Source organism: Adiantum capillus-veneris, chromosome 4, assembly GCF_014529385.1.
Source record: "Adiantum capillus-veneris isolate H3 chromosome 4, ASM1452938v2, whole genome shotgun sequence".
Classification (NCBI taxonomy): Eukaryota; Viridiplantae; Streptophyta; class Polypodiopsida; order Polypodiales; family Pteridaceae; genus Adiantum; species Adiantum capillus-veneris.
In genome coordinates, this window is record NC_140934.1 from 27,964,114 (window position 1) to 28,036,202 (window position 72,089).

At 44.0% G+C, this 72,089-nt stretch overlaps 1 protein-coding gene across 2 annotated transcripts; it reads right to left on the reverse strand.

The window, feature by feature from the left end:
• Positions 1-4,301: 4,301 nt before the first annotated feature.
• LOC147458917 (phytochrome 1-like) lies at positions 4,302-43,454 on the reverse strand. 2 transcript variants are annotated; one of them, XM_086510336.1, is made up of 5 exons: positions 41,012-43,454; positions 15,653-16,469; positions 11,012-11,305; positions 5,394-5,473; positions 4,302-4,833 (listed from the first exon to the last, which is right to left on the reverse strand). In XM_086510336.1, the coding sequence occupies exons 1-5, from the start codon at positions 43,053-43,055 to the stop codon at positions 4,745-4,747; spliced, it is 3,324 nt and encodes a 1,107-aa protein (XP_086366462.1). In that variant the 5' UTR covers positions 43,056-43,454; the 3' UTR covers positions 4,302-4,744. The 2 variants fall into 2 exon arrangements, with proteins under 2 accessions (XP_086366462.1, XP_086366461.1); XM_086510335.1 differs by lacking the exon at positions 4,302-4,833 and having other exon boundaries at positions 4,970-5,473; positions 41,012-43,438.
• Positions 43,455-72,089: the final 28,635 nt, after the last annotated feature.

Consider the following 72,089-nt stretch of genomic DNA (forward strand, 5'->3'; position numbering starts at 1 on the left):
CCATATACAGTGCCATACAATGGCTAACTTGTGGCTTGTGAGTAGTTGGTACAACTCTAGCTCTCGGGCCTCTTGGAAGTCTCGCCTTTTAAGCCAGGTGAGAGTTCCCCATCTGTTTGCAAGCCTCTCACTCAATGATCTCACATAGTGCGCTCTATATGAAGTCAATTGTGTAGCCTCAACACTCATTATGGGGCATGGTCCCATATCATGTGGTGTTGCATGAGAGTAGGGTGTGGGAAGCTACTAACGAATAATGTGTCCAAAATGAAAGAAAGCTAGGTAGTGAGTACTCAATGGTGTCGAGGGGTCTAGATGGTAAAAACCATGGTAGACATGCTAATAGTAGACATCATCCAAATCGTATAAGTATATAGTGGTGTGTGGGGTGGATGTGGGAGTGTGCAATCTATGGTCAACACAAATAAGTGTGGGTGACTAAACCAATAAGTGTGCAAAATAGTCAGTGATGTGATCAAATGGGTTGCCCCCTTGGACACAAAAATGTAGTATATTGTGCTACCTCCCTCTAAGACTGATGGTGGGATACATGTGAAACCTCTCAAATCTAGCCCCAATTGAAGCAATTGCATTATAGATAATGAGTGATGCAACCAGGGTAAGTGTCGTCCATAGGCTATGGGTGTCTCTGTGTTGTGTTTGTTGACATCCTCTCAACTCTGACCCATCAAGGGGTAAATCATTGTGGACTCATCAAAGTCACCTCACACTACTGGCATCCATTGAAGCCTCCCACGAGGAAGACCTCTTTTGAGGCTAGAATACTCCATGCTCCCATGTTCAACACATAGATGTGAGAAGGTGTCCCTCCTTCCCCTTCTGCAGAGCATGGGGGCGAAGTAGCAAACAGCGATGTATATGAAGCTCCCCTCATTTAGCTCTAGTATGATCCACAAAAAGTAGACCTCTTGGTCACATGACATGATTTGTATCCGCTCTTGTTGCTCTCATCTGCACAAGACATCCATCTCTCATGTTCCTTGGGAAGTGTTATGTCACAGACACTTTCAATGTAGAAACTCGAATACAAATCCCTGTACTCCCTCTTTGGAGATAGAGAGAGAGAGAGAGAGAGAGAGAGAGAGAGAGAGAGAGATGAAATGAAATGTTATATTAACGTCTTCAAAACGCCAAAATGACCTATGAAACCAAAAAGTTACAATTGGTGAATCTGATACCATGTCTGAGTATGGAAATTACAGAGTTACAAAGAACTAAATCTAAAACACTAAGGAGAAAGGAAATAGGGGGGGGGGGGGGGGGGGGGGGTTGGGGTGGGTTCATATAAAATCTCTCATCGGTCGCTGTTGGATCTCATCGACCTCCTCCATGGTTAGTACTTTGGTTGGGCGTCTTGCATGTCGAGCTAGAGTGATCTGTATCTTTTGTTGCAACCTTTGTCGGTAGCGGGAGACCCCCAGAGGTCGTGGACGTCTGGATCTGCCAAGCTCCGTGGCTCGATCAAGCAGTGTACCTCTAGTATGAGTAGGCTCTGAGATCTGCTGTAATGACTGCTCCGTTGGCTCTTCTCTGGCTGGTGTAAAGAAATCTGTGATTCGTCTCTGAGACCGTCTTTCCTCTGATGTCCTCAACAAGCTCTCCCTAAGTTTGCGCAGCTCTAGCAGGAACAATCCGAGACACCTCTAATCCTTGTATCTCATGACTCTAGAAAAGGGTCCGAATCCTTCTCTGAACGAGCAGTGGAAGCGGCCGCATATCTCATAGTATGCCGGGCAGTGACATGTGTAGTGCAATTATGTCTCTGGCTCTAAGTTACATAGGTGACATATCCTAGCTCCTACCGGCACCCCTCAAAATAGGATGTGCGTATCTACCCAATAGCGCATCTTATCCCATGAGATAAGTGTGTGTGCATGTATGCAGGTCTAGTCACAAAGCCGTCCTTCGTGAGTTGGAGAAGATGCTCTCTGTAGAGGCTGCTGCTAGAGAGAGAGAGGCCTATTGAATTCTTAACTATACAAAATGAGAGAGGCCTAGGGCTCGACTATGCGATGAGTTTTGCACTCTTAAGACCTATTATTCAAGAGGGAACTAGGATAATCCAATCTACCACGAGAGCGAGAGAGAGAGAGAGAGAGAGAGACAGAGAGAGAGAGAGAGAGAGAGATTATTCTTACTTAATTGTAAAAGGCTGTTTTTAGCCCAAGACAGATAAAAGAAATGGTTAGTCAAGTCCTTATGCAAGCACCTTCCTTCCAACCCAAATCGCAAGATTTGCATTGCAACAGCTTGACCGTTCCTTCCCTGCATGGTCACGAGCTTTTGAAATTGCTAGTTAAAAGGCCTAAGGACAAGCTCTAACAAGCCAAAATTTGCAATGAACTGTGAGGTACAAATAGTACCACCATTTCAATTTGTTGCACCTCCATTTTAAATTAATGATCTGATCACTGTCAGAACTTGTGGATAAACCACCATTCTGAACAAACATTCCACAGTACAAACATGGACATTTTGTACAGCCAAAAATCCAGTAGGCTTCTCTCTCTCTCTCTCTCTCTCTCTCTCTCTCTCTAGCAGCAGCAGCCTCCTTTCTTCGCCGACGTCCACCTGGGCGAGGGGCTGCCCTGTGGGGGGGTCCCTGGCTCTACCTAGAGCTGCCCTGCTCCGAATCCAGCTCCCACAACCCCGCATCACTGCTCCAGCAGCGCCGCCCTCACTGCCCCGTTTCCGCCACTGTGGCACCACCCCCTGCTCTAGCGGCGCCCTCACGGGCCCCCTCCCATACCCTCACGGGCACTATCTTGCATCCCCCACGGACTCCCTCCCCACCCTGCTTTTCAAATCTCTTCACCTTCAAGCTTCGACAGAGGCAAATTAAAAACTCCTAAGCGGCCTTTCCCACCCCGAGCATACGGACAACCCACCTTCCGGTCTCCTAAACAACAACGATGGCCACCCAAGCTTCATCCCACGGCAAGCTCACATTCGCAGGAGTTGTAGCAACACCCCCAAAGCAGGACAACATCGTCGGCCTCCAAACTAAAGTCTGAAAGCTTCGCAAAGAGAATGAGGAGCTCAAGCAAAGACTTGCTGCCATCGAGACACGGCTTGCTGCAATGGAAAACTGCAAGAAGGATGAGATGGAGGAGCTGGAAGTCAAGTTCAACATAACAAAGGCGGAAGTGGAGACCATACTCTCAAAGGAGGTCAAAAATCAAGTGCACGAGGTAATCTCTCGCAAGGTCGAAGACTGTGTAGCATCTACGCTACGCGAGCGACAACGACAAAGAGGACATCTCCCTCAATGTTCGCATCGGCGGGCTCCCAAGTGACTGGAAAGGGGAGGGAGATCATAAGTTTCACGATTGCTTTGCCCGTATCCAAAGAGTAACCCCCTTGGTACAATGGGATCCAACAACAATCACCTTTCTTACACATGAGCATCGCACCAATCACGCAATCCTCACTTTCAAGACCAAAGCGGATCGATTTGAACTCCTTGAGCAATCAAGGCTTCTCAAGGACACTAAAATTTGGTTTGCAGAAGACCTCACACCCGCCCAACTCAAACAAAAAAAGGCAGACTCCAGAAGATGCGTGAAGCACGCACAGCAGGGAAATGGGCAGTCTATCGAGGAGGTAAAGCCATTATCCAGGAGTTACGAACTACCAAGCCAGCCCCCTCCTCACCTTCCCCTTCTTAGTTTTGTTCATTTTAACTTTTCCCTTTGACACCTCTTTGGACCCTCATTCCTTGACTAAGATGTATCTCGTGATCCTCCTGCCTAGAAGAACCCCTTTGTAATGTTTTGATTTCGGTCCCATGGGTCATATTTGACCTCCGCAGACGATAATTCAATCTCTCTCTCTCTCTCTCTCTCTCTCTCTCTCTCTCTCTCTCTCTCTCAGTTTCCTAGTTCCCTCTTGAGTTCAAGAGTCAACGCATAGATGTTTGAGGCGTCTTGGCTTCAATTCTTTTTTCTTCCTTTTTTTCCTCCCTCTCTCTTCCTCTTTCTTCTTTTGCTCCCCAAAATGTCATGGAGATTTCCTACAGCTTTCAAAGATCCTTCTCCAATGAGGACAACAGAGGCCATGGTGTATATCCATGAGCCTTCCATAAGGATGCCGAAATAATCGGAAGGACACCCATGCATGATGTTATCCACGTAAACAAATCAGCAATTGTAACGACTAACACAATTCACCTAAAGTAATGGATAAACAAAGAAATGGGCAGCCATAGCATGCAGGTTAATTACACTCGAGAGCATGCCTATTAGCAATTCTCACGAGAAAAAGAGGCAGAAAAGAAAGGCTATATTGAACACTAGCAGTTCTATTGATTAATACAATTCACCCAAAGAACTAAACAAAGAATTGGGTGGGACATACCATGCAGTTAATAACACTTGAGAATATCATACACAGGTTTTTTCAAAGAAAAAGGAAAGGCTCCACACTCAACCTGTTGATTCTACTCTGCACTTGCTTTTTGACAATATCTCAACCTTACGACACTCTGGCTTTACACGCCTATTCCATTCTAGCTAATTTTTTCTGTTTGCTTCAATACTATACAAAGCCTCTTACAGCAATAGAATTTTTCGGTCATTCCAACCAATATCAAAGCAAAGCTTTTCAGGCAGACAGCACGGATGCTAAGAGGACTCCCACATGAAACCCATGCTGCTACTTGAGGCTCGTCCTTGTGGCCTGTGCATATCTTTTTAAGGGCATCAAATCAAGCAATCCTCTTTATCTACAGTTGATTACCTGGCATTAGTTGAAGCTCGTGGGAACGATTGCTTGAGCTGCAGGAGGCTGCATAAGGATAAAAACCGCTGCATACTGCACAACATCGATAAGGGTTGATAGTTGCACAAGTAACTTTGTGTGCTGGTTTATAATATTCTGTAGAAGGTGGGCTTGAAATGTTTTCTAGTAACAGCTCAGCCACTACCTTGCCTTTGACACCCCCCCCCCCCCCCCCCCCCCCAAAAAAAAAAAAAGAAATTACAAAAACGAATGCAAGAAAAAAAGCAAAAAATCCCAATTCCTAATCCTCCCAATCTATTCTCCCTCCTTTTCTCTTAGGCGAAGAACCCATCCTATATGGCCAAGGAAGAAAACTTCATCAATTCCATCTCAATCCTCAGATTGCCTTCATTCCTGACCACATAGAGAAGAGTCGGTCCTTTTTTCTTTGCAGAGATAAAGCCCGCCGTCTCAAAAGGTGGCAAGAGCGATAGACAGATATCTTCTCCAACACAGAATTTTGCTTCATCCATCTCCTTCCACAAGAGGCAGCTCTAAATGTACTAGGAAATAGCAAACTCCCCCCTCCCGCACATAACTCACATCTCCATTCATCAATTTCACCAACTTCTGCGACACACTGAGCCCCATACCTTCCTGTGTGATCTCCTGAGAACGATCATACATCTGCTGAACCAAATCTTCAGGGATTCCAGACCCTGGATGAGATATCCTGGTTATGCAACACAAAAGGACAAGCATAAGAAATGTTAAGCCATTGAAAATAGCCTGGTTTTAGCAAGAGGAACCAAAGAAAATGTTTAATTACATAACTATCTAAGAAGAAGAGGAAAAGGGAGTTGAAAGGGGGGGGGGGGGGGGGGGGGGGCGCACTCTATCTCTAGGGGTTATGGGTGCGGGTGCACATCTATATGCCCAGGAGAGAGAGAGAGAGAGAGAGAGAGAGAGAGAGAGAGAGAGAGAGAGAGAAAGAAAGAAAGAAAGAAAGATTTTTAACGTCTATGTCAGGCCGAAATCGGCCTATGAGACAAATCAAATGTACGTGGTGTGTATGTCATCCGTCTATCGGAAAGACAAATGAAACAAAAACTGATACAAAACTGAACTGAGTGTAGGTAGTGGGGTATCTGAGGAGGGATGGAGCTCTATCTCTAGGGGTATATGCATGTCTATATGCTCAAGGTAGTACAATCATGAGAATGCATCAAGCTATCTAGCTCCATCCTGTACTAATGGGGGGATGTAAGATGTGGTACATGGGCGGGTCTGGTGCCAAGGCTGCCCGGATGAAAGCTGTCGGGTCGGCCCTCATCCGGGCCACTCGCTCCTCAGTGGCACGGCGCTCCCGGGCTCGGATCTCCTCGATCTGTCGGTGGTGGGAGCTCGCGCCCCTGTAGCCTGTGACTCGTGGTCGTCGTCTAGCTCGGCTCACCTCCGCCTGTGGGAGTGTCACTCCCCTCTGAGTGTCTGGTGGGGGAGGGGCGGTAATCCTCTGAAAGAAGTCTGTGAGCTGCGACTGTCTCCCCTCTGTCTGTGTAGCTGTGTGTGGCTGTAGTAGTGTGTCCCGATGGCTCTGTATCTCTAGTAAGAACCGTCCGAGCTGTCTCTGATCTCGAGAGTCCATGATCTCTCGGAGAGTGGGCTGTCCTCTGAATAGGGCCTCATACCTGCCTTTGATCTCAGTGTATGCTCTGCATCTACATACAAAGTGCTCCTCACTCTCCACCTCCTCTGTGCAGGCTCTGCAGACGCGCTCCTCCCTGGGAACACCAGTATGTCTCCCGATCTCAATCTCTAACCTGTGTGAAGCCACTCTCAGCTGACCAATCGCCACCCGTGAGCTATGTGGCATATATGTGTCCATGTAGCGTGGTCTCTGTATGAACCCCCCGGACAATATGGTGAGAAACTGGTCTCTGTAATCTGACATCCTCGTCCCCAAGCCAGGTGACTCCCAGACTCTCCTAGTGTATAGCTGCCATAGATCCTGTCTCAGTACCAAGTTCCTCTCACTGCGAGAGAGGTGAACATATGGTGAGTGGGGGTCGTACTGGAATGGTGGTAGGCTCTCCATGTCAAGACCGTGTCCCTCAAACCATGCTCTGACCTGTGAGTACCATGCTCTCTCATGCCCACTCTCTGATAGCTGTATAGCTGCCTCAAATGCTCTACGAGTAAGTCTGTCAGGAGGTAGCTCTCTCATCCTCTGGATGAAGCAGACTGTCTGGAATAGTGCCTCTACCACCATGGGTGGTGTGGCGAGCTCGGCTCTAATAATGTCATGTGGCACTGTCTTCTTGCTGCGGAGCAAGCGTGAGATCATACATACCTGTGGCCTCTCAAGCTGTGTCCACTGGTCAGCTGTCAATCCTGGTGCCCATACTGCCGCCGAGTACATCAAGGCCGGGGGTGACTAAGGTGTCGAAAAGCCACCCCTTCGTGCGGGGTTCCTGAAAGTGTGCCTGGTGGCATCTCCGCTCTAGCATGGCCAGAGCTGCATATCCTCGGGTGAGCCTGTCAGCAGCAGCCTGCCTCATAGTGAAGGGTCCTGGTAGGCTGGTGAATGTGATGCCAAGGTAGACATAGGAGGTGACTACATCAACCTTTCCTCCTGCTGCTGTGAAGGTGGCAGCGCTCCTCACTGCACTGGATGTGTGAAAGATCATAACCTTGGTTTTGCCAAGGTTCACAGTCAACCCCTTGTGTGTGCTGAATTCGTCCAAGGCCTCAAGATGGCGTTGCAAGCCCTCGGGTGACTCTGAAATCAACACAATATCATCAGCATATAACATGATGTGGACCGGAGTACCTGCCAAGTCGCTCCCCTCTCCCCCTGCTCGCAGTATGTAGTCGGAGATCTCGTCGATGTAGAGCCCAAAGAGTGTCGGGGAGAGTGGGCATCCTTGCTTAACACCAATGGTGCTAGCAATGGTCTCTGAAAAACCGCCTGGGCAACGAACTCGACCCGTCACCTTCTCGTAGAGAGCATATATGGCCCAAATCATCTCTGTTGGTACCCCAATGCTGTGAAGGCGCTGGAAGAGTCTCTCGCGTGGGACTGTGTCAAAGGCCTTGCGGAAATCCACAAAGCAGCAGTAAAGCCTCTTCTTCCGCGCCTTTGCCCCATCAATGAGGCAGCGCAGAACGAAGATATGATCAGTGGTGGAGAAAGCTCGTCTGAAACCTGCCTGGCCTGGAGCTCGTAAACCCTCGATCTCTGCGTAGCAGCTGAGCTGTGCCTCAAGTACTGCTCCATATAGCTTGGCCATCGTGTGGCCAATCACGATAGTCCTGTAGTTCCCTGGATCCAGGGTGTCGCCAGATTTGTGGATAGGCACTATGGTGTGCTGTGTCCACTCCTCTGGGAAGCCCTCCCCTATAGCCCGGTTGAAGACATGTGCAATCAACGGGGCTATAGTGGAGGCCGCATAAATGATGTGCTCACTCTGTAATCCAGTATGGTCAGCTGATCGTCTGTGCTGCATGCGGCGTATGGCCCTCTCTACCATCTGTGCTGTAAAGAAGGAGGAGCACGTGGGGCGTGGCTCGTGTGGCTGTGGGATAGGAGGCTGTCCTATCACCTCGTAAAGTCGCTCTGCATAATCATGCCATATCTGTGGATCCTCAATAGCTGTAGTCAGACGTGGCTCGCGCAGGGTGCGCCATGCTGTCGCGCTATCCATGCTCATGAATAGGCGGTATAGCTCAAGCTCCTGTGCCTCTTCGAATGCTCGCCGCTTTTGGCGTGTCAGCGTCTTCATATGCCGTCTGGCCTCTCTCTCTGTGATCTCTCCTAAGGCTCGCTGTGCGCGGAGGCGTCGGTATAGCTCTCTGCACTCATCATCATACCAGCGGTTCTGAGGCATAGTCCCGGGGGGGGGGAGTGCGTCCTGTGTGAGTGGTGTGTGGAAAGGAGCTAATAGCTGAAGTGTGGAGAACGGAAGAGATATGTGATGTGAGAACTGAGAGTGGTGTGGATGGGTGGAGGAGGCATAGGCCATGCTCGACCTCGGCCGAGTAAAGAGAGGCTAGCTCATGTGTGAAATGGATGGTGGTGTGTGGAGTGTGTGCTGTGGAGCTGTGTGGGATGGTATCTCCGGTGATGGAGAAAGAGAGGTATGTGTGGTCGGCTCCGATGGGTATGGGTGGAATGGTGAAGGATGTGATAAGGTGTGTAGCCTCCCTGGGTCCCAGAATATAGTCGACTGTACTCCCCCCTCCCTCTGCAACTCCATGTGGCATACAAGTCAGGCCCCCTGAGGTGGGCCACTAGACCATCCCGTTATAAATAACGAGACGGTGCTGGGAGCCAAGTCGAAGTAGATGTCGTCCGTAGGCTGTGACTGGAGCTCTGTCTGCTGTATCTCTCATAGTAGCCTCCTCATCTAGAGTGTGTAGTGCCTCTGGGTCCTCGTGGTCATATGCCTCACACTGCTCACTGCGCGTACGAGCATTGAAGTCTCCCATAAGGAAGACTTCACCCAGTGTGGAGTACTCCATAATCTCCTCCGTGAGGCATGTGTACGGTGACTCCTGCTCAATAGGGGCGAATCTGGAGCCTGTGGGAGCAAAGTAGCAAAGGGCAATGTAGACGATCCTGTCTCGTGAGAGCTCGAGGCGAATCCACATGTAGCGGGCCTGTGGATCCCGGGCAACAATCTGTAGTCTACTGTGAAGCCCCTGTCTAAAGAGTATGGCCACTCCTCCTGAGCCACGAGTGGTGTGCTGGCGCATACACCCCCGATGTAGAGACTCCCACTGGAATCCATGTATCCGTGGTAGCCCTCTCTCTGGGCTCTCGTGTGTCTCTGTAAGTAGAATGATGTCTCGACCTCTCATCACCTCCTCAAGTCTCTCTGGGTGTGTCCATAGGTCTCCATTGCAATTCCAAACCGTGACATGAATCTCCTCGTGTGTCCCACAGGCCGCGAGTCCCTATGCGATGGTCTTGCCATCAATGATAACCCTACCATCTCGATATACTGCCTTCTTCCCTTCTTTGCGGGCTTGGTGGACTCTAGGCATGCACGCGCGACGGTGATCTTGTTGCATCTTTGTGAGGTCATCATCAAGATAAATCGGGGGGCCTTCTAGCCCTCTCAAGATGACCCTCTTTCGGAGGAAAGAAGTTCGAGACTCCTCGGAGGCGAATTGGAGGATGAGAGCTCTCTTCTTTGGATCTTTGCCGGCTCTCCAAACTTTGGAGAAAGGGATCTCTTCTTCCTTGTATCCCACTTTTTTGCATAAAGCTTTCCCATCGCTCTCGGGTGTAGACCCTTCTTCTTCTTTGATGCCGGTCACTCGCACATTGAGACGGCGAGCTTGTCGCATCTTCTCCTCCTCGATGGTTGTGTGTACGATGAGTACCTCATCTTTTTGGGCTTCCTCTCTTGCAACCTTCTTGATGTTCTTTTTGACCACTTCGACCCATCCTTCTTTGGTGGCCTCTAATTTGTCCTCAATGCTTGCGGTGAGGGCTTTGGTGATCTCCTCCTTGAGGGCTTCCTTAGCCTCCTCTTTAATCTCTCCTTCTTCGGGGGTGAGGGATGTGATGGAAGCATGAAGGAGATCGATTTGTGCCTTCATCTCTTCTTGCTCTTTCCTCCATCTCTCCCTCTCCTTCCCGTTCTCCCGTTCCCTTCTCTCCTTCTCCTCTTTGAGATTTTGGATTTCCGCTCTCATGTCCTCTTTCTCTTCGTTCCATAGCTTGATGAGGGTGGCTTTCTCCTCCTCCCATATCTCTCTCTCCATCCGCCATTCTTTCATGTCCTTCTCCAATTGTGCAAGCCTCTTGTTCGTGAGCATGAACGTTGTCTTCATTGTCGATGCCGGCGTCTTGATGATGGGGGAAGACATGGCTGTCTTCGTAACTACCCTCTCTTCATATTGTGAAGAAGAGGGGAGAAGGGGAAGAGAGGGAGTACTTGTGTGTATGCGTGTATGTGTGTAGTGTGTGTGTGGGTATGTATCCGTGTGTGAGAGAGAGAGAGAGAGAGCTGTTGAAGAAATGAGTGGAGGGGTTAATGAATAGCTTCGGTCTGAAGTTCAAGGGTCAGCAGTTGAGAACCAAACAGTGATAAAAAGAAAAACAATGATTTAAGAGATCACCATCATTGCCTTATCTCCAAAGCTAAAAGAAGTCAATCAAACACTAAGGCCTTTGCCACCGGCAGGCCAAAAAAAAACACACAAACCATGGAGATAGTATAATAATTAACACGAAACATTGTGGTGTCGAATAGAAGCAAACCTGAATTCAAATCTGACCACGTGAAGCGGGTCTCCAACATTCTTTACGGTGGGTATTACTCTAATGCCAACCCAGCCATCAGATGATGAGGTGAACCTCACAGCTGTTGTGAGGAAGTCTGCAAGTACTTGCTGGAGCCGTAGCTGATCCCCAAACAGACGGGTGTTTTTCACCTCTACAGGTGTTTCTCGAACAAATTGTAAGCCTTTCTCTCGAGATCTGATCATAGCTTGGCTAATCACTGCATCCATTACTGTGCCCATTGTGAACTCCTGAGTCTCCAGATCAATGCTTCTGGAAAAACATTGCCGGCTTAGCTCAAAGGGACCGCAAAGCAGTGCTTTTTGAGTGCTTAAAAGAAGTGGTTCCACAAAATAGCTTTAAAAATCGGCAGTCAATGCAAAAGCTACAGCACTGATAGAATGACTTTGCAATCAGAAATGAAGATGTAAATATATAACAATTGGCCTACTTACGTCACGTTTGTTTGGGAGCATTGATGTGCTTTCTCTTGAGAGGAGAAAACTTGAAACCTTGAGAGGCAAAAATCTCTACTTTCTAATGTTTTATTATGGCCTTGCAACATGACTGAAAAGGCTTTAGATTATGCCATAAATTTCTCTGTGCCTTTTTAACACCTTAACCACATGCACACTTTCAGACGGCTAATGGAAGAAGAAATATTACAGGGCCGAATCTTCAACTTTAGCATGTTACTCCACATAGACGAAAGACCATATGCACTCTTTCAGATATACCTAGATGAATCCAAGATAAGCCCAGATTAAAGGAAAGTGCAAGGTATAGACCCATGGTAGTCACCCACAAGACAATATAACCATCAGCTCCATCATGCATAGTATTGACTAAATACCACGACATCCCCACTAACGTCGTCAGTGCCCAATAGCGGGTGTAGACTAGGTACTAAAATATGCTCCCAAACACAAAACACACACATGGGCATACATCAACACAAAGTTCAGCATACTGAGTTTCTTACTCCAGAGATCGAGGGCAGACTCAGCCACAATGAAGCCTAGCACTAAAGAACCATTAAATTGGAAACATTAGCACAAAAATGAGGAAGTTGATAGGGCATATGCACCACAAAAGATAGAAAGAATTCGCACAATATCAACTAGTCGTAACTCAACGCAAACTTCACAATGTGAAGTCTACAAAAAAAATACCTAGATGAATCCAAAATAAGCCCAGATTCACCTTAAGGAAAGTGCGAGGTATAGACCCATGGTAGTCACCCACAAGACAATATAACCACCAGCTTACATGCACAGTATAGACTAAATACCATGACATCCCCACTAACGTCGTCAGTGCCCAATAGCAGGCGTAGAACTAGGTACTAACACATGCTCCCAACACACACACACGAACATAAATCAACACAAAGTTCAGCGCACTAAGTTTCTGCCATGACTCTAGAGATCAAGGGCAGACTCAACCATAATGAATCCTAGCACTAAAAGAAGTATTCGATCGGAAAAATTAGCACTAAAAAGAGGAAGTTGATAGGGCATACACATTACAAAAGATAGAAAGAATTAGCACAACATCGTCTGGTTGTAACTCGGACGAAAACTTCACAATGTGAAGACTGCATATCCACTATACAACTAAAAAATATACCTAGATGCATCCAAGATAAGCCCAGATTCACCATTAAAAGAAAGTGCAAGGTATAGACCTATGCTAGGCACCCACAAGACAATATAACGATCAGCTCCATCATGCATAGTATTGACTAAATACCACAACATCCCCACTAACATCATCAGTGCCCAATAGTACGTGTCGAACTGGGTACTAGCCTATGTAAGGTTGTTCACTTGATAAAAAGCACAAAGCACCAGAAGAAAATCAAATCAGCGAATTACCCAGTTATTTGGGCCGAAAATCAACTTTCGAGGTGGCTAACAGATCCAAAAAGCGTGTTTGTTCCAAGGATGACCCCGATGTTTTCTTTGTCTTCAAACGCTTCCGACACTTCCTCTTCCTCTAGTTCCAACGAGGATGAGAAAAAGCGGAAGAAACAAAGAAAGACCAAGAAAAGCAAGAAAAAAGAAAACCCAAGAAAAAGTATGGAAAGCACAGAAAGCAATATATCAATTCAGAGGAGGAGACCTCGTTCTCTTCTGATAGTTCACACAATGAGAAGAAGAGAAAGAAGACCACGCGAGTGCAATTGTTAGAATAACTTAAAGAAAGATGAGATATCTGCAGCATTTTGCCTGATGAATAATTTGATGAATTGCATGCATCTAGACATCTCTTACAGATCAGCGAGATCTGGATATGGTGGCTAAATGAATGTGATTCCAATGCATCGAGATTTCTATTTAAATGAGATGACTAGATACTTGTGTGAGTGCATCAAGAGTTCTGGAAGGATGAGATGGCTAAGAGTATGCAATTCACCAATCAAACACTTAGTCATACTGAACACCGAAGTGCAAACATTCATGCACCTAGATCTGTGATGAATGTACTGGTCGCAAGCATGTTTGTTTGAAATCTGAGAAAAGATATGAATATCGTAGCAAGATTTAGTAGATCAAGACATCCAAGAAAAGATCAGCACAGTCTGGATTGTGATTGCTCAATATGTTACAATGATCATGGTTTGTATCTGGGACCCTCAACGAAAATGTCATTGATCAGAGGCTGATATCTTCTTGATATGTGCAGTCTAGTGCATGGGTACATAGAGTCAGTGTCTACTCAGCTAGTTTTTAGCCTTTGTCTGTTTTGCAAGCATAATCGAGAGCGATTACAATTCTTTCAAGAGGGGGGGTATGTCACAAGTTTGTGACGTGGCAGCCGGAAGAATTGTTGGCGATTAGGGTTTTTAAATAACCCCTACCTAACGGCCTAAACCCTAATAACTCAAGGCACGCCACCCAAGCTGAAGACATGGCTTGCTGACGATTTGCAGCAGCATGATGACGTGGCATCCCAGCCCGCAAAATGCGGAAGAGTGCTGACGTGGCAAGGACAGCTTTTGGGCACCAGTTTTTGGAGACCAATGCTTTTGATTTGATGCCTTTGGGGCTCTGATTTTAGCACTTCCTGTAGCACTTTATAAGGAACTCCACGGGCCACTCTCGGAGAGTATTTGGACGCAGAGTCTCGAAGAGTTGGACCCTCGGAGAGTTGTAACTTTGTGATCCGCAATAAATAAAAAAATATTCAAAGGGGGTGCCAGTCTTTCCGGCCAGTGCATCTAGAAGCAGAACTCTGCCGCTTCCTGTTGACTCTCCTCTTCTCTCTCTCTCCTTATTCACTTGTTTACAGTTTTTTCGCGTGTGTAGATGTAGATCTTTGGCTTGGGGTGTCCACGTCTATAACAATCTGACGCTAAGGAACTGCAAAACAATGGTAAGCTGAAAACGATGGCGCTTGATGGTACTGAATACTACGGGTACAGTGTTCTGATCTGCAAGTGGGAGCCAATGCTCACTTACATAGGCTGTAAAGTGTAGGTCAAGCAGCATAATAAACCCCACAACTCCACTTTTAAGGGACTTTTTATGACTTATTATCTATGATTGACTGTTCACATGCCTATATGACTTATGACAAGTGAGGGTATGCAACTATTGACCTGGCTGAACATGCATCTCCTCTAGAGGCTCACACAGTGCCAGGCTAGATCCCTAAACTATACTAGACTAAGGCTGAAGCTAACCTGTAGCATAGCTTGTCCACATGGCTCAAGTGCAATGCACACGTGACACTCCACACAACCATCTCCAATTATAGGAGCCCCTGGCCCTTTATCTTTGTATCCAGGAGAGTAATGAATATTTTTTCACCAAAACAGTTTAGGTAGGTTAAGGAGTTACGCTTTTAAAAAAGGACCGTTGAAGCTGATATAGATCTGGAGTTTGAAAACTCAATGAAGTGTGAATGGGGATGCTAACTTTGAGCCTGAAGCATATAGGGTATAAAAGCACACATCCCTGTGTGCTAGAATTTTTCCATGGACTTACAGAATCCCAGATTGATGAAGGATCGATGCCCTCAAATCTGGGTGTCTGCAAATTTGCGTTTTATTTACGAGTAATCTAGTCATCTATCATTACATCAATCGCGAATGGATAAACTTCCAAAAACAACCTTGCAGAACTGGACGAGAAGGAAGACATTTAAAAACAAGAAGTGTGCTGCTAATTCCTATCACCCTGAGTAAGCAACAATTAACAGCCAGTCCTGTTTCTGCTAACCAAGAGATCAATTTCTCTACCATAACTCATTTATGAAGATCATGGCTTTGCACTTGAGCTTCAAGAAACATAAAAAAACACCAGCTTTTTGCCAGCCTATAGAGGTCCTTTGAAAGAACGACCACAAGGAAGCCAAGGAATATAAAAATGCTGAACCCAAGTAGGAACAGCCAAATGTAGGAACAGTCAAAACTCTCTGCACCTTCTCAAAACAAACAAAAATGCTGGACCCAAGTAGGAACAGCCAAAACTCTTTGCACCTTCTCAAAACAAACAAATCCTTCTTTAAGATTGACTTCATAACCATGCCATGCTTGAACTTCAACTTCAGACAGCTCATTTTATGTTCAACAAATCAAAATGCAATTGAGCATTACACAAAGGATACACATACCCTTGATCAAGTTTCTCAAAATTGTCCTCATCCAAAATCTTTTGCAACTGCCTCTCACAGAGAGCACTTGTCTCTAAGACCTGCTTCTGTTCCTCTGAGAGATTCATGCTCTCCATCAGCTTTCGGGTAAAAATGATACCATATAGCGGGTTTCTAATCTCTTGCTTCATGTACGCTACTTCTTTCAGCCTTTCCAAAGCAATACTTGCAGACTGCTTCTGAACCTGTAGAGCCTGCTGCAACTCTGAACTGGCCGTGTGTAGAAAGCAAAATACCCCTCTTACTGCCCCATCGGCATCTGTTCTTTTGTGAGCAATCAAGAGTGCCTCCACATATCTGTCAGTTCGATCAAAAAATCCAAAAGGAAACTTGTCTGCGTCATTCCCGGCCATTGCTGTGTTGAGCACTATCATGAACTTGGTTAGGGCATCCTGACCACGAAGTCTGCAGCAAGTAAGTTCAGCCCCAAAAACTTCACCTATCATCATTCGCCCTATAACTTCATCCCTTTTCCAGCCTGATAGCTTCTCCATGGCTGGGTTCCATTCAATGCAATAGCCAAACTCATCAGCGCCAAAAATAGGAGGTATCAAAGGGTTTGGGTTCTGTACTATGGTTTTATAGTCACCCTGAATGCGCGTGAATTTATCCATAACCACTTTCTGTCTTGTCACATCCTGACCAACAAAGCAAACTCCAACAACATTTTCTGTGAAGTCCCTGCTCGAACAGGTATTGACAATCAAGATAACTGGGCCATTGTGAGATTGACTACCGCAAGTTTTCAACTTGATTTCAATGTTTTGTTTCTCTTCACCTACATAGACAAAAGAGAAGAGCTCTCTCTCTCTCTCTCTCTCTCTCTCTCTCTCTCTCTCTCTCTCTCTCTCTCTCTCTCCCCAGAGTGCAGATCAGGATGGATTCTAGTAGTAGTATCTAGTTCTTTTGTACCCAGGCATGGTATTAGATTCACCATTTTGTAACAGATTGATCTCATCGGTCATTTTGGCCTTTTGAAGACGTTAATATAACATTTCATCTCTCTCTCTCTCTCTCTCTCTCTCTCTCTCTCTCTCTCTCTCTCTCTCTCTCTCTGGGGCAAAAGTGGGGCTTGGTACCCTTTTGTATTATGTAACCAACATTACAAGCCCGAAGGCATTACATCAGCTTGTAGACATACCATAACGGATCTGATAGTGGAAAAACCCCTGAGATATTCAATGATTACAAACCATAGGGAAAAATTACCAGTGATGCAAAGTTACAAAAGATGGGTGATACAACAAAAGCTAGGAGCAGGGGAGTGAGGGAAGAAAGTAATAGAGAGCTGACGCAGAAACACCCCACCCTGACTTCGAGTGGAGGCCAAAAACTACACCAAAGAATCTCCTATAGCCAACTCCAGACCTCTCTTTCGCGTGTAACCCTCGCGTAGCCTACTGCAACCTCACGTAAAGCTTGCTGCACCTCCCCCCCCCCCCCCCCCCCCCCCCCCCCCCCCACCCCCCCCTCGCTGCACCCTCTCGCTGCGCATCCTCTCCCCCCCGCCTGCTGCTGTGACAGCGCGCCCAGCCCCCCCCCCCCCCCCCCCCCCCCCCGCCCGCAGGTGCATACACTCGGCAGACCTGCAGAAATCCAGGAAGAAATTTCACAGTTTTGGAATTTTTGAATTTTCAAAATCCTGCATTCTTCAGACCTGCAAGTACAAAAATACTTTTTCAAGAATTCTCAAAATTTTCATGAGCAGGGAATTACAGAACAGCATGAAATTAGTAGAAAAGGAAAATGTATGATTGACATGAGGAAACATACGTATATATTATGCGGGACATGGATGTATGCGTAGTGTGGATATAGCGGGTTGGCCTCTCTTGCAGAAGTGCAGACTGTGGTTTTGTTTTTGGTTTTGTTTTTGATGGAGGCCATGAGCCCTTCGCCAGTGGAGGCCATGATCGTTTCACCAGTATGTAAGCCCCATACGAAGGCAACCTTTGTGCTTACAAACAAGCGGATAACACAAATGGAAAGGGAGATGAAAGAATGGAAAGCAGAGACGGAGGGATGGTGGAAAGAGAAGGTCAACCTTCTTCAAATGTTTCTCAAAGAAGGCGCGCAATGGAAGAAGGAGAAAGAGGACTTGCACGCAGAGCTACAAGCACTTAAGGCGGATTCACAAGCACTTAGAGAAGAGGTCACAGCCCTCAAGCGAGAGCTTACGGATAGAGTAAGCAGTGGACTGGAGGAAGGGAAATTCCAGCCCTCGGTGATAGAGGAAATCAAGGTTATCAAGGAGCAGGTACGGATGATCAACGAGGAGGAGAAACAGAAGGTGGTAAAGACGTCTTCGTGGATGGATGTGATCACGAAGACGTAGAAGAAGGCGGATGAGGCCGAGAAATGGATAGAAGTCGCTAAGAAAGGGAAAGGGAAAGAAACCACATCCGTCCCACTCGTACAATCATCAACATGACTCTAGAAGAAGAGTAGCGAAGGACAACTAGAGCCTTGCGTATAAGAGTAACCGGTCTAAAAGACCGAGATGATGTGGAAGGGGAAGTCGAAGAACTTCTCCGCATGATGGGTAGTGAGGCTACTCATACAAAGGCATGGAGGGTAGGGAAGAAGACACAAGGCAATGGGAAGACTTCAAAAGAGAGAGCTTTAATCATCCGTTTCCCATCCATGGAGGCAAAGGACTTCTTGAAGAAGCGCCCTACACTAAAGAAAACGGGCATATTCCTTGGAGATGACCTCACTCTCACACAGCTTGCGCATATGAGAGAGGTAATGCCAGAGATTCAAGCGGCAAGGGAGAAGGGAAAGACGGCCTTCTACAGAGATGACCGGGTGGTGATTGTAGGGCGGCGCTCCACATGACGGTCCGAGACCAATGGGACCACACTCAAAGTTGCCACCTGGAATTGTAATGGATTTAGGCGCCTTGATGTGGGTGCTTTTGAGGATAGTTTTACGGGAAGAGACATCGTCTTCTACTTTGAGACACATCAGGCCCCTGGGCAATCTATGCCTCACATTAGTGGATATAGATGGGAGACAGCCTGTAGACAAGAGACACGATCAGAGCACAAAGGGCGGGGCTCAGGAGGAGTGGCAGTGTTATTCAGGGAGGAGTTGAAGCCATTGATACATATACCCCGCAGGAATGAGCAAGCTAGGTACATGTGGGTGAGATTGAGAGCAGAGACAGGCAGATATCTTTTCATTGCTATTTGCTACTTCCCCCAAGTACGTCAGTTTATGCACCACCCAGAGGACAGTCCCCCTTTTCTATTTTGGATGATGACATATGGGAGTTCTCTAGAGATGGTGACATCATCATTCTAGGGGATTTCAATGCTAGGACTACCCATCATCAGACGGTATTTTATGATACTTCAGAGGAGATGCTGAGAGAGCTGGACGTTGCAAAGACGGGCCTATCCAGACTATCACAGGATGGAGAACACACTGAGTATGGACGACACTTGATAGACATGGGGACTGCACATGGATTGGCCATCTTGAATCGCCCTACAGAGATTTCCCGCTGCGGGGGGTTTTACATGCTTTCCACACAGACATGGAGCCAACACAGTGGGTTATGTCATGGCACACTCGAGCCTCATCTCTAGTATCCAGGATCTCAAGGTTGGACCCAGACCTGTTGGTGTGGTAGTGGACCATGCTCTTGTGTCGTTGACCATCTCTTTTCAATTTAGTGTAGCACACAGGCTACGAGCAGCAGCCCCTACTCGCTACACCTTCACGCGGGAGACTGACTCTGTATACATAGATGGGATCTACAGACGCCTGTGCACAGAGGAGCCAGGGCGACCTCTGGAGGAGCTTACTACTATACTGACACAGACACTACATGATGCAGCAACAGAGGCATACCCACATACCCAGCCTGAGCAAAGACGCCGTTCGGGGAGCATGCCCCAAAACAGTTGGTATGATGAGGAATGCCAGGACACGAGCTAGACTTCAGAGGGAGGTGCTTTTGGGAGACATCACTCACAGACAGTCACAGATTGACTTCCGATGCCTAGTGCGGCGGAAGAAGAGGGCATTTTTGGCTCGCCTAGAGCAGGATTATACCAGCTATTCTTGAGTCAGGACTCACGTGAGGCATGGCGGCTCTTTCATGAGCACTCCTCCCCCCCTGCCATCACTTCTACAGAGGCCTGGGGCAGTATGCATCATCTCTGTACACAATTCCTGAGCAGTCCCCCCCTTCTCGACCCCCCTGATCCATGCCCACACACGTGCTTTTTTCACCACTGAGATGGTGAGGAAGGCCATTGACAGGATGAGGACTGGGAGAGCATATGATCATGATGGCTTAGTGGCTGAGCATTTCACGCATGCCAGAGATTTACTAGCAGAGCTTCTAGCAGTCCTGTTTAACCGTGCCATGTGTGAGGGTTTGCCTGATACTTGGAGCCCATCTACTATTGTACCTATCTTCAAGTCGGGAGACCCTATGGAGCCTGGGAATTATCGCACTATCATGATTGGACACACATTGGCATGGTTGTACGCATCTATTCTTGGGCAGCAGCTGAGTAGATGGACAGAGAGGGAGGGGATACGCGCAACAGAGCAGGCAGGTTTCAGGAGGGGTTTTTCTACTCTTGACCATATCTTGACACTCAGAGCCATCATTGAGGAGGGCAGATCGCGTGGGAGACGGATCTATTGTAGCTTTGTGGATTTCCGCAAAGCATTTGTCACAATGCCCAGAGCTAGATTGATGCGCAGATTACAGCAGATGGGAGTACCCACAGAGCTCATTTGGGGGGGTCATGGCATTATACAAGTCAGTAGTGGGGCATGTACGCACCTCAGAGGGTCTATCCACACCGGTTTACTCCACTATTGGGGTGAGTAGGGCTGCCCGCTCTCTCCTACTCTATTTGGTATGTATGTGGATGAGGTTTCTGACTACATTAAGAGAGATGGTGATAGAGGTGCACAGCTGGCAAGGACTTGGATTCCACTATTGTTATATGCTTATGATATTGTGTTGATCTCCGACTCTTCAGAGGGGATGCAATGTCACTTGGATGCTTTGCATAGGTTTGCCCAGGAAAGTGGTTTGTCTGTCAACCTTGATAAAACCAAGGTCATGGTATTTAATACCACCCCACAGTGGATCAGGAGGTCAGGGCCCGCATTCGCATACGGCCAAGAGACGGTGGAGTATACAGATGCTTACACTTACCTTGGAGTAGTTTTTAGTGGGCCAGCATTTTCATTGAGGAGGGCAGCAGAGACTAGATTGACAAGAGCCCATGCAACATTGGGTAGATTGGAAAGGATGTGTTCACGGGTTCAGTTTCAGGAGCCTCGGACGAAGCTCTGGCTCTTTGACACTTTGGTGGCTTCTGCATTGCTTTATGGAGCTGAAATTTGGGGACCCTCACTGGATCATCACGGGAGGACAGGCCACAGTGATGGATGGGGGGACAGGCCACACTCATCCGCCAGGACTTGACTCACCTAGACACCAAGAGGACATGGATACAGCCAGCACAGGAGCTAGGCACGAAGATGGCTTTCTACAGAGCATCTCCTCCAGCTTATGGAGGATGGTTTTGTGACGAGGCCGAGATACATGGACACCCACTTGTCTCATGGGATACGATGTGCTATTGGCCAGATACACACATCTTCAAAGTTCACACCAGGTGCGGATCGAGACTGGGAGATACAGCGGAGTACCAGCAGAGGCCAGGACATGCCCCCTGTGTGACATCGAGCCTGACAGAGTTGTACTACACATGCCACTGCCCCGTCTACTACGAGATACGAGGCCGCTTCCATTGCTTGTTCAGAGAGGGCTTTGGACCATTCTCTAGAGTCATGCGGTACGAGGATCAGAGATGCCTGGGTTTGTTTTTGCTCGAGCTACGCAGACACAAAGAGAGCCTCATGAGAGGAGAGGCTAGCCAGTCTCAGAGACAGATCACAGACTTCTTTAGAGCTGCCACCACTGGACATCCGGAGGAGTTACTACCATAGTAGAGCTCGTTGCCTCACACCAGAGGCACACTAATCGACCGAGCGACTGAGCTGGGGAGATCCAGACGCCCACGGCTGTGCAAAGGACTACACAGCATCGACGGAGGCTGCATCAAAGGATTCGAATCACTTTGGCTCGACATGCACGACACCCGGTCAAACTACTAACCATCGAGGAGATTGATGAGATCCGCCAGCGACCAATGCTGGATCTCTTGTAATCTAGCTATCCCAGCTAGCTGCTTAGCTGCTTAGTTCACACCTAGCAGTTTAGGATTCCATAGTATTTATTTTGTCATTTTGTCATTCTATCATTTTGTCATCTTGTTACTCTGACTTTGTATCAGACCCACCACATTGTAACTTTCTGGTCTCATAGGTCACTTTGGCCTTTTGAAGACGTTAATATAGCATTTCATTTCATCTCTCTCTCTCTCTCTCTCTCTCTCTCTCTCTCTCTCTCTCTCTCTCTCTCTCTCTCTCTCTCTCTCTCTCTCTCTCTCTCTCATAACAGGTCTTGGGTTCAACTCTCGTCGGATAGATCTTTGAGGTCTCTAGGATAGCTTCCTACAACGTTAAAAGTCTCTTCTTCTCGAGTGTGTGGGTGGGTGTGTGAGTGTGTTAATAAGAAGAGGAAAATGGTATAACCTTTCTATCACCCAAGTGTGGTAGATTGGTTATTCCATTTCCCTCTTGAATAACAGGTCTTGGGTTCAACTCTCGTCAGATAGATCTTTGAGGTCTCTTGGGATAGCTTCCTACGACGTTAAAATTCTCTTCTTCTTCTTCTTCTCTCTCTACTGTGCGTGACCTCTTGCGAAGAGAACCAGTGAGCAGCAAACTTGCAGCCACAAGGGGAGGAGACTGAAGCAGGATTCGTACAGGCTGAGGGCGATCCTGCGCAAGGGCATCAACGTGCAGGAAAAGAGGGGAACCACATACGTAGGAGCAACCTGCTAGCAGTGAGCAGGTTCTGAGCATGGACCAATCAGCTCATCTCGAGAACGAGGATATTTATGAATCCCCACCTAAATCGAAAGCGACATTTGGGTGGAGGTTTCGAGAGAGCGCACTATTGCCAGGTTCAATGAGAGCAAAGAAGTTGTCTAGAGTCAAAGATGACTTAATGTATGAGAAGGTACAGGTCGGAGCTGAGCCTTTTGAGGGGTGACATTGAAAAAGAGATGTATGCAAATGTGGAGACTTACAAAAAGCATAAATGGAGACGATTGTGAGGGTAGAAGTGAATGTAATGGAATGCGTGATGCAAAAGAGACTAGAGGATGCATTTGCTACGTTTGAAACCTGGAAATCAAACTCGTGGTCGAGGCCCTTACTAGATCAATATCCTTCATGCATAATTTATGGGACCTAGCCCTTCAGTCATCACGACAGCTAGCGCTGCAGGTGGACCCAGCATGCTGGTATGGACAGATGACATCATGGTTTCAGTCCCATGGCTTCAACATGGATGGACTGCCTCCGTTCCAATACTCCTTGAATGCACCCTCCCTATCTCTCACACGGACATAGATCACTAGACTCAAACGTCAGGATTTGATTCAACTAGATACCAGGAGCACATGGATACAGCCGACACAAGAGTTGGGTACGAAGATGGCTTTCTATAGAGAGCATCTTCTCCAACTAACACATGATGAATATGTGATCAGACCGGCCCATATGGACACTCATTTATCCTATGGGATACGATGTGCTATTGGTCAGTGTAACAAACTTGGACACCCCAAGTCAAGATTCTACCGCCACACAACAGAGATTCACTTCAAAACAGTTCACAATTCATACTTGAGTCGACACGGTCCGGCGTAGTTCCATGCCTAAAGATATTGGCCCCAAAGATGGCGCACCTTTCGGTATTTCTTTTTGTATTAATCTGTGTTCAAAGTACAAGGCAGTGGGTAGGTGCTCACTCTCAGACTATGCGTCCAGATGCTCTAAGAAGTGAGGCCCTGCCCACTTATTTATTGGTACAAGGGATGCCCAAAAGCAGAGCCCCAAAAGCAGTAAGTAAAAAGCTTTCAAAAATAAAGCAACTATCCCCAAAAGCTGCCAATTTTAACCAATGTAATTTTTGAAAATCCGTACGCTTTGCCATGTCAACAAGTCAGCGCAAAAAGCGGGATTTCTGTACGGCCTGTCAATGGATTTTACGAAGCATCCGTACGGTACTGCCACGTCAGCCTGCCACCACGTTTTGCGGGCCTATACCCTGCTCCCAGCCTATGTGAGTGTGTCCGGGGGTAGTGCCACGTCACCAGTTTGTGACATACCCCCTCTTGAAAGCATTGTAATCGCCCTCAATTACGCCTGCAAAACAGACAAAGGCCATAAACTGTCTTAGCAGACACTGACTGTTAGTACTGACGCACTAGGAACAACACATCTAGCACATGTACCAATCGACACTCACATCACAGGACATCACTTGACATCACAAGACATCACATGACAAATCACATTCAAATATCATTCCAAATCTTAGACCATGATTAATCGGCAACGTATTTAGCAATCGCATCTAGATCCAGTCGAGACCTCACAGATGCCCGATTAACTAATCCATATTGCAATCATGTCTACATGAGACCAAAATGCTGCATCATTTCGTCTATCAATTCCTGCACTCATACAAGTCAAGTACAAATCAATCAGTATCATTTTTTGGAATTCCAGTTCATAAAGTCATACAACAGAATACTGTCAACCCAACAATATCCCCAAAACCCAAAGGGACATCATTGACTCTATATCAAAATCAGGGCAATCTGTTGACCAAGAAGCGGAGTGACTCCCCTCTTGTGCAAACCCGCTATACTAGGTTTGCCCATGCTGAAATCGGGGTTCTATCGGAGTAGACTATGCTAAACCGAATGATTCAAGGTAAAGTTCCGCAATCTGAGGAGTATCTGCTAGGTCCTCCTCCTCCATCCACTTCGCATCTAGTGCAGGATAGTTCTTGAATTTAACCAAGAACTGCTTAATCACTTTACCTTTAATCTTTCTATCTTTATGTGCCAGTATCTGTTTTGGAACGAGTATCTCCTCGCTTTCCTCCACTTCGGGTTGCTCATCTGGCTCCCCATCATCGGGCACATCGCCTTTAAAAGGTTTCAAGAGACTTACATGAAAAGCATTGTAAATTCTCCAAGTATCGGGCAGGTTCAGTCTAAAGGAGACATCATTTATCTTTTCTTTTATCTGGAAAGGTCCATAGTATCTCATGCTAAGCTTTGGAAAAAGCCGCTCTTTCCCTTTTTCTTTCTCAGGCGTGCCTTCTCAAAACGTAAAAGCACCCAATCGCGACGGTGTCGATCTGCTGCCTTTTTGTGTCTTTCCTGAGATTTCTCTAAAGCCTCCCGGACCTTGGCAAAAGCAGTGTCCAAGTCCCTCGTGTACTGGTCGGCTTCAAAAATCTTACCTTTCGTGCTTAGGAAGGGTGGAACCTTCGGAGCACCTTCAATAATCTCAAATGGCGCCTTCCCCGTCGAAGAGTGAATCGTGTTGTTATAAGCAAATTCCACCAAAGACAAAAACTTTTTCCATTGAGTCTTCTGATCCCGAAATGTAAGACTTCAATAAATCCAGTACAACTAAATTTGCAATCTAAGATTGCCCATCTGTCTGTGGGTGGAAAGATTACGAGAACTGCAACCGTGTGCCAATGTTCTCCCAAATAGCCTTCCAAAACAAACTCGTGAATCAAGGATCTCTATCAGAGACTATTGTCTCAGGAATGCCATGCAATCTGAATATCTGGCCAATGAACAATCTTGCTAAATGATCCGGCTTGACTGTTTTCTTCACTGGAATGAAATGAGCTTGCTTGCTAAATCTGTCAATAACAGTACAGATACCATCGTGCGCACTCTATGTCTTCGGGAGGTCAAAAATGAAATCCATAGCAATACTTTCTCAGGGTCGGGTGGAAATGGGTAAAGGTTGTAACAATCCCTGTGTTTTATGCCTGTCAAACTAAACCTTCTGGCATACCAAGCAATTGCGTACAAAATCGTCCACGTCCGTCTTGAGTCTCGGTCAAAAGAAGCAACGCTCCACACCTTTCAAGGTGGTGTCAATGCCGCGGTGACCCGTAAAAGGTGGACAGTGGCATTCGGTTAGAACCTTTTCCCTCAACAGCTGTGTAACACACAACATCGTTTTCTTCCTCAAGTAGCCATCCCGTATGGAATATCCCGCTACTACCTCCCCATTCTTCGTGTGAATACATCCGAAAAATCTGGATCCGTGGCGTACTGATCGACCATGTCCTCGAAGCTTCTATGATGAAACGCGGAAATAGCCAAGACTAACGGCTTCCGGGACAAAGCATCTGCCACCAAGTTCTTTTGTCCCTGTACATGGACAATCTAGAAGTGAAATTGTGACAAGATGTTAGCCCACCGCATCTGTTTTTTTGAAAGCTGCTTCTAGCGTAAACTCTGATGATCAGTGGAGACCGTAAAATCGGCTCCGAGTAGGTAATGTCGCCACTAAGTAAGAGCATGGATAACCGCCAAACGCTCTTTCTCATAAATCTGTGTTGTCAATTCCGGCCTTGAAAACAATCGGCTCTCATAGGCAATGACATGGCCTTCTTGCAGTAAGACCGCACCCAGACTACGACCACAAGCATCACAATATACTTTGAATGACTTTTGCAAATCCGGCAAAGTCAAAACTGGTCCTGTAGTCAATTTCTCTTTCAAAGTCTGAAAGGCAGTCACCTCTATGAGTCCCTAGAAGAAAGAGACTCCTTTCTGTGTCAAGATATGCAAAGGGGAAGCAACCTCTGCAAATTTTCTAATGAACCGCCGGTAGTAAGAACATAAGCCCAAGAAGCTTCTAACTTCATGGACATTCTTCAAATCGGGCCAATCACGTACAGTCTCAATCTTGGCCGGGTCCATCTGTACTCCTGCTGCTAAGACGACGTGTCCCAAAAAGTGTATCTCTAATTAAAAAAATATACTCTTCTAGGCATTGATCACCAGCTTGTGATCTCGCGATGCCTGAAAGACCTGTAGCAGATGTTCGCTATGGTCTGCCTCATCCTTGGAGAAGACTATAATGTCATCAAAGAGAGTGCCAACAAAAGATATGTACTCTCTGAAAATCCTATCCATCATTCGATTAAAGGTCGCTGGAGCATTGGTAAGGCCAAAAGGCATCACCAAAAATTCATATAAACTGAAGGTCATCCAAAAAGCTGTGTTGTAGATATCTCCCAACACGATTCCGATCTGATGATATCCGCTTTTCAAATCGATCCTGCTAAAACAAGAGGATCCCTGTAGTCGGTCAAGAATATCATTAATCCTCGGAATCGGAAATCTGTTCTCGATGGTGATTTTATTGAGAGCTCTATAATCAATGCACATTCTCCAAGATCCATCTTTCTTCAAAACCAACATCGGAGAGCAGTAAGGTGAAGAACTTGGCTGGATAAGACCCTTCTTCAAGAGGTCTTTCACTTGGTTCATAATCTCTTCATTCTGGGCTCGACTCACATGGTAAGGTGGCCGGTTTGATGGTGTGCTTCCAGATATCAAATTAATGGTATGATCCTCAAGACGAGCTGGTGGCAACTCGCCTGGCAGGCCCTCAGAAAAGCAATCGGCATGAGTTGGAGAAAAATCTTGGCGTTCTTTTTCGAGGTCAAAACATATTCGACCTTCAATCATCATTCAGTTCTCTCCAGGAAATCCAGTAAAGAAACTGAATTTCATCAAGTACAATCTCTTTGCCCTTCATTTGTCAAAGTCGCTTTCTCAGCTCGATAGTTAACCACAGCGTTGTTCTTGTGGTACCAAGGGCATTACGTAGAAGTCCTTGTGCCCTAAATACCCCTGACATTGCAAACGAAGTTTGCCAATGACTGGTGTAATGGCAACATCCCGTCCGGGTGCCGCTAGAATTACCTCCGCCTGTGGCCTCAACCTATCAGGCGTAATTCCAAATCGAGCCGCCAATTCAAGTGAAAAGAAGTTGGCTTTAGCTCGTCATCAAAGAAAATGAGGGCTTCCTGATCTTTCACTTTGCCCTAAGTTCGGCAAAGTTGTGTACTTCCGTTCATCTGATTCGGTTCGGGCCCCACGCAATGTGGTACCAGTTCTGCTTTCATCTTCCTTTTTTGCCACATTCCTTTGCTGCTCTAGAACTCTCTGGCATGTCTTCAGTCTGTTCTTGTTGTGCCTTTTTGGGGCACTTTGCAGAGATGTGTCCAAATTCCCCGCAACCAAAACACTTCCACTCTTTGAGATGGATAGCCCTTTCTCTAAGAGTCTGTCAGGGACGTGTATCTTTCTTTTCTTTGTCCTGGGAACTCTCTCTCTTTCTACTTTCATTGTGAGAGGTCTGTTGGGTGCTCTGAGTCACGATCTCATCAATGGGGTAAGTCAAATTTCCCGAATGTATTGCAAAACCCAGTTTCGCATGACCCATCAATTCTTGAATAGTATTTGACTTTTGTTCCAAGTAGTAGTCTCGGATCTCTGTAGGAAGTCCGCAGCAAAATCGCTCAATCTGTTTTTTAAACGAGACCTTAAATGAAGAGGCCGGTAGAAAAGAGCTCCAAAATCTGTCGCAATAAGCGTCCAAAGAATCTCCCTTGGTCATCCGAAGATGATTCCAAGCGGTTCGTATATCTCATCCGTACTCCCGAGTCAGTCACAAGAAAGAGCCTTTTGAATTTCAACCATGTAACTGGAGCATCCTTCCACACAAGAAGAGTGGACCACCATGTTCGAGCATCTCGAAACCCAGAAAAGGATTCAAATCTAATCGACTGTTCACCTTCTTTAAATTCTTTTGTTTTCTTGCTCGTCTTCGAGGAAGTCATATTGGTTGGCTCTGTAGAAGTGCTTCTTTTATGGAGTGCTTTTCTGCGAGTACAGGTTCCGCTTTTCTGCACTCGTCTATCTTTTTGGCTTTCCTCCCTACCTGAGAGGAGAAGCGATGGCCACATGCCATCTCAAGTAAATCTTATCAATCGGGTAATTCTTCAAGTGTTTCGCCAATCTCGGGTCCCTACAGTACTTAATCAATTGTTCACACATATGCCAATCTGCAGTTGACGTTTGTACTCCTTTCTCGCAAACTTGTCCAAAAAAAATTTGCCCAAATCTTCATTCTTTTCTTCAGTTCCCGCGCCAGATTTTCAACTTTGCTTTGCCTTCCCACTGAAAGGTGTCATCTCTGTCAGATTCTTCACGAGAACCCGTGTAATCTGGGATTCTTTATGGCTTTATGCCCTGTAAGACAGAGTGATGAAGACGGGAGCTACGCCCCATGCGTGATGTATGAAGGGTGTGAGTGGCTAATAAGTCCGGGGTCGAGACACAAAGATTCTTTCCCAAAAGCTGTGCGTTGCAAAAAGGATCGGATCCTCCGTAGAAGAAGAATCTTTCTGTGCTCTGATACCATTGTAACAAACTTGGACATCCCAAGTAAAGATTCTACCGCGACACAGCAGAGATTCACTTCAAAACAGTTCACAATTCAAACTTGAGTCGACACGGCCCGGCGTAGTTCCGTGCCTACAGATATTGGCCCCAAAGACTTGCGCCCCTTTCGGTATTTCTTTTTGTATTAATCTGTGTTCAAAGTACAAGGGAGTGGGTAGGTGCTCACTCTCAGACTCTATGTCTAGATGCTCTGAGAAGTGAGGCCCTGCCCACTTATTTATTGGTACAAGGGATGCCCAAAAGCAGAGCCCCAAAAGCAGTAAGTGAAAAGCTTTTAAATATAAAGCAACTATCCCCAACAGCTGCCAATTCAGCCAGCGTAATTTCCAAAAATCCGTCCGCTCTGCCACGTCAGCAAGTCGGTGCAAAAAGCAGGATTTCCGTGCGGCTTGTCAACTATTTTACGGAGCATCCGTACGGTACTGCCACGTCAGTCTGCCGCCACGTCATCCTGGCATGTACCCTGTTGCCAGCCTGTGTGAGTGTCCGGAGGAAGTGCCACGTCACCAATTTGTGGCAGACAGACGTGCACATCATTGCATCAGCTAGAGATTGAGACTGGCAAATTTAGGAGAGTACCAGCAGAGGCCAAGATATGCCAGTTGTGTCATATAGAGCCAGAGACAGAGTTACATCACATTTGTCATTGTCCGGTATACTATGAGATATGAGGCCGCTTTCATTGTCTATTCAGAGAGGGCTTGGACCATTGGCTAGAGTCATGAGATATCAGGATCAGAGATGCCTCGGGTTGTTTTTGCTAGAGCTACGCAAACACAGGAAGAGCCTCGAGGAGATAAGGCAATGGGAGACATTCACAAAGGGAGATTACTGACTTCTTTAGAGCAAAGACTCAACAGCCACATGAGCATGCTTCACAACAGACTTCAGAGCGCACTTATACGAGAGATATATTAGTCGACATTGGACAGAGCCATTGAGCTCGGGAGAGCTAGACGCCCACGTCTACGAGGGCGACCATGACATCGATGGAGGCTCCATCAAAGGATCAGGACTATTCTAGCACGATATGGGAGACGCCGAATACGACTATTTACAGAGGCGGACATTGATGAAGCTCTACAACGATCGATGTAGTACTTTCTCGACCAATGCCCGATGTCGAGCATCTTCGGACACTGATGATGATAATCAGGATGATGATTTTAGTCTTTCACTTTACTTCACTTTCACTTCATTTATATTTTTGTACCCAAACATGGGATTAGATCCACCAAGATTGTATCAGTTTGGTCTCATAGGTCATTTTGGCCTTTTGAAGATGTTTAATATAACATTTCATCTCATCTCATCTCTCTCTCTCTCTCTCTCGCAATGAAAGCTTTGACCCTTTGCATTACATAGAATCGACCATAGGTCCATATACAAGAAAATGGGAAAAACCTTGGAAGGTATACGAGGGGGGGAAATCCCAAATCAAACCACACGAAACATCTAGGGATAAAGATACGCCAATCACGTGGTGAAGATAGCCATCTAAATTGCGATCAAGTCTACCCAAATCTGCTTGAAGCTCTATCCACCTGCAACTCATAAAAGCCAAGGGACGGTGAAACCCCTGGGGCGTGCCTCCAAAATCATCCACTTCCACTCAAGCATTTCCTAATGATGTACCAAAAAGGTGTATATATGGCATAACCAAACTGCAAGAGACGTAGGAGGGACCCACTCGTTGTCCACCTCAAAAGCCAAGGGAAGGTACCAAGATGCACATCTCTCTCTCACAAAACCACCTTCCCTAAGGCCTCTCTAAACAAATCTACAAATTGTCTCATATCCATAAACTAATTGGCCTCAACCATGGTCTGCTCCTGTATGGTATCATACGCAGACTCCTTCGTCCAAAGGGAATCATCATGTAAAACTTGAACTCTAAATCTGATCATGGGAGCTCTCTGTGGACTAAGGAAAATGTGACGTGTCCCTGGCAATTGCAAGAAAAACATATCGACACATAGTAGCCCACTCCTCAAAGAAACTGAGCAAGCAAGATCTCAGAAACCAGGTCATTTGTTAGAGATGCGAAGCCTGCTGAATAGTCAAAATCCTCTCTAAACTACAAAGATTCACTCTGTTGCTCCTCCTAAACAATGCCTACTGTGAAAGGACAGAATCTTCAAGAGATCCAGAGTCTGTCGAACTGGCCTATCCTAGGGCAACTCATGTTGCTCCTAGGCTGCCATCGATTGCTGGTCCTCCTCTGTCCCTTTGTCCAATTGCCCTCGCACCTTCTCTCGATCTTTATCTAGTAACCTCTCCTCCAGAGGTCCGTCTGGGGGCTGCTCTTCCTCTGCCAACCTCTGTCTCATTACTTGTTGAGGGAATGGCCGAGGGCAGGCTCGATTGGCTGCTGAAGTAACAGACCCCAACGAGGAGATGGTGAAACCGACCCGTGGGGCGGTAGGCGTTGGCTTTCACCCGAAATTCTTTACTTTAGACACAGACAGAGTACTTTGCAAAGGTAACCTGTAACGGGGATTAACACCTAAGTACACACACAGCTCGGGAGCTAGAATGCTCCGAGCATACGCCGACAACCTGTAGGACCCAAATTTGGCGCCCCTTTCGGTATTTCTTTATTCTTTAACAAAGGGAATAAAACCTGTGATCTCCTACGAGCTGCCCCGCACAATCAAGGCTAAGAAACACCTGTTCTGGCCCGATTTCGGCAACATAACTGTACTAGGACGCTTCACAGTCAGTATCCCCACGCAATAGATGACTTTCTTGACGCATACAGACACTTTGCAAAAGCTGGCGAGAATCTGCAGCACGCTGAATTCTCTGTTTTCTGCCCCGAAAATGCGCCAGATCACCTGTACAGCGGTCCCCTCGCGTCCCCGAACCTCCTGGGGGTATTAGGGTCCGTTTAGGGCCGAAACCCTAAACCTGCAAAAATACACAGCAGGCTGTAATTCCCTGTTTTGGGCTCCGTTTCGCGTGCCGGTCGCATCTGTAGCAAGACCTCGAGCTCCCGCGCCTGTAGGGCTACTTGCCCTTTGAATCGGACGAGATTTCTCACGTGAAACCTCTCCGAATTCACCTGTACCTGCAGGGGATTAGCCGCTAGCTAATCCAGTACCTGTGCAAGAAGCTCTTGCCTCAGCAATCGCGCATGAACCCACATAATTGTACATTGGTCAAATGAAAAGCCCACTAGAGGGGCATAACATACTGCTCATAGGGGAGAGAGAGAGAGCAGTGCGTAGTGCGTAGCGTGCAGGGCATCACTCCTGGCACCGCACTGTACATAGGAGGGAAAGGAAGCACTCCATAGCTCTTAACCTGTGACAGTTTGCAAATGAGGCCTCTCCCAGCATGAAATTCAGCGTCAATTCTTCTTGCATGAGGAAAGTGCACAAGAGTGTGCCACTTGGTGCATTTGCAGACCATTTCCCGTTTCGGGTCTGTCGCTTAAAAATCTCCCGATTGGTCGCTTAGTTGACCTCGCGGCAAAGTTGTAAAGTGTTCCCCTAGTTAATACCGGAGGTAATGACACGAACACATTTCGTGGCCCAAAATAGCAGTTCCCTAAATTTTAGGAAATGATTCCGTTGGGCTCCCTGTGGTCATCTGACCATCAATCCTCATTGGGACCGCATCCAAAAGTGCAATGTGGCCCAACTGTCGGATACTTTTCTGTTGGTAGTCACACCTTGACTTTAGGCCTTTATTGAGTTCACTTCCTAGTATCCACCAGCTTGCTAAGTGCGACGGGAGGGGACCTATATGATCTTGCTTTGAGCCTAGACATCCTCTTACCATACGAATTCCAGTGCCGACCACTACCCATCTACGGGTGAAACTACAGTTCACATTGGCCATACAATGTCCGACTGTTTGCTACTTCAAGAAGAGGGTCTCAAAAATAAAACAAAACCCCTTGGAAAGAAACCAACAACTAAAGTTAGCAGTTGCCACGTCCTCGTGACATAGTTAACAGTTGCCACGTCCTCGTGACATAGTTAACAGTTGCCACGTCCCCGTGACATACCCCCCTCTTGAAATCGCAAACGTCCTCGATTGCATACCATAAATACATGCCACTGATGATCTTGTGCTATCAACACTCTTTTATCATCGCATGTATCCGCAAGAAAGGTCATAACACATAGATACAAATGACTTAATGAGGCCTTCATACTTTTGTCATTTCCATCTATTACACTGAATTCATATGTACATTTGATGTACTAGCTCTATCATTACCCCTCCTTTGCACACGTTGGATTGGGGCATAAGTAGGCTGTAACACAAAGGCTTCAAGGTAAAGCTGCAATACATTTGGTGACTCTGACACTTCATGCTCTTCCATCCACTTTGCATCCATAGGCGGATAGTTCTTGAACTTCACCAAATAGCGTCTTGCAACTTGTCCTATAACTTTTCTGTCCTTATGTGCCAAAACTTGCTCAGGTACCAAGATCTCATCAAGTTCCTCAACTTCTTGCTGATGCTCATCTGGCATATCTTCTAGCACATCACCTACGAAGGGTCTTAGAAGACTCACGTGAAACGCATTATGAATCTTCCACGCATCAGGCAATTTCAGCCTGTAAGCCACATCGCTGATCTTGTCAAGCACTTAAAAAGGCCCATAGTAACGCATGTTGAGCTTAGGAAACAACCGTTCCTTGCCCTTCATCTTCTTTAACCTTGCCTTTTCGAACCTTCACAGAACCCAATCACCACGTGATAACAACAATTCACAACGGTGACGATCAGCAGCCTTTTTCTGCTTTGCCCGAGTCTTCTCCAAGGCAACTTTAATCTTCTTATACATCTCATCCATGTTCTCAACATATCGATCTGCCTCAAAGATCTTGTCCTTTGTATGCAGAATGGGAGGAACCTTTTTGCCGCCTTCAACAATCTCAAAAGTGCTTTGCCAGTAGACGAATGCACCGTATTATTGTACGCATACTCAAGCATAGGCAAACACTATTCCCACTTGGCCTTATTATCTGACACATAGCATTTCAGCAGATCTAAGACAATAGAATTAGCCTCTTTTGACTGTCCATCAGTTTGTGGATGAAACGAAGACGAGAACTTGAGCGTGGTGCCCATGTTCTCAAACAATCCTCTCCAGAACAAACTGGTCATGCGAGGATCACGATCACTGATAATCGATTGTGGCATACCATGGTACTTCAACACATTGTACATGAACAAGCGTGCCATCTGATCAGATTTTATCTTCTTCCTGACAGGGATAAAATGAGCCTGCTTGCTGAACCTGCAGATAATGGTCCATATACCATCATTCCCTGCTGGCGTTCTTGGAAGATCAAAGATAAAGTCCATAGCAATGCTTTGCCATGGCTTATCCGGAATCGGCAGTGGTTGTAACAACCCTGGTGCCTTTTGCCTGTCAAACTTGACCTTTTGGCAAACTATGCATGCTCACATAAAGGCATCCACATCTCTCCTCAAGGTAGGCCAATAGAAGAATGTCTCTACCGCTTTAACTGTTGCATCAATGCCACGATGCCCTGCATACGGTGGGACGTGACTCTCTTCCATGACCTTATGTCGCAGTGGCCTAGTGACACAAAGTCTACCATGCATCATCATAAAACCATCTCTGAGGAGGTAGTGCTCGTGATGTTGCCCCTCTTGTAACTGTTCAAAGATCCTTGCAAAATCTTCATCAGCAGTATATTGTTCCGTCATGTCATCTAACTCATGATGAAAAGGAATTGACATAGCTAAAATTGTGGCTTTCTTGATAACGCACCAGCCACAACATTCTTCTTGCCTTCCACATGAATAATCTGGAAGTGGAACATGGAAAGAATGATTGTCCATCGCATATGCTTTTCGGATAACTTTGACTGTGTCAAGAAGTATCGCAAGGTCTGATGATCTGTTTGGACAACAAAATCAGCACCTAAGAGGTAGTGCTTCCAGCTAGAAAGCGCATGAATCACGGCCAAGAGCTCTTTCTCATAGCTTGCATAGTCCTCTCTGGCCCTTGCAAAATTCGGCTTTCATAAGCTACTACCCGTCCATCTTGCATTAGCACTACTGCCACACGCGTCACATTGGACCACAAATGACTTCCTGAGATCCGGCAAAACAATAACTGGATCTGAAGTCAACTTTTCCTTTAAGAGACTAAAAGCTAAAATCTCTTTTTGGGTCAATCTGAAAGTGACCTTTTCTTTTGCAAAGCATGAAGAGGCGATGCTATCTCTGCAAAATTTCTAATAAACCTTCTATAGTAGGAACACAACCCCAAGAAGCTTTTAACATCGTGCACAGTCTTCAAGTCTGGCCATGTCTTGATAGCTTCGACCTTTGCTGGATCCATTCTAACACCATCCTTTGAAACTATGTGGCCAAGAAAGTGGATCTCTTCGAGGAAGAATTCACTTTTCTTAGGATTGACAAGTAACCCGTGTGATTGCGCAGCTCTTCGAACACAATGGTCAAGTGACGCCTATGCTCCTCTTCATTCTTCGAATACACTATCCTGTCATCGAAGAACGTCCCAACAAACTATTGATGTGAGCGGAAAATCCGGTCCATCATTCTGTTGAACGTTGCAGGAGCATTTGTTAGCCCAAACGGCATCACTAGAAACTCATAAAGACCAAATGCCGTTCTAAATGCAGTCTTGTGCACATCCTCTGGCCTTATATGAATCTGATGGTACCCACTCTGAAGGTCTATCATGCTGAAAATTGCAGCACCCTCTAAACGATTGAGAATATCATCAATTCTAGGAATAGGAAACCTATTCTTGATGGTATTCTTATTCAACACACGGTAATCAATACACATGCGCCATGAGCCATCCTTCTTCTGCACTAGGAGCACTGGGGAGCAAAAAGGTGAAGAACTAGGCTGAACCTCAACCTGGTCTATAATCTCTTTCTGTTGTGCCGCACTAACCCTGTAGGGAGGTCTATTTGGTGGGCTACACCCTGGCACCAAATCTATCCGATGGTCCTCAGGTCTCTCTGGCGGCAATTGCGGCGGTAATGAATCAGAAAAACAGTCACTAAACTTTTGCAAAAATGTTGACCCTTCTTTATCTAACACAGATAAATTTGATTGATCACTTTCTGAGACATGACGTGCAAAAATCAAGTACACAGAAAGATGATTCTTTATTACAAAAGTGATAGCAGAAGCAGATACAATAGGGACTGACTCTCCTTTAAGCTTTACATCCAAGATGTGAATTTTGTCCCTATGCTGTACAGTGATCTTTTTGTTGTAGGCATCCAAGACTCCATCCACTCGGAACATCCATGGGAACCCCAACAAGGCGTCACAACCTTCCAGCAGCATGATGTAAAACTCTTCTGTGTCCACATACGACTGAATATACAGACGCAGTTTTCCAATGATGGGAGTAACACACTCTGAGTGGCCAGGACATGCCAACCCTGCCTCTGTTGTGTACCCATCTCTTCAGCTCTGACGCCCAGCTTCATAGCTAACTCTGGTGAGATGAAGTTGGCTTTGGCACCTGGATCAAAGAAGATGAGTGCCGTCTGATCCCTAACTTTACCCCATGCCCTGCATAACTCAATGGCATCTGTGTTGGGCCTGTCATCCACCATGTCTGGCACTAAACTTGCCGTGGGTTTAGGCTTCTTGCCTTTCTGGTCTTCTTTATCCTTTGAGTCGGCTGGTCTTTTCCTTTGTGGACAAATGATAGAAAAGTGACCAGGCTGCTCGCATATAAAGCATTTGTTCTCAGCCATTAGGACCTTCTTTTACTCGAGCGACTTGAGCACAAAAGGCTTCCTTTTCTGTTTCTTTGCTTGCGCTCCAGAAGTTTCGTCTGAATCCTTGTCTTTGGTGGCCTTTTCTGACCCCTGTGACGCATCAGGGGCCGTTTTCACAAAGGGCTTCTTTGCTGAATTTTTCTTTTACTGCCCTCCTTTGTCGCTGCTCGGAAATCCACTATCCTCTCCTTTCAACAAGGCAAGACCAATGTTCGCAACTTCCATAAGCTAAGTGAGGGTAGCCACTCTGTTCTTTGTACAGTAATCGCGAAGCCCTTTAGGCAACCCACAACAGTACTTCTCTATCTGCTCTGTCAATGGCACAAATCTGTAGGAGGTCACTGAGAGTAACGCTTTACAAAACCTCCTAATGTACTCCAGCAAGCTCTTGCACGAAGCTGAAGTAAGCTGGTACCAATCTGTCATGACGTCGGCTTCAAATTCATTTGACAGCCAAGCAGATGCAAACATTTGCTTGAAGTAAACCCAAGTGGCGGGTGCCTGTCCTTGCATTAACAATGTCGTCCACCATGTAAGCGCATTGTCCTTTAAGAAAGTGGCAGCTTTCCTGACCTTCAAGGCCTCTGTTAAATTCCCTCTCGCATAAGCTGTATCAAACTGCTGGAGAAAGGTAAGAGCCTTCGTCTTATCCTCAAAACCACTGAAGGTACTGAACTTTACAGCTGCACCATCTTCTTTGTAAGCCTTCGGCTTCTCTAGTGCCCCCAAGTTATCATAAGGGATGGTCTGCAACATGGGCACTGTAATAGGCATGATCGGCACATCTTCGCCATTCACATTTTGCAAAAGAGGTGCGATATCTGGCTGCTGTCCAGAAAAACCAGCCATGCCAAAATGACCCTGTGGCACCCCAAACTGGCCCTGGTTGCAGTGAAAACCTTGCTGCATGCCAATACTACCATACATGGGGTTTGGCATGATGCCTTGCATACCCCCGAACACTGTTCCTGGCATGTACGGCTGACTTCCAAGTGCATAACCAGCCATACTTTGGATCACTGATCCATCCCCAAAATACCTAGAATGTACCGTGGGTGGTGGAAAAACTGAGTGCATAGCCTGGTATCCAGTTCACTGTCCATTCAAAATAGCATGCTGGCTCTAAAAGGTGGCGGGCTGAACTGGCATAACCTGTGGAACAGGCGTTCTAGCCACCTGTTCAAGCACAGGAGGAACCTGTTTTGGATCCCCTGACTCCGCAACATGCGAGTGTTCCCTTTCCTCCTGGGCCGCATGAAGTACCTGGGCTTGAGCATCAACAAGCTCCGTACGCGACGTAGGTTGCCTATTTTGCTATTGCACTGGTGGCGCTTGCAAGAACTCCATAAACATTGGATTCTGCACCAGCTACGAAAAGACATTCACCGCGGCAACTAATTGAGTCTTGAACGCATCATCCTCAAGTTGCCAAGTCATAAAGCCCTATACTACTGGAGGGACATTCACATTGACAGGAGGTACAGACTGACCTGGTCGTAAGCTCTCGCCAATCTCGAAAACCATAGGGATCTCCTGCCTGTCCTTTGAAGAGGAACCCTCTTCCATAATGCCCTTCCCCTTGTCGGCCATTGTGTAATCCCGCGTTCCTGCACTCTGTGTCTTTACCCAAAACAATCCAGGCTCACTCTTTAGGGAAAAGTGATTGATATCCTGGCAATGGAACCATGAAACCGGCCCGTGGGGTGGTAGGCGTTGGCTTTCACCCGAAATTCTTTACTTTAGACACACACAGAGTACTTTGCAAAGGTAACCTTATAACGGGGATTAACACCTAAGTACACACACGGCTCGGGAGCTAGAATGCTCCGAGCAGATGCTGACAACCTGTAGGCCCCAAATTTGGCGCCCCTTTCGGTATTTCTTTATTCTTTAACAAAGGGAATAAAACCTGTGATCTCCTACGAGCTACCCCTCACAATCAAGTCTAAGAAACACCTGTTCTGGCCCGATTTCGACAACATAACTATACTAGGACGCTTCATAGTCAGTATCCCCACGCAATAGATGACTTTCCCGACGCATACGGACGCTTTGCAAAACTTGGCGAGAATCTGCAGCACACTGAATTCCCTGTTTTCTGCCCCGAAAATGCGCCAGATCACCTGTACAACAGTCCCCTCGTGTCCCCGAACCTCTTGGGGGTATTAGGGTCCGTTTAGGGCCGAAACCCTAAACCTGCAAAAATACACAGCAGGCTGTAATTCCCTGTTTTGGGCTCCGTTTCGCGTGCCGGTCGCATCTGTAGCAAGACCTCGAGCTCCCGCACCTGTAGGGCTACTTGCCCTTTGAATCGGACGAGACTTCTCACGTGAAACCTCTCCGAATTCACCTGTACCTACAGGGGATTAGCCACTAGCTAATCCAATACCTGTGCAAGAGGCTCTTGCCTCGGCAATCGCGCATGAACCCACATAACTGTACATTGGTCAAATGAAAAGCCCACTAGAGGGGCATAACATACTGCTCATAGGGGAGAGAGAGAGAGAGAGCACTGCATAGCGTACCGGGCATCACTCCTGGCACCAGACTGTACATAAGAGGGAAAGGAAGCACTCCATAGCTCTTAACATGTGAGACAGTTTGCAAATGAGGCCTCTCCCAGCATGAAATTCAACGTCAATTCTTCTTGCATGAGGAAAGTGCACAAGAGTGTGCCACTTGGCGCATTTACAAACCATTTCCCGTTTCGGGTATGCCGCTTAAAAATCTCCCGACCGGTCGCTCAGTTGACTTCGCGGCAGAGTTGTAAAGTGTTCCCCTAGTCATACCGGAGGTAATGACGCGAACACATTTCGTGGCCCAAAATAGCAGTTCCCTAAATTTTAGGAAATGATTCCGTTGGTCTCCCTGTGGTCATCTGACCATCAATCCTCATTGGGACCGCATCCAAAAGTGCAGCAAAAAACGCTAGGTATCTGCTCCAAAAACGCTGGCTGATTTTGCTTGCTTGAAAATGCTAGGGTTCTCCTGTTGTTCTTGCTGAGAAGGTGCACTTGATGGCGGTCTCCTGCCTCTTTTGCCCAAAAGTGCTAGCGCTAGGTTTACTTGTATACTTGCTTGGTCAGTTTTCCCTACCCAGTTTCCCAACAAAAGTCACTTAAAAATAATAATTGAAAATTGGCTAAAATAGGGAAAATAGGTCTATGCACTATAAAAATGCTCCTAATGGGTTCTGATGATCATCCTATGTGCAACCAGAGGATATGCATCTACTTTAAGTGTCTGGACATGCACGGTCTGCAAACAGACTCACAAAAGTGCCAGATCACTTCCTAATCTAACTCAACTGAACCCATGCCATGAAGTAGCTTGTCCACGTACACATAGGGTTAGATGTGCACGTGACGTCCCACCAATAGAGCAGCTTACCAGAGTCTAGAACCTAAAAGGCTCATGACCACCGACACAGTAAAGACACCACCACAGAGAAAATGAGTAACATTTGAGTGCTACAAGTTGGTGAACCAATGGGATTTTCCACCAATAGAGCAGCTTACAGGAGTCTAGAACCTAAAAGGCTTATGACCACCGACACATAGAAGACACCACCACTGGTGAAGATTCTCCCTATAATGCAGTAACATCACTGAAGTTGTGCATTATGAGAAAGCCGAAGGGTGTGCCCAAGCGGATAAGGTTGCAAGCGATGGGAGTGCTGGTGGTCAGGGGCTAAAAAGGTGGCGGCTGAGTGCTGAAAGAATGACGGCTACGGGGTTGCAGGCGGCTGAATGTAAGGCTGCTATGATCTGCGAGGGCAATGTGCTACACGGAGCAATATAAGGCTATGGCATGAAAGGCAATGGGAAGGGGGATATAGAGGGCTGCAGGGCAGAGGACAGAGCTAGCACGCGAGGGGATTTCAGGCACGGCAGAATTCAGAGCACACAAGGATGGGGCCCACAACATTCAGCTCTCTCTCTCTCTCTCTCTCTCTCTCTCTCTCTCTCTCTCTCTCTCTCTCTCTCACACACACACACACACATCAACCATCAACACATTGAAAAGATTAACATGTGATAGAAGCTACAAAGAGCACAACTCTGACAAAATATATTCACCTTGCAGGGCTAAACACAAAAGTCGTTCTACAATTTCTGCAGAATCCTCCACGACTAGGTCCCCAACCAAGGACCTGTTCATAGCTTCTTCAACAGAAAGACCAGTCAGCTCTGCAATCTTGGCATTCCATCCATTGATAAATCCTCCTGCATCAACAGCAAATATAGGAGCCGTGGCAGTCTCAATCAAGCGTACCATTTCATTCGCAACGGTACTCAGTTCATCCATTCCTTGAAGTTTCAAATCATTCAAGCGGGCATGTATCATAGTTTTAGTGTCACTGTCATCTATATCCTGAAACGACCCTCGAAGAATCAGCTGTAATGAGTGGATAGCATCCATCTCCACATCTTCCCAAGGCAGGCTTCTCCTCTTCACCACTTCAAGAAAAGCCTTGAAAGAAGACCTTGGGTGCATCTTTCTGCCATCATCTCTATCCTCAGGATCATGCTTAGCCCCTCCCCACTTTATTTCCTTTGCAGTGTGAGATCTGAACCAAAATAGAAAATCCCTTGACGTGATTTTGGCAGCAGCCATCCCACAAACTGCATCTCCTAAAGCCGCTGCACCCGGATAGCCTGCATCAGCCAAGCTGTCTGTACTTAAACCTGTTGAGTCTCGATGCACATCTAGAAGCCATTCCGCAAGATCCCTGATTTGTGGCTCTGTAGGAGTCGTTCCAAGTAGCCAAAACTTTTTTCCATAGTACAACGCAGCCCCATCACACTTGACTAAATCCATTATGTTGGGAGACTCTGACACAATACCGATTGGAGCATCCCTGAGAAGCATGTCACAAAGAAGAGTTTGAGTCCGCAAGATGTGCTTCTCTCGCATCTGTGCAGCTAGCTCAACTTCCATGTTCAATTGAAGGCCAAAGACCTGCATCAGAAACTCACAGGCTGACCTAAGGGAAAATGCAACAGCTCGTGGGTTGGTATGGTGACATACTACGAGGCCCCAAAGTTTCCTTGGCTTGGGCTTATGAGATCTGCTGCTAGATTCTTCTTCATTGTCATTCACGAGCACTGCCATTACCAAAGAAGCCGCAGACCCCATGTTCGCCATGTACTGACTATGGCACCCATGGGGAGCTCGTAATGTGGAGCCGGCCAGACTTAAGGGCTGCCTCAGTTCTCTATCCTGGATCACTTTGACTGGAATAGCTCGGCAATCACATATCATTCTCACTCTGTTTTTCATAAAAAGAAATCGAGATGCCTGTGGTATATCAGTTGCAGGATAATGCAACCCCAGGTAGGGCTCAAGATCAGACTTCCGAATCTCTGCCACAACCTCACCATGCTCATCTTCGTGGAACCTGTAACACATGACTCGATCGTAACCTGTAAGCTCCCGAACCTCTTCCACCACAGAGTCACATAATAAGCTGATATCACCTACAGGAAGAGCCTGTAGTCTAGAAATAGCCTTGGCAGCTAATTTATGGGACTGAAGAGCGCCCGCAGCTGAGACGACTAAGTCAGAACCTCTTATAGGTTCAAAATCCATCACCAAACCAACATCTATACGGTGCAGGATAGCATTGAAGGGCTTCCCAGAGCTTCGGCAATGCACCATGATAGGGTTCAGCATAGAGACATCAACAGCACCAACGGCCTTCTCGAGAGCAGCCGCACTGGCAGGGGTGAAAAGGGTGCGTGCATCAGCGCCTATGCCGAGAATTTCTCGCACACCTACGCTAGGCACAGCCTGAGGTAAGAGATCGAGCATTTCCGGGGCGTTCTCACTGAAGGCAACGATGCGAAAGCTGCCTTCTTCGATGGCAAGCATACAGCCAAAAGGCTGAATGAGGCCGCCACGCTGCATACGCTGAAGATAAGCAGTGACCGCTTGGGCAGGGATGCTCTCGCTGGTTGCATTAAGAGAGCGTGTGTAGTCGAAGGAGCTACCTGTGTTGTCAGATTGCTCATAGACAGCATGGAGCCGGGCATCCGCTGTGGTCTGCGCAACAGCCCGCAGGTTCTGCCGAGACCTCTGCACGGCGCTGCCAGAGGAAGACTGGTTTGTCTTGGACGACATCTTCGACTTCTTCACGCACACCGCTAGCAGCTACATAATTGCGCTAGTTTGGGAGCTCTTCATCAGCAGCTCTCAGCCAGTGTCGGGAATAGTTTGCCTCCGGACAAGTACAGCAGTTTCAGATTGCTTGTTCCAGCTGGACTTGTGTTGGATGCTCATTTGGTAACCCATGTGCCCATTATCACGTTGGTGATAGAAAGGGAGAAGATTGGTCACATTGAAAGTCTCTAGCGTGATGTTGGAGGGGTTTGAACCTGTGACCTCGGGAACGAGTAGAAGACGTAGCCACCAAGTATGTGCCTTCATGTTGGAAGGCTTGCACCTATGACCTCAGGTATGAGTAGAGGAAGTAAATATGTCTATAAAACAATCGATCGACGTCGTGTTGTGGGACGGCTGATGTTAGGTACGAGTAAAGGGAGTTGCCACTAAATCAATTCATAACACATAGACTCATTTGGTGGCTTCTCTCTCTCTCTCTCTCTCTCTCTCTCTCTCTCTCTCTCTCTCTCTCACACACACACACACACATACATACATATATATACACACACACACACACACAAAGTGTGCGCACATCTTCTCTTCCCCCCTTCTCTCTTTATAACATGAGTGCGTGCTCCTCCAGACATAACCACCAAAACAATCTAGAGAGAGAGAGAGAGAGAGAGAATCTTTTGATGCTTTGAGGGCCTCTTGCTTGATTGGAGTGAAACATTCCTTTTGAGCAATCTCTTTTTGATGTGACATTGTTTCAATTGTGGCTAGCCGCATAGCCACCTATCTAAAGGTTTAAAACCCCACACGCACCCTACAAGCTAAGTTCTCTCTTTTAACTTAACAGACCAAATTCAATCAATCCCAACAACAACAACAACAACAACAAGATGGGCTTTTTAATGCACTAGCACCAATCAACTCTTGTTTAGCATGAATCACCATGCTAAACAAGAGCTTATTGAAACCATAAAGGGCGGTAGAGTTCACAATTTGAATACGAAAAGAACGTCTCTTAGTCATGAAAAAGTAAGTTCTTTAAATTGACCATGAAGAATGTGATGTATGTCGAACTTATCTATTGTAGATTACATTTCAAACCCCCCCCCCCCCCCCCAAAAAAAACAAGTGAAAGGGTCACGACGGCTTTCAAAAACAAAAAGAAAGTGATAAAATTGTTAGGTTGAATTAAACTGGTATCAGTGTTTGGGAAAGGATTGCCTCAGCTTAGTCTTGAGCCGATTGAAAATCGAGACTAACTAACTGCAAACCATGGTAAATGGAAGAAAAAACGATGAAACATGTGAGAAAGTCGCCCAAAATTTTGCAAATCTCAAAATTTCTACTAGTATTTCTGATTTTCTTCTTTGTGAGGAAGAAACTCGATCAGCAGCCGCTTAATAAAAGAGACTTTTCCGAACGTTAACACTGATTGGAATCAAGCTATAAAATGCAAGAAATGTAAAGCCATATGAAGTTGTGAAATGAAAGTGAAATTAAAAAAACTAATTAATATATATGTGTATGTATAGAATTTATTAGAATTGTACAAAGTGAAGCTTCACTTTAGCATTCTAAAACAATAGAATGAAAGAAAAATATGTGTGTGTGTAAAATTTACTAAAATTTATGCAAGGTGAAGCTTCACTTTAGCATTCTAAAACAATAGAATTCAAGAAAAGTAAAGACATGTCAAGACGTGAAATGAAAGGTAAGTCTCCATCATGTCACGATGTGGAATGGATGTGAAATGAAAGGAGTCTCCTTAACCCAACACAACACTAAGGGTTTCTTCTAGAAAGCCAAAAAATCAATAACATCAATATAGTGGTAGTTGAGAGTATTTTTGCACTATTCTTGCCTACTAGGTTGATATGTCATATGAAAACCCAAAAAATCAAAATTTTCTTTCAATAACATCAATGTAATGGTAGTTAAAACCATCTTTGCACTAAACTCGGCTTGACTAGTCCACACATGCACACATCCATCGGCTAAGAAGTTGATTGAACAAGGTTATAATTGCATGCAAAAGAGGGGGGTCTTGCAAGTCACAAATAGTGTACTTGTAAATTACATCTCTCTCTCTCTCTCTCTCTCTCTCTCTCTCTCTCTCTCTCTCTCTCACACACACACACACACACACACACACACATTTAGGAGAGTACCAGCAGAGGCCAAGATATGCTAGTTGTGTCATAAAGAGCCAAAGATAGAGTTACATCACATTTGTCATTGTCCGGTGTATTATGAGATATGAGGTCGCTTTCACTGTCTATTCAGAGAGGGCTTTGGACCATTGGCTAGAATCATGAGATCTGAGGATCAGAGATACCTCGGGTTGTTTTGCTAGAGCTACGCAGACACAAGGAGAGTCTCCTGAGGAGAGCACAGGCAATGGGAGACATTCACAAAAGACATTCCTCACTATTTTAGAGCAAAGACTCAACAGTAGATGAGCATGCTTCATAGCAAACTTCATAGCGCACGTATACTAGAGGTATATTAGTTGACAGAGCCATTGAGCTCGAGAGAGCTAGACACCCACGTCTACGAGGGCAACCACGACATCGACAGAGGCTCCATCAGAGGATCGGGACTATTCTAGCACGACATGGGAGCACCCAATATGACTATTTGAAGAGGTGGACATTAATGAAGCTCTTCAACAATCGATGTAGTACTCTCTCGAACAACGTTCGATGTCGAGCATCCTTGAGCACTAATGATGATGATGATGATTTTAGTCTTTCCCTTTACGTCACTTCATATTTTCTCTTTTATTTTTGTACCCAAACATTGGATTAGATCCACCAAGATTGTCTCAATTTGATCTCATAGGTCATTTTGGCCTTTTGAAGACGTTTAATCTAACATTTCATTTTATTTCTCTCTCCCTCCCTCCCCCCCCCCTCTCTCTCTCTCTCTCTCTCTCTCTCTCTTTGTGTATGTGTGTGTTTCTCAATCAAACATGGAAATGCATTGCCTTTGACGTTTATGCTAATATTTCCAAAGGATGACCTTGCGTCCTCAAATTTCTAGAAATCCACATCCACATTACACAATATTTGTTGTTGTTGTTGTTGTGGTGCTTATATAACTCAAGCATATCATCTATTTGTTGTTGTTGTTGTTGTTGTTGTTGTTGTTGTTGTTGTTGTGTGTGTGTGTGTTGGGGGGGGGGGGGGGGGGGGGGGGGGGGGGGGGGGGGGGGGAAGGTGTTAATGTGATACGTGAAGGCACATTATTTCAAATGGAGTGGGGTAACTTTTAGGTGAGACCTTTTCCATTCAAGGAGTTTTTAATTGATAAAAAAAATAAGGATACCCAAAAATATCAAAGTAATGTCGAGATATTTCATGTGAAAGAGGTATATGACATTCATTTTAGTTTCGAAAGAGCTGCAAAGCTCTCAACGTCCCTTCTCATTTGCGAAACAATCCGAAGTCTTCACAGGGGCCTTCGAAAGGCAAAAAAGTGACTATTGAGGGGTCATGAGCGTTAAAAAAAACTGTTTTAAAAAGGTAAAAACTAAGCCTCTCACTTGCAATTGAAAGCCAAGCACTGTTGATATGTACTCAAACTGTCAGATTCTATTATTTTCAGCACCTGTGGAAAGCCAAGAATTGTCGGATTTTTGAGAATGACACCTGGCAGCTAGCTTCAAGGACATTATCCACGAAAGCAATGAATTGATTATTACCATGGGAAAAAAGAAGAATTCGAACGAGTAGAGCCAGGCATCTCTAGTAGTCATGATCTCTTGCAAAACGAGTAAGGGTGTGTGGATAATGGTTCGCCATTACTTGGCACTGTGTAAGCCTTCTAATGTCTCAAACAGCCCCTCAAGGCTCGATATGAGCTCTAGGCTGCTGTACATTTTTTTATGTTTAATACAATACAACTACTCACAATTGTGAATTTGGCCAAAAATAAAAAGATACTCTATAATTCTTTGTTAGTCTTTTCGATAAGTTTCTTCAAAAAAAAAAGTTTTTTATTACAAAAGTAGTTTTGATAAGCATAGAAATCAATAAAATAAGTTTTTTTTAAAGTCGTTAAATGAAAGGACCCTTCATAATGGGATCAAACTCATGTATATTGTTTATTCATTTGTTCTCTAAAAGCCTTTGTCAAGCATGCCAAAAAATGAATGGACCTTTGGACTTTTGGACTTTTGGAGAATAGCATTTAAAAGGCTAAGATCTTTTTCTATTCATTCGTAAGACTTTTAAGCTCCATAGGGACACTTATCAAACAAGCAAATTTGAACGACCTTGGCCCGTTGGGTAGGCTTACACTATCGTATACAAGGGTAAGCTTGTATTGCGACACAAAGGAAAACAAAATTCAATCGTTTACAAGCAAGATAAGGCTTCCTTTGCTCTGCAAAGCGGGCAAGAGGGATCCTTCTTGATCTTTACATAGATATGAGTGATGGTATTGACACCAAGAAGTGATGATAGATTCCATTGAGGTTCCTCAAGTGAATCATATACTTAATTAAATATCTATAATATTGTTGTTCAGCACGGGGGTAGTCATATAATGATCCCCGACTCTTTTAAAAGTCACAACTTCTACATCATCATCTAGGAGAGGAGGATTGTGAATCATAGATTTACTAAAAGACTTCCCAAAAATAGGGATAGTAGACTTATGTGAAAAGGATAATGTATACACCAATGAGGAGGTAATTCTAGTTTGTAATCATATAAGTAATCTTTTGAATATTTTTAAAATAATTTAGAGCCTAGATATTATGGCCCTAAGAGTGTGGAATAAAGCCATCATGATAGTTATCAATCAAATATTGACCCTATATCTTTCACTATGGGGATAAGGACGCAAAGAGTAACATAGCATAATTCACTCACCGTGGAGATAAGGACTCAAAGAGTAAAATATTGGCTCTATATCTGTTCATTGTGGGGATAAGGACGCAATAGTAATATTGACTCTACATCTTTCATTGTGTAGATAAAGACACAAAGAATAAAGGCGAGGGGCTTTAAGCACGCCCTCTATGGTTCAATCCTTGTGACATGAGGCTATGGGTGTGTGGGTACAATCCCGTAAAACTAGTTGATGTGAAACATTAGATTGCAAAAAAAATAAGGGACGTTAGGGATCAAAACCACAACAAAAGCAAACCACTCTATCACATTTCTTACAATAAAGCAGTTTTCCATGTATTTTCAAGTATCTAAATATTTTCAATAGGGCAAATATTTTCAAGATGCTCATTCATGTGTAAATATGTTATTCCAATCACAATGAATCACACATGAACCAACAAACTTTTGGTAGCATCTCCATTGTATCTGCTTTCCCTTCTCAGAAGTGAAAGAAAGCAAAAGAAAAAGAAATATGTATATCTTGGGTTATAAAAGAAAACTGAATGCTTTTTCCAAAACCAAATGTGGAACATCATTAAAAAATAAAGAAACAAGAGGTACGATGGAGGCTAACGAGGATGGATTGAAACAAAATTGCAATATAAGTATAATTCTCAACCATGAGTCAAATATACTAATCTAATTAATCTAAGCATGGTTTCACAATAAAGATCTTTTTTTTTTAATACACAATTGTGAGTGAATTATATTTATCAACCCAAATAATTAAAAGGTCTTGTCATGTTCGTGTTGAGTCATGACGTCATCCAGAGACCATAATTACATTGGCTATCAAGACAACCATCCCACCCAACTCGCCCCCTTATCCTTGATACATAGGGTTCCATATCATGTTCTTTTGAGATCTTTTAATTATCGATAGCCAAGATTTTCCCTCGTCCTAAGCATGCCCTCTGCTGTCAACAAGGCACAAGTAGTCCTAGACCAATCCTCCGAGTGTTGCTTGCGTCCGAGTGTCCATATTAGCACTTTGCTCTCTTGTATAATTTCTGCGAAGCTTGCCACCTCAAGACCTCCTTCAAACACACAGGGGTTCCTTGTTTGCCATACATTATGTAAGAAGACGTACCTGACGATTGGAGTGTTGATGAGGATGGCAGGACCACCTGAATCCTTCCATCCAAGGAAAAGATCAATTCTAGGGCATCACAATATAGCCATGTCCTTTTCTAGAAAAAATGGTATAAAGAATATGTACAACATGATGATTATAGGTGCATTTCAACCATTGTTAAGTCAATCGAATGGAATTTATTGTACACATGATGTCAGAATGACCAAAATCACAGCTCAAACAAACAAGGTGATCCAAAAAGATCACATAGACATGTTAAAACACAAAAGCCTCCTATAAAAAGTTTCTTACATCATAAATTTTCCCTTTAAAAGTTCAAAAATATCAAATCAAGGGAGAAGGGAAAAAATTGAAGATAAAAAAAACTATAATTACTATAAATTTGAATCTCCTATGCAAATAGGTATGATGCTCCATGTAAATTTTCAAAAATTAAAGAAATTTATAACCGACTTGATTAAAAAAATTAGTTTTCTATTTTGGGAGGAGAATTTTTCGGCCATACTCACAATTGTGAATGGATGAGTTATATTAAACTAGAAAGGAGAATTATTTGGGAGAAATCTTAAAGGAAAGTGCATTTTAGGAATGTCTTTTCCTCCGAGGATAGATGAAAGAAAAGTGAGATGACAAAACTCAAAAAGGTGAATGGAACCTTGAGAGCGAGCTCTAAAGTGAAGACCCCACACTTCACACGATTTCTTTTAGATAACAATTGTTTAAAACCCCACACTTCACATGATTTCTTTTAGATATCAATTGTTTGAAACCCCACTGGAGGGACATATGTCAAAAAATAAGAGATGAAAGGTTGAACAACCTTCCTTGCTACTTCTTTACGATGAGTATGGCATGTTGGCCTACTTCAAAATGCCTTGGTGAACAAGGCATTAAACTTTAAAGAGTGCATTCGTAGGAGCGAGTTTGATTGCATGATGTGAAGTATAGTTTTTTTTTTTTTAAATAGTTTAATTTGTAAAAGAGTCCTTTCATTTAAGAACATCATCAAAGTCCATTTGGTTGGATTGTTTTATTATTTTTGGCTTTCTAAAAGAAACCCTTAGTGTTGTGTTGGGTTCGGAAGATTTTAATTATTTTCAGTGCATGATGGAAACTTATCTTTCATTTCACATGTGACATGTCTTTATTTTTTTTGCATTCTATTGTTTTAGAATGTTAAAGTTAACCTTCACTTTGCATAGTTTTAATACATTTTACACACACACACCTATTTTTTGGCTTTCTAGAAGAAGCCTCAGAGAAGTGTTGGGTTAGGCATACTTACAATGTTTTGAGTGATGATTGAGACTTACCTTAAATGCTATTTTGGTTTTAAACTTTAAAGTATTGAATGGATATTTTTATTTCACCTTTCATTTCACTTCCTCACATGGGTTGAAGTCTCTTTTATTCTATTTTTTTAAAATGATAAAGTGAAGCTTCACCTTGCATAATTCTAGTAAGTTATATACACACACGTATATTAATGAGAAAACCATGATAAAGAGAAGAAAAACTGGTGCAATAATGTCAAAATTTAGTTCAAAAATTTGTCAAATTTCAAAAAAATTGTTAGTATTTTTTGTTTGGTTCTTTGCAAGGATGACACTTGATCGCTTAATGTAAGAGACATTCTCGAACACTGCTTCACCTTATATGATTCTAGTTAAACTAGAAAGCCATCGTCACCCTTTCACTTTTTTTTTTGTGCATTCTATTGTTTTGAATGCTAAAGTGAATCTTCACCTTGCATAATTCTAATAAATTCTATACACACACGCATGTATTAATTAGTTCTTTTTTTTTCACCTTTCATTTCACAACTTCACATGGCTTTACATTTCTTGCATTTTATATCTTGATTCCAGTAAGTGTTAATGTTCGAGAAAGTCTCTTTTATTAAGCGGCTGTTGATCGAGTTTCCTCCTCACAAAGAAGAAAACCGAAAATACTAGCAAAAAATTTGAGATTTGCAGAATTTTTGGATGACTTTCTCACATATTTCATCGGTTTTTCTTCCGTTTACCATGGTTTGCAGTTAGCTAGTCTCGATTTTCAATCGGCTCAAGACTAAGCTGAGGCGATCCGTTCCCAAATACTGATACCAGTTTAATTCAATCTTTCACTTTTATCACTTTCTTATTGTTTTTGAAAGCCGTCGTGACCCTTTCACTTGTTTATGCTTGCTAAGTTACTAGACCTACGCCTTTCATTTTGACTGCCCCCTTTTTTTTATACCATACTCACAATTGTGAGTGGAGATGTTATATTGACTTAGAAAAGAATATACAAACAACCTCATACAAAACATGTCCCTTGAGGGGGCAATGTTTCCAAAAGGGGGCTTGTAACAATAGGCAATAGGAGACCGACAAAGGGTTGCTAAATAATACCACACTATTTGTGATGCACCTAAATGCATGATTCCATTCTTCGGCATTAGCGACCGCCCTCTATTTGATCCAACAACATAAATGAGCTCAATGCTCTCAATCACAACATCATTGAATTGTGTCGCAACACATTTTCTCTCAAAGATGCAAGGAGCTTGGCTTTTCATATCTGTTTCAAATAGCAATATTTGGTGATTTGGATTGAAACCAAAATGGTTTGACTTTGCAATCTAGTCTTAGAACGAGGTCGTTTGTGTAGAAGATAATCTTCTAGGTCTTTCTCACCCATTTGTAGATGTTTGTGGCTAAACCTTACGTGGTAGGGCAATTTTTGAAGAGATAGAGGGGATCCTCCATTGCAGCTAGAGCAAGTGTCAAGGCTGATCCCTCTAGCACAAATCTTGTTCCAAGTTGGGATGGCTCCCCATAACACCTTCCAAGTAAACATCTTCATGGAGTTCGGTCATTTGATCTCCCAGATGATACTAACACTCTTCCACCATCGCTCTTCTAACCAATTTTCCTTCTAGATCTTGAAAAGTGGAGTGAGCCCATTTGCTTTGTATACCAGCTTGCTATATGTATCTTGGGTTCTTGGGAGTGCAAATACTCTATCTTTTGGCCAATGCCAGGCTTTCCAATCCACTGGTCACACAGACGTAGGACCGGAGTACAAAACTTCCAAAACTACCCACCAAGAGTCTTTTGTTGGGGTATAAAGCCCAATGTGGTTGCCCAGGTAAGTGGGCGGGCCGCTAGGTATGTACACATATTCTTTTGTGAAAACCTAATAAGAACTCACTATGCTCTACACATTACAGTAGAGCGAGTTCACCATATCGTCGTGCTCTTCTTCTCGCACTCTCTCTCACGTCGCACTTCCGCTCGTACTCCTTCAACTGGTATCAGAGCTCAGATCGAGGCTCGGGGCAGCATTTGCAGGTAGCCACAGTCACCTGCTCAGATTGGAGTGAGATTTGACAGGCGAAGACACGGCCCCAATTCCTGTGGGAGGGCCCCAAGGGCTTGGTGTTCTCAGAATTTCATTCTGAGGTCATCTCGGCCACCGTTCGGCTTCGCAGGTTGATATTGGTTCAGAGGTCAGTTTACAGGAGAAACTCTGCCGAATTTTTCCAAGGAAAGTAAACTACTGTGAAGCGTAGCTATGGCTGGATCACAGGACACTGCTCTTTACAATATGAAGAAGCTGGATGGAACCAATTTCCCATTGTGGAAGAAGCAGATTTGGCATGTGTTGGTACAAAAGAAGCAGATAAAACCTATAAAGCTCAAGGGGATAAAACCACAAGATATGGACGAAGATGAATGGAGCGAAATGGATGAATTGGCACTTTCTACCATTATGCTGACTTTGGCAGAAAGCGTTTACTTCAATGTAGCAGACGAGATGTCGGCTTATCAAGCATGGACAAGGCTGAGTGATCTTTATGAGAAGCAGAGTGCAGCTTCACAGGTATACTGGCTTAAGAAGCTTGTTGACTTGAAGATGAAAGAAGGGACACCTATGTCCAATCATCTGAATGAATTCAACACCATCTACAGTCAGTTGTCAACTCAAGGTGTCAAGTTTGATGAACCTGTTAGAGCTATGTTCCTGTTGATCACATTGCCGGAAAGTTGGGACACTTTTCGCACAGCTTTGAGTAATTCTGCACCTCCAGATGGTTTGACTATAGCAGGTGTAGAAGGCAGTCTGCTTACTGAAGAAACCAACAGAAAGACAATGGACAAAGGCAAAGGAAAAGCCTTAGTTGTCAGGGGAAGGACCAAAGAAAAGTACAAAGGTGGAAAGAGGGATCAGTCTCGTAGCAAGTCCCGCAGTGCTAAAGGCAAGAGTGACATAGAATGCTACCATTGTGGCAAGAAGGGTCACATGAAAAGAGACTGCAGAGAATGGAAAGCAGAAAAAGGCAAAGAGAAAGCAGAAGACCATGGTGAGAAGAACAAGTCCTCAATGAAGATTCAAGAAATAAATGTGACAAACACTGTTGCAGAGGATGACAATCTAGTGTCAGGAGATATCTACTTCTTGAAAAATACAATGGACTCAGCTCTTATTACAACATCTGATGGAAATGCACTGAGTGACTGGATTATAGACTCAGGGGCATCACTTCATGTGTCTCCAAACAAGGAGTGGTTTACCTCTTATGTGACCACTAAAGATCATGTTCGGCTAGGCAATGGGCAGACATGTGAGATCTTAGGTGTTGGAGATGTTCAATTGAAGTTTCAGAATGGCTCTTCTTTCACGCTGAAGAATGTGAGACATGTTCCCGCAATTACAAAGAGCTTGATCAACACAGGTTTACTTGATGATGCTGGCTACGTCACCACTTTTGGACAGAATATGTGGAAGATATCCAAGGGTTCTATGACAGTAGCACATGGAGTAAAGTCTGGAGGACTTTACATGATTTATGTATCAAATGTCTCTAAAAATGTAATCAATGTAACCGAGCAGCCGAACGTTTCTTTGTGGCATAGCCGGTTAGGACATATGTCCAAGAAGGGAATGGAAATCTTGTCTCGTTCTGGTTATTTGCCTGGCTTGTCATTTAATGATTTTGAATTCTGTGAACATTGTTTGTATGGTAAGCAAACACAGCAGCCACATAAGCATAGAAGCAGTAGAAGAGATACACAGTTGGCACTTGTTCATAGTGATTTGTGTGGACATATGCCTAACCTATCTCTAGGGGGAGCTTCTTACTTTATGACATTTATAGATGATTACTCGAGGAAAGTATGGGTTTACTTTCTCAAGCACAAGGATGAAGCGTTTAGTGTTTTCAAAACGTTTGTGACACTTGTGGAGAATCAGAGTGGCAAGAAGCTTAAATGCTTACGCACTGACAATGGTGGAGAGTATGTTTCAAAGGCCTTTCAGGACTTTTGTGAGTCAAAAGGTATAAAACGTGAACTTACTGCTCCTTACAATCCTCCTCAAAATGGTGTTGCTGAGAGGATGAATAGGACCATACAAGAGAAGGTCAGAAGTATGTTGTCTACTGCACAACTACCAAATGGGTTTTGGGCTGAAGCTATATCAACAATTGTTCATCTTATAAATAGATCTCCTAGCAAGGTTTTGCAGAAGGATTCAGTGGCAGAGATGGTATGGTCAGGCAAAATTCCCTCATACAAGCATCTCAGAGTCTTTGGATGTGAGGCATATACTCATGTTCCAAAGGAATTTAGGAACAAACTTGAGCCAAAGAGTAGAAAGTGCATCTTTCTAGGCTATGGTAATTCTGGTGAGATGGGGTACAGACTTTGGGATCCCGAATCCAGAAAGGTTATCCGCAGCAATGATGTTCACTTTAATGAAGCCAAATATCATTCTAAACCAGAGAGGGTTGAGGAGATTAGAAGAGTTGTCTTCCAAGAAGATGGACCTGCACGTTGTCGTGCTGTGACACGTACATAGTGGGAACGCATGCTACAAGATCTATCTTGTAATTTTTTAGATACATAATTATCTTTCCTATAATGTACATATGCATATTTAAGTATAATAATAAGCCTTCTATCTCATCCTATTATTTTTCTCAAGGGTAACCTATTCTTACTTTACCATCAGAAAATAGCATCAATAGCTCCGCCTCTTTAACTTGGGGCAAAAAGCATTGATTCTTTATTTCTACTATCTCATTCTCATCTCACACCCTAGCTAGATCCTATATCTAGAGTAAACTCTAATATATATATATTCTATGTATTTTTTATACTTTTCTTATATTTCTTTTTAAATAGCTACTAGGAGGGAATCAAATCCTAGTGGGACACTAGGTGGCATGATTTCAAAGATACACTTATTTTAATGCATTATTGCAAGCATGATTACAAAACTTTGTCAAGGAGCAATGTCATGCTTTCATATGGCATGAGGTGTCCTTTGAAATTAAATGAAAGTCTAGGCTAAGGGGACCACGGGAAGACTTTTGCTGCCAGAAATGGATCCTATTTTGATGATTTTTTTACACAAGGTTCCAATCCGAATTGGAAAATGATTTTAAAATGAAAATCGTAGCTAATGAGTTGAAGTTTTTGCCCATATTTTTACTTTTTTATTTGGAGCCACGGTTGAGGAGATATGATCAAAATACTGGACCCCAGTCTGCCCACATCATGCAGGGACAACTCATTTCCAACTTTTCCAATTCCTATTCACACTGGCTCCTCTCTTCTTGTGTAAACCCTTGGGGGTTCCCTTCACCTATAAAAGGGGACCTCTTCTTCCTTGAAAAGGAACTCAAGCATTCAAGCCATTGATGAGAGGAATTCTTGAGGGAGTGAGCAGTAATGCCTAATTGTACTTAGCCATTAACATAAGCCTAAGCCTACACTTTCTCCTAGAGGAAGACTAGCCATCCTTGCATGCTATCCTTGGAAGATAAACTCTAATCAAAGAAGGGCGTGGACTTGGCGTATCAATCAAAGTTGAATTCTCCCCTCTTCTTCTCTCTCCATCAATAATGGTGCCGAAGGGTTTGTCAAGTAAGATGTGTTCTACATTGATGTTTTCTTGATTTCTTGTTGTTTTCATTTTCATCTCTAATCCAATATATATATATATATATATATATATATATATATATATATATATATGTATCTAATCTCATCTCCTTAACCAAACCTATCTCTCTCACTCTTAGTAATTCATCCTCTCTACAAATTTTAGGTTCTCCTTGCTACAGGTACATCTCTCCCCGCAGTATCCTTATTGCCTACGGGCAAGAATAGGGCTTGGGAGGGAAACTTTTCATCTCTTCACTTCTCTCATATCTACATTTTTCTCATATCTATATTTCTCACATATTATCCTAGATGAATAACCCACATGATGATCATTTCTATCGCTTTCACTCTGTACGATCTATTAGAATTAACGTATGGATTAGCCGTAAAATACACTTTCAACAACGTATAGTGTTTCTCTTCGGCCCTGAAAGGCTCAATGAAATACTTCTATCACCGGATCCCATCATACTACCTCTCATAGACTATAATTTTTCTTTTATGGTAAGCACAAAACTACAATTCCAAAGAACAATTCGTAGCCTATTTGGTCAGCCAAGATTGAATGCCATTAACTCATCTATTAACCCTTTCATATTACCCATGATACGATATGACCATAGCCTTGATGTTTTCATCTTCGTATTGTTTTGACATTCTCTTTTGTGTTCTTTCTTTGTGTTTGTGAGTGCAAGAGAGAAAGACTGAGTCTTCTTTGATCGCAATTCTTTCCAAACCCTAGTCTTCATGGCATCTATGGTTTAACTCCTTCAAATAGTTTTTGTTGAGTTCTCTCACAAACTCTCACAGCCATAAGCCTAGTGCTTTCCTGGCAAGACCGCAAATTTCTCGACAACGTGCAAGACAAAATGTCAGGGCTCGAGAGGAGCAAGGTCAGGATAGAGTGGAACCACAGGTTGTGGCTGAGCCTGAGCCACCTATTTTGCGTAGATCTGGACGTATCACGCGACCTCCTAATAGGTTTGTTCCATCTATGAACTATGTCATGTTGACTGATTGCAATGAGCCTTCATGTTACAAGGAAGCAGTGCAAATGAAGGACTACGGGAATTGGCAATTGGCCATGCAGTCAGAGATGACAGCTCTGCATAAAAACCAGACATGGAAGCTAGTTAAATTACCACATGGCAAAAAGGCTCTACCTTGTAAATGGGTTTATAGGTATAAGATCACCGCTCATGATAGTCAGCCAAAGTACAAAGCAAGGCTTGTTGCCAAGGGCTTTAAGCAAGAACAAGGCATTGACTTTGATGAAGTCTTCTCTCCGGTGGTCAAGATGACTACATTGAGATGCTTTCTTGCATTGGTTGCCATATTAGATTTGGTGTTGCACCAAATGGATGTCAAGACAGCGTTCTTGGATGGTGATTTAGATGTGGAAATTTACATGCAGTAGCCAGAAGGGTTTGTTGAGAAAGGCAAGGAAGATTTGGTGTGCCAGTTGTTAAAGAGTCTTTATGGCTTAAAACAATCACCGAGGGCATGGTACCATAAGTTCCACAAGTTTATGCTTTCTCAAGGCTACAAACGTAGTGAGTTCGATCACTGTCTATATACAAAGAAGGCTAAGGATGGCAGTTGGCTGATCCTTATTTTGTATGTGGATGACATGTTGATTGCTGGCAAGCACTTGGAAGAAATTTCATCTTTGAAGTCAAAGACGGCAAAATCGTTTGACATGAAAGACATGGGTGAGGCAAGTCATATACTTGGTATGCGCATTGAGAGAGACAGATCAAAGAAGTTGATTTGGTTATCTCAAACAGGGTGTATTGACAAGGTTTTGCAACGTTTCAATATGGAGAAGGGAAAGGCATTGAGTGTTCCATTGCCACCATATGTGAAACTTAGCAAACAAGATTGTCCTGTGTCTAAGGAAGAACATGCTGAAATGGATAAGATTCCATATGCGTCTGCAGTGGGTAGTTTGATGTATGCAATGATTGCTACTCGCCCAGACATTGCATTTGCAGTGGGAGTAGTAAGTCGATACATGTCAAACCCAGGCAAGAAACATTGGGAGGCAGTGAAAGGAATATTGAGATACCTGAAAGCTACAAAGAGTATGCACATATGTTATGGGAGTCAGGAGCTAAGTGTAAAGGGTTTTACAGACTCAGATTATGCAGGTGACTTAGAAAACCGAAGGTCTATGTCAGGGTATGTCTTTACATTGGCTGGTGGAGCAGTATCATGGAGTTCTAGATTACAAGATTGTGTTACTCAGTCTACTACAGAGGCTGAATATGTTGCAGCATCAGAGGCATGCAAAGAATCAATTTGGCTTAATCGACTAGTAACAGATTTGGGAATCAAAGAAGAGATGCCTGTGCTATATTGTGATAGTCAAAGTGCTATACAATTGGCTCGCAATCCAATTTATCACTCAAAGACAAAGCATGTGGATGTGAAGTATCATTTCATCAGGGAAATGCTCGAGGATAAGCAACTTCAGCTTGTCAAAGTTCACACCACAGAAAATCCTGCTGATCTACTTACAAAAGGACTTCCCTCAGAGAGCTTTGCGCATTTTTGTAAGCAGTTAGGTGTAGGGTAGTACATAACTTCTCTACATCTCTTGTATATTAGCTTGTATAGTAGCTTCTCTCACACTTAACACTAGGTTGGTAACCTAACAGGACATAAAAGTGTCCTTTCAGGGTTTTGGAAAAAACCTCCAAAACCATAGTAGATCCACTCATTTTGTAAAATCCTTTCATGAGGTTATAGTTCAAGGCCTACTAAACATGGAAAAAATAAGAAACTTGTAAAATTTCTCATCTTTTGGTCATACCAAGCCTCCAAAGTTGATGGACCAGTGAATTTTCATCAAAATAGTCATTTCTTACGTTTTGTTGCATAAAAATAAGATTAGGGATTTTTGTAGGACTTGAGATAAATTCCCTAGTTAACTTCAATGGGTTGGTGATCAGAACATATGATTGCTTCTCACTCACTATTTTTTGTTTTGCCAAAATAAATAGGTGCAAAAAAGTTGAATTTTTACCATTCTGCAAACCTATCATCAAAGTTTTTATAGCCACGCTCAATACAAATAATATATGGATGTTTTCTTGATTCCCTATTGTCCTTTATGTTCATAAGGAGCCATGGAGCATGTCAAAAGAATAATACATCTCTTACCAAGGGGAATCTTGGGGACAAAGATGAAGTGTTAAATACAGCAAACATGAAAAAACTGGGTTCAACATTATGAGTTGTAGAATCCCATAGAAACTATTCAATATCTAGCCAAATTTGATCCTTATGACTAGATATGGTTACTACCTACAAAATGCATGTAGTTGTCACAAGAAACTAACAATATTGAAAAAGCTATACTTGATATACTAGAATGTTTCGTTTTCTTCTATAATTGAAAAAATCAACCATCGTTGTGTACTATGCAAAATAGGGTATTAGGTGCCCCAAAACTCATGGAATGTTAGCTTTATGTTACAATATGCGACATAGAAAATCAAAAATGCATTTGGATATCATGAAATCCACCAAAAAAATCATAGAAGAGCTAAAATTGGCTAAAAAACAGGATTTGACAATTTTTGTAATTCGGTCATAACTTACAACTTTAATATTTATTTCTCCCTATAAGCATCAGGACATGTTGAGGACTACTAAAGATAGTTCTCTAGCATTGTAGACCTCACAAACATGAATTCTAGAGTGGTATAGTTGCAAAAAGTTGAAAAAATCCAAAAACAGGACCCGTTTTTTCACACAGTTTAGGTTGTGAAATGTTGTGCAAGGACAATGTTAAAGATGGAATTGATATTCCAAAAAAATGTTGAGTTTTTTTCAGCTCATGAGACAAATTTCTAGATAGATAGCACCTCAAAATCTATTTTGAAACTCTTGACATAATTCAAGGAAAATGGTCACTTAACAGGACATAAAAGTGTTCCATTACCAACCTAGTGTTAAAGTACCACATTGGACTTTAAGTGGGAGGTTGTTGGGGTATAAAGCCTAATGTGGTCGCCCAGGTAAGTGGGCGGGCCGCCAGGTATGTACACATATTCTTTTGTGAAAACCTAATAAGAACTCACTATGCTCTACACATTACAGTAGAGCGAGTTCACCATATCGTCGTGCTCTTCTTCTCGCACTCTCTCTCGTGACGCACTTCCGCTTGTACTCCTTCATCTTTTGTAGATACTAAGATTATGGTGAATTATTAGCTGCTCCACTTCCCTCCAACATGATTTTCTGTCATCCTAGAGTTGTGAAAGGCTTGAAATCCCTTTGTTGCTCACCTTCACGCAACTTCCCTCCAAAAGGGGCTCAAAGATCCCCTTCCAAGTTTGGGCACCCAGAGGGACTACTGAAGAATGGTGCATCTGAAGTATCTGACAGTCTCTCTCCATTCTAGAGCAAAGCACTTTGTTGCTTTTTTGTGTGATTTCCCTTGTGGATCCCCCAGGTATCTAATAGTCTCTCTCCATTCTAGAGTCAAAGCTGCTTTGTTGCACTTTTGTGCAGTTTCCCCTATGCATCCCCCAAGCTTAATGAAAGTCCAACCAGGTGCTATAATTTTATCATTCACTTAAATAGCCTCCTTCCAAGCTCTTTGTGTTGATCATGTCCCGTTCCATGAACGCACATTCTTGCCTTTGAGTAGTTAGCGAGACAACTAGTTTAGCATGCATGGATCTACTTTTCATTTTGAAGGCCTTACAAAAAGTCCCCTTTTCATTCTACACAAAGTGGAAGGGCATACACCTATTTTTTCCAAAATTTTTGCAATTCTTTTGAAGGTTAGCTATTTCCTAGCTCTTACTCTAGAAGGGTAGAACCCCCTTAGAAGGGTGTTGCAACCTTATAATTCTAGAACAAAGTCCAATTTGAACCTTTCATCTTGTTGTTAAAGCGGGGCCCTTAATAACATATAGGACATTTGTGATCAGGTATCCACTACTCGCTCTATTCCATATCCATTAGGTAGAATCTCGCAAGATTCAATTTTGCTCAAGCCATTGCATGGTAATCTCCCTTGTAAAAGGGGACAACTTCAAGGATTGAACATACGTTGGTTTGAAGAGACGCTAGAGAACTACTACGTCAAGCCACTCGGACAGATGCCCACATTGTAGACCGTGGTGCATGTTAAATAAAAATAAAAGTAAGCTTAGACCCCCCTTGCTAGCGCATGTCTAGCCTTGCCCGGCCACTAGCAACTCCTCCTCTTGTTGATGCATGGCATTGTTGCTACTAGCCCCTTCTTGCGTGTATGCAACTATTGCTTCCACCATCTCCTCCATGCTCCTCTCACCTAAGCCTACTCTTGCCAAGATCTCCTTCTGCATGTAGAGCTCGCGTCACCCGCCCCCCTCTCTTTCCCTTTAACCTTTCACTTGTGTTAGCCTTCCCTTGGAATCTTGTTCGATTCTACCTAATGAAACCCATGTTCAATATCGTGCCAACCTACTAGACAAACAATTTCAAATTTAACCACAACCAAAATGATGTGATTGTTGTCGTCACTTATTCATACGTGCTCAACCATAACAAAAGGTTTCATTGTACGGTGATAGCTTGTCCTCAAGGTTGGGCGTACATAGACAAACATAGATGCACATATATTCACACGCACGCACACACACACACACACGCACACACACATGCACATGTACCTGCATACATTAATACCCACCACCCACCCACACACACATACATTAACACAAACAAGGTGAAGAGTTACGTTGGCATCCTCAAACAATTTAATGGTGGGTGACGAGTGCAAATCAAAACCCGGTGACCTCTACACTGAGGTGATGCACAAGGATGTTATCATGGAGAACAGAAGATAGGCGCACCATCTAATTTGGAGTGCAACTAGGATGCAATAGACCTGACAAGAAGCACCAAAAAATGTAATGGAAATGGCCTATGAACTTTGAGAGTAGCGGAATTAGGAAATTAGGTGAAGCACTTTTGTGAGATTACTTGGTGAGCATAGCAGGTGAACTTAATTGATGGTAGCAACATAAACATGGTACTTAGTGTTATGGAATTGACATTTTACTATTTATTGTAGTTGACAAGTGGAAAAGGCTTCACCGAGCTAGGCTATTGTAAAAGGAAATTACATTTTATGTATATTTATTCAAGTGCTCTTTTATGAGCTTTGGCCATTTATGACCGGCCGGCTAGTCTGTACTCAATTTGACCATTCAAGAAATCTATAAATGAAATACGTGCAAGAGGGAAATGGTGACTCTTGCACGGAGATTGCACCCAGTGCTTGTGTCTTCTTCTCTCCTCTCCTCTCTTCTCTCTTGCCATGCCGAGGCATAGCACTCTGCTCTAGGAGGTTCGCCTGCAGGCGCTCTCTTGCTCTCTCCTGCTCTCTGTCTCTCTCTGTTTGTGTTATGCTCGATTATGGATTTGTGCGAGTGGGCAGGTGGTTTATGTCTTACTATGTGCTATTTCAAGTATTTTGCAGGGCAGCCAGGCTTCCGGCTGTAGCAGTGGTGTCAGAGCGCGGGCTACGCTCAAACAATTGACGATTTCAATAATCAAAAGATAAGTGTACTTACTTAATTTTGTTTTGCTTCATCTAATTTTACTTTTTTATTAATTCTTGATAAACATAATTTTTGTAAACTTTAAAAATCTATATATAAATACTCTGCATCATATTGTGATGAGGAAAATTCATACAATTAAGATAATTATAATTATGATACTTTATGGGAACGGATCTGCAGGAATGGCATGGTAATTAATTTTTTGCTTTTGGTTTACTATGATGGAGTCATTTTCTTCTGGGTGTGATTAAGGATTAGCACATACGAGTTCCAGATTATCGAGGCCTAGTAGATAATGGATTTGAATGTTCATAGAGAAGGGGAGCAGAAGATTAATGAGGAGTTCTGTCGTATGAAAGATATCTTTGACGAGGTTTGAAATTAAGACTTGCTTTTCAAGGGGGAAATGGAATAAACATTCTACATATAATTGCAAAGTAGAAGAGGGGCAATCATATGGGACACCATGTAGCAAACCGAAGGAGAGCAAACCATGAAGAAGGTTTAGAGACTTTCAAACATGATAGGCACTTAGTCTAGAAAGTACGGAGAAGAAGAAGATTCTTTGTTCGTCTACATTGCAAGCACCGAAACCGGTTTCTCTTCTCCCCTTAGCAATCGCATGACGCACCCCTAGGACAAGCTAAAGGCAAAAGGGTGATTATATATATATATATATATATATATATATATATATATATATATATATATATATATATATATATATATATATATATATATATACCGAGGCATAGCACTCCGCTCTAGGAGGTTCGCCTGTATGCGCTCTCTTGCTCTCTCCCGCTCTCTATCTCTCTTTGTTTGTGTTATGCTCGATTATGGATTTGTGCAAGTCGGCAGGTACGTAGATTTATTTGTTTATGTCTTGCTATGTGCTATTTTGAGTATTTTGCAGGGCAGCCAGGCTTCTGGCTGTAGCACTTAGTTAACTTGGCATGAACAATACTTTTGCAAGAGAGAGAGTTAAGAGAACATGACAATACTTGAGGACCGGGTTCATACGGAGCTGGTCCCCCCTCCAATAGGCATTTGTATTATAGTTTCTCCCATCAAGAGAGACTAGGTACATTACAATCTTTGTGTTCCTTGTGACCTAGGTGATGCAATGAAGATGGAAAGCTTCATGCATCACAAGCATAACATAAACTTTGTAGAAAGCATTAACTATCCCAAGCCTCAGTCTCAAGGCCTCAAACACCTTCGAAGGTGGAGAGAGCTAGTGGGGAATGAGGATAGGGAAGAGGAAGAAGAAATATTCCATAGGAGAAAGAAATAGTTCCTCACTTATCATCACTCTTCTTGCTAGCATACATAATAGCATAGTAATGAAGATGGAGAAGATGGTAAGCTTAAGCATTGAAGTATGGCTCTTGGTTAGATTTCCATTCCATAGCCAAGAGTGTTGGTGTAGGCTCTCACTTCTGACAAGCTTGGAGAAGGAGGTGGAGTTCCTCAACTTTCACCAAGTGAGAATGAATTCAAAATGAGTGTGTGTGTGTGTGGTGTATATCCCCCTAGCACCCCCCTTGCTTGCTTGGGGCGAGTTGCAACTTTTCCACATGCTGCAAGCCCATTGTACCCCTCTCCCCCTAGCCAATCACATGCAGCATGCAGTCAAGTACATGGGTAGTCTTTTGATAAGTGTCCTCCTTACCCCTTAGAGAGAGAGAGCTTGAAAATATCTAGATATTTGTTGGATGGAACTAGAAGCTCATTGGACCCCTCTTTAGCCCAACCAATCGCATTCAAGCACACCATGTGGTTAAGCTTAGTGAGAGTCTGACATGTGTCCCATGTGCCCTTTTAGAAAAGGGGTGCCCATTGGGTGAGTGGAAGGTTAGGTCAAATATTCCCCTAACTTCGGCACTTTCATGCATAGGAAGCTTCTCAAGCAACTTCCTCATTAATTTTGTAGGGTCTCTTTTTGACTCAAGCACCTTAGCCCCCATGCATAGGAAGCTTCTCAAGAAACTTCCTCATTAAGTTTGTAGGGTCTCTTTTTGACTCAATCACCTTACCCGCCCATGCATAGGAAAATTCTCAAGCAACTTCCTCATTAAGTTTGTAGGGTCTCTTTTTTACTCAAGCACCTTACATCCCATGCATAGGAAGCTTCTCAAGCACCTTCCTCATTAAGTATGACAAGTACCTCAAGTACCTTAGTCATCAAACATGACAAGCACCTTATGTGAAGTTCCCACCTCAAGCTCAACCCTAGCTTACAACCCTAGCTTGCCTAAGGTCAATGGCAAGTTTTGAGGTGGGAACCGGAAATAAACTTGCCATTGACCTTAGGCAAGTTTATTTCCGGTTCCCACCTCAAGCTCAACCCTAGCTTGCCTAAGATCAAAGGTAAGTTTAGGTTGGGTTCCCATCTCAAGCTCAGCCCTAGCTTGCCTAAGGTCAAAGGACTTTTAACACTCACCATTGGAGGTCTTTAATGAAGTTAACCCTAAGGTCTTTTAAGCTCCATTAGATGCACATTGCTCTTTGGTAGACTACCTCCTTTTGGACCCCTATTGAGATGTAAACATCTCTCCTCTTCGTCCCCTGCTGAGGTAAGTCTAGAAGCGCTTATTGCACATTGCTCTTTGATAGACCATCTCCTTTTGGACCCCTATTGAGATGCAACCATCTCTCCTTTTGGTCCCGTGTTGAGATAGGTCTAGAAGCACATGTCTCTATTCTAACTCTTCTTCCCTTTCTAACTCTTCTTCCCTTTTACTCTCCCACAATGATCAGTTTAATATGAGAAAATCATTTGGTAAAGTTAGATATTATATTTTATGACATCACCTCTCTCTTGAAATCATAGTCGTCCTCGACTATGAGGTAGAGAAGATAAAGCATGTTGGGGTATAGGCGCCTGTGCCTTGCCCGACCGCCCAAAATTTGGGCGCCCACTGACTTGTATACCTTATACATAGCATAAGTGTATAGGGGGCTGCTCACTCTTTGAGTCTCCCCACCCATATCTGTGTGTCGTGTGTCTCCTTCTCTCTTTCACTCTCCGTCTATGGCGCTCTCCGATCCCCTTCAATTGGTATCAGAGCGACATGTGTGAGAGCGTAGATGGAACGGCTTCACGATGAACTCGTCGGCTATGGCGGAGAGGTCACATATCTGTGCAAAGAAATAGAGGAGGCTTGTGGGCAGCCATACAGAGGCTTGCAGGAGAGCTCTCAGGAGCTTCCTAGTGCTCACAGATCAGTCCACAGTTCCTCTACAAATCAGCCCACTGTGTACAACATCTTCCCTCTTCTCGGCAAGCTTTGCAATGGCTACATCGGCGACAGGTTGGAGCTTGGAGCTTCCATAAACATGGAAGCATTGTGAGATTGATAAATTCAGCTCAGCATCGAGGTGGGAAATGAGTTTGAGCCTTTCTATGAGCTCAAAGAAGCACAGAAGAAAGTCGTTCAGTTTTTGGCAGTTTGACAATAGTCTATTGTTTTACTCATAACTTGAGCTACAAAGCTCAGAGTCCAAAACTTTTTGGTTCAAAACGGAGCTGGCTTCAAGATCTACGACTTTGTAGAAGAAATCATTTTCTGATTCGGAGTGCAGGTGGGTCTGAAATTAAAAACACAGAGACTGTTTTTTAGGACAGTTTTGGGCTCTGTTGTTTTCTTTGCTACAGACAGCTTACCCGTGCACACTGCAAGTAGCAGGCACATATGAGGTGTTACAAGATCGGGTTTGACTCCCAAGTACAGGTTGAGTCTAGTACTCCCACATGTGTTGCCAGTTGCAGTTGAGTGGTTCTTCTGCAGTGTTGTGGCTTGCATACATGGTCTTTGAGCGGGTAATGCTCTATGTATGCTTATGTGGTGAGCAATAGATCTTGTGAACAAGTGCAGAGGTTGGTTGTGGATGACATGTATGGTCACCTGTGGTACTCTTTGTGAGCATTTGTTGGACACAGGTTTGCAGAGCTTATGCATGTATGTTGAGTGTAGTTTGATGCGCATTGATTGCTCATTGTATTGAGATTGCAGGACAATGGTTATTTTTTGTTGATAGCCATTGTGCGTCGAAACTCTGGCGAAATTTTCCCAGGAGTTTTATGCGCATCATTTATGCAATCTAGGTAGAGATCGCGGGTTGCACTCAGCATTTGCGTGCGGTGTTCTCTGTAGGTGGGAGATTTGTGTGTGTGTATGCATCGATACCGCACAGTGTGGGCTTGGTGATTAGCTCACAGATTGCAGTGTGATACTAGAGCAAGCGAGGCTTGTATTGACATTGAGGGAGCTCTATTTTGGAGTGTGTCTCATAGGTTTTACATTGTGTTTCTGGCCATATTTGTAGACAGTTTCCAGGTGTTGTTGGTGAGGTAGTTTTGCTTTCTAGTTTGCTACATTGTGCTCATGGCAGAGACAGGTGATCGCTCAGATTATGATCTCTCCGAAATGTGCATGTTTGATAGGTCAGACTTTGCAGCATGGAGAGAGTGTATGCTTGATGCATTGACACAGTGAGGGTTGCATCGACCATTGAGTGGTGATGCAGGTAGATATTCAAACATGTCTGATGATCAGTGGTGGCAAGAGCTAGAGGAGATGGCACTATCTACACTCTCTTTGCACCTTGTGGAATCTGTATATGCTCTTGTTATGTATGAGACTACTTCGAGAGCACTTTGGCGCAGATTACATGATATGTATGATAGATCTGAGTCATCACGGACTCGTGTGAGACATGTACATTCACGAGTACGCCGACAGGTGACATGTTGGTATTGTGGTCATTCTGGACACGTTAGACGGCGCTGTTTTCGTCGTATGCGACATCGTAGGAGACATGGCAGTCTCAGAGATGTATGTAGTGATGCCATGGACTCAGTTGCTTTGACAATTGAGGCAGATGTAGTGTCGGAGTATACTAGTGACCCCTTATGTCACTTTTACCTCGAGCTATGCACGAGATGCTATACATGTGAATAGTGCACTCCCTTCGCAGTGGTTGCTAGACGCAGATGCTATGTTTCATGTCACGCCGCATCGTGAATGGTTTTGTAGCTATTCTAGCGGGATGCTTGGCAGTGTACGTTTGATCGATGGATCGGTGCATGCGATAGCAGGTGCAGGAGATGTGAGACTGTCATTACCGAGTGGTGCATCTTACTTGTTACGACATGTGCGCTATGTACCAGATTTGACAGTGAGTTTGATCTTGATTGGTCACCTTAGAGATTGTGGATGTCAGATTTCGCTACGAGAGCGAGATTTTGTGATGCATTTGGGTTCGCTAGTGATTGCGAGAGGTGCCAGGAGTGGTACAGGCTACCCATTGCATGTGGATCACGGGAGAGGCGGTGTTGTCTCTATGATCATGCAGCCAGGTAGAGAGCAAGAGAGCAGGCGAGTCTCTTTTGCTCGTGGGTTGCAGGATGCTTTGCATAGAGTGCAGAGCAATGACCTTGTTGTGTAGGATATGTCTTCCAGCAGACACCTAGAGCAGCTGGTTTGCTCTGAGGTTGCACGACAGGTTGATGCGTCTTTTGCGGACAATCAGGAGATGCATGTGGCTGACATGCCTTGTCAGTCAGAGATGCCTATTGCCAGGGATATATATGTTGATGCATGCTCTGTAGAGCTAGCAGGGCCCACTAGCATTGCATCGGCATTCGGTGGTCTCATGTATGAGATGCTCATCTTGAGACCCGATATCGCAGCTGCAATGGGAGCATTTGCAATTGGGGTTGTCAGTCGTTTGTTGACTGATGATGGCATAGTGCACGAGGGAGATATGCATGTATTGCGTACATACTTGCAGTACGTGTGCGGTACGTCTGGTGGTGTATGGACTTACACGGGAGCAGGACAGCCGGATGCACACGATCACAGCCAGCCAGTGGGCATCGGTTGAGAGCGATTTTCTCTCGCCTTTTGTAGTCTTTAGACTAGGTTCCCTTGCTTAAAGGCACAATCGTCTTTAAGTGGGAGGTTGTTGGGGTATAGGCGCATGTGCCTTGCCCAATCGCCCAGAATCTGGGCGTCCATTGACTTGTATACCTTATACATAGCATAATTGTATAGGGGGCTGCTCACTCTTTGAGTCTCCCCACCCATATCTGTGTGTCGTGTGTCTCCTTCTCTCTCTCACTCTCCGTCTGTGACGCTCTACGATCCCCTTCAAAGCATAGTCATTAGTCCATGTTTCTTAGCATGTAGAGGATCCCTTTTTACCCTACGACATCATTCCAAGATGGATGACTAGTCCATTTGGTGCTTGGGAGACGTAGTTGCCGCAAGCATGTCTGCTCTTTAGTCCACATCATACTTCCAAAGTAGAGTGACAAGTTCTACTTGGTGTTTGGGAGATGTCGTCACCACAAACATGATTCTAAGCATGCATACTTTTAAATTTGTGCACAATAAAAAGAGAACTAGTCTTATAAGACAAAAACATTTTTCATTTAAAATGCATTTCCATATGCTTACTCTAGTGCAGCATTGTAAGCATTGACAAGGTTCATGTTATCCTTAAGCTAGGTTCCTTGCATCCATTTAGCATCTTTAAAAGGATAATTCTTTAACTTAATAAGATATTGTCATATAATCTTACCGTTTCTTAATACCTTGTCTTCATGTCATAGGATGGATTTAGATTGAAGTACTTCTTCTTGATCTTCGATTTTTGGAGGGTCTGCAACTATTGCTTCTTTTGATGGCGCTCCTTTGTAAGGTTTATGTAGGTTCTCATGGAAAACATTGTGCATGAGCCAATGGTTGGGCAACTTCAATCGATAAGCCATCTCATTGACTGGCTTAAGAATTTTAAGGACCATAGTATCTTTTTGCTAGGTTAGCATCATACTCTTGGTGGTCCGTAGGACTCTTGCCCGTAGTATGCCTCAGATGAGCCTTGAGGAACTTTAGCAAGACCCAATCATTTTTCTTAAAGGCTAAGGCTCTTCTGTACTTATTAGCAGTAACCCTTTTTGCCTTTTTTGTGAGATGGATATAACCCCTTTAATCTTTGGAAAAGATTCTTGTAGGTCTTGGCTATATTCATCAGCAGCAAAGATCTTCCCATGTACTTTAAGTAGTAAGGGACTTTTGGATCTTCCTTCTTTTACCTCAAAAGGTACTCTCCCCATAGAAGTATGTACAATATCATTGTACGCATACTCTATAAGAGGTAGGTACTTTTATCATGGAGAAAATTGATCTACTTCCATGACATAGGCTTTTAGTATATCAAGAATCGTTAAATTAATTATTTCACTTTGGTCATCTGTTTGTGGATGATAGGCCGAAAGAGAAGTTTAATCTACTTCCTAGATTCTCAAAGAGACCCTTCTAGAACTTATTGGTCATTCTAGGATCTTTGTCCGACACTATGGGCGTTGGAAACGCCATGATGCTTGAAAATTTGAGATCTGAAGAGGGTTGCCATTTGATGTGCCTTAATAGTCTTTTTGACAGGCATAGAGTGTGTTTTCTTGTTAAGCCTGTCGATCGACTGAAACAATCCAAGTTGCTTCCCTCAATCAAATTTCAACTTTTGGTATACCACGCATTTTGAAACATACTCTTGTATGTTTACTTTTCATGGTAGACCAGCAGAAATACATTTCTACTGCTCGAAGAGTAGACTATGGAATCCCTTTTTGCCCCACATAAGGAGAACTATGGGATTCATACATGACTTTCTTATTGTATGGGTGAGTAACACATAGCCTATTGCCGTTTGGAATACAACCATCCTTCAAGGTGAATGGTTCTTTTTTCTTCCTTAATGCAACGGCTGTAATTACATACTTAAAGTCTTGATCAGTAGTATACTCATCTATCATAAAAGATAGATCCTTGTGAGTTGCTATAGACACCTCATTTACCCTTGGTCGTTGTGAAAGTGCATCGACCACTTGATTGTGCTTGCCAACAATGTGAGCAATATGACATTTAAATTGCAAAAGAAAATTTTACCACCTCATTTGTTTGTCGGAGAGCTTGCTTTGCGTCATGACATTCTTGAGGCTTTGTGATCCATTTGTAGGATGAATGGAGTCCCCAAGAGATAGTGTTTCCATGTGTTTAGGGCATATAGAATAGCTAGTAGCTCTTTTTCATATTTGCCCAATACTCACTTATCATAGTTGAGTCTTTGAGAAACCGCAAGCATATTTTCACTTGGCATTTTGAGTTCTTCCATCCTTCTCCATACGTTGTATCAAAGGCTCTCTCAAAGTCCACAAAACAACAATACAATCTCTTGCCTTCAACCGACTTTCTTCCATGAGTACATGAAGAGTGACAAGATGATCAATGGTGCTATGGCATCGATGAAAACCCAGATGGCGTTTTGTACGCTTGTCATTCTCTTTAGCCCAATCACTCAATTTCATCTCCATTATGCATTCAAACAACTTTGCCATAAGAGACCCAATCATTATAGTCCGATAGTTGTTTACATTTTTTATATCCCCTCTTTTATGCAAAGGCTTAACCCAATTAGTACTCCAATCATAAGGCATACTATGTTGAAGTGCAAGGTTGAACATATCACACATCCACTCAAGGGTAAAATCTCATGTCCATTTGATCATCTCCAGCTTGATACCTTGAAGATCTCTCACTTTGCAAGTGGCCAACTTTTCAAGCCCACCGCATACATCCTCAATAGTAAAAAAAGAGGGCATACATGGGAGTGAACCATAAAATGGAAATCTTTCAGCATAAGGCTGCTCATATAATTGCCTACAATGTGTGTACATATCCACAAGAGTCAAGTTAGCAAAATTCTCAACCTGCTTGCCTCTCAAGTTTCTCCAAAATCTTCCATATGCATGTGCCTTTTCTTGGAGTTGAAAAAGTTGCTGCTTTACTTCCCATCTTCTTCTCTTCTTTTGAATTGATGCCTTGTATGTATGCAAATGACTTTGATAGTTGTCTTTGTCCATAGTTGAATCAAGCTTTATCAAGGATTTTCGAGCATCTTGACATTCTTTATTAAACCACCTTTTGCGTGATCTATCTTTGTTGATACCATGGAGATGCTTTTTGGCAAAGCATTCTTCATCACAAGGACAAATAAATTTCTTGAAAGCTTCCCATTTAGTTTTCAATGGTGCGTCATATTGAAGCTTTGTCATTAATAACTTTTTTTCAACCATTTCAATGTACATTTGGTGCACGTTTGAAATCCATACATAGTGATAATTTCTCTTCCCTTTGATTGGAATTATTATGCTAAGTTGCTTCTCCATATGCAAGGTCAATACCTAAGGTCCGATAGTCTAATTTTGGGGTCCATTGGCCAAACATAAAACTTTTTATGCAATACATGATGGCTTCGGAGAGTAGCATATAGTCAATCACACTATCCCCATTATGTTTTCTACATGTAAATCCATTGGTTTCACTCCACAAAGATACACCATTGGCAATGAGCATACCGTACTATTACACATGTGTAAAAGTAGCTTTCCATAGTGATCTGGCTCTTTCTCATCCATTGAAGTACGATCACACATGTGAACTTCCTCCAACTCCCTTGAAATGTATGGC

Excerpts from the sequence above, each read along its gene's own strand:
- LOC147458917 (XM_086510335.1), bottom strand. The coding sequence starts at position 43,055 with ATGTCGTCCAAGACAAACCAGTCTTCCTCTGGCAGCGCCGTGCAGAGG. Across the intron at positions 16,470-41,011 it reads TTTGTGTTTAGCCCTGCAAG|GTGAAGAGAAACAAAACATT; the intron begins GTGAATATATTT and ends TTGTCTATGTAG. Across the intron at positions 5,474-11,011 it reads GTGGTCAGATTTGAATTCAG|GATATCTCATCCAGGGTCTG; the intron begins GTTTGCTTCTAT and ends TTGCATAACCAG.